The following is a 72089-nucleotide window of genomic DNA, read 5'->3' as shown; positions in this document are numbered from 1 at the left end:
AGTAGCCTGGAAGTATGGATGCTGTCTACACAACTTGAAGAAAGTTCTTTGGTTAATGTCTTTGACTACAGTCTGGCCTCGAGATTGTGTCCACAGCGTTTGTGGGAAGAAAAGCAGAGCTTTAATGTTGGTCTGGACATATTCACTCATAACCATTTCTGGTTTGCTCTGGCCTGTCTGACCTCTGAGAAACATATTGTCCCAGGTTAGGGCTCTTTACTTGCTGAACCAAAGAGGAAGCTGTGGGTTCCTATTGAGTCATTGGATTGTTGCTGTGTTTTCCATCCTGTTTGCCTATGTTGGTTTCCTCACCATTGTTGTTGGTGTACATCTTTCCTTTCTCTGCGTCTTGCACAGACTCTTTTTTTTCCCCAGTGTATTCCAGTCTGCTCTCCATACTAAACATGTTTTTATTTCTTTTTAGTCTTTTTAAAAAAATTATGTCAGCTAGTATTTATTCTGTTAGTGGCTTTTTATCCGATAAAATGTTTTTCTTTTCTCAGAGGACTATAACCTAGTGGTTAACTGTATGGGCTGGAGTGCCATATTACCTAGATCTGAATTCCAGTTCTAGCATACTCTATGCAGGAGCTCAGGCAAGTTTTTAACTTTTCAAAGACTTAGATATGTTATTTGTAAAGGGGGAAATAATAGTACTTACTTGATTGTATGGAGAGTAAGCAAGTTAATTTCTGTTCAGTGCTTAGACGAGTGCCCGGCATATCAACAAATATTAACTATTGATGCTTTAGATGTATGTTTTAAATAATGCTCCAAGGTTACAGCTAGTGTAGCTGGCACTCATATTCCCCCAGGTGTATTGCTTGGGTTACTTGTATTAGCTTTTTTTTGACCAATGTTTAAATGAAGTATTCAAAACCTTTCTCAAACAGCCGAAATCATTATTTTGTTTTTATAAAATACTTAATTGTTTGAGAAATCCCTGAGGTATTTCCAGCTTTGGAAACTGTGGATATAGCTCATCTTCTTCATTAATGTGAAAAGCACATGGTTTTTGAGCTGTCATAACCGAAGTCTGTAAAACAAGCCAAATTTGTTTTACTCCCTTGTTTACAATGGCTATCTTCATCAAAACCGAATACTAAGATGCCTTCGTTTACATTTTCTAAATCATGATGAATGCTCTTTAGAAGCTAATTTCAAAATATCTTGTGCTTGCTTTAGTGACAATCATTAAAATGAAGCTCATTAGTTAGTAGTGGACACCTGTTGTCCTCTACTTTCAATGAGGTACATATGTACCTCTTTTCCAATCTGTGGGGAGTGTATTCCTTCTTTCTAGAAGACATAGAGAGCTGACCAATGGCTTGAGTATGCCATTGACCTGCTAATTTGAAATTTTATAGCATTACTTCAATTCATGAATTTCAAACATTACTCTTGCTTGGCTTTTTGCTTCCAATAACTTGAGTGATCCTGCCTTTACTACTATCATTAAGGGCTTTTTGGTCTCATTTGCATGATTTCAATTTAAGAACATTTGTGCAAGAGAAACTATTTTCCTGCGTGGTAATAATAATGATGGTGACTACTCATACAGTATTTAACTTACACTGGTATGGTCAATGCTAGTTTTCAAAGTTCCTTAAAATAATTTGCATAATTTTATTATGATCCCCTCATTGAGGATGGGATAAAGAAAAGCTAAAATTTTGTCCTTAGGGATTATAAACTCTAAGTTTTGACATACTATGTCAGAAGTGTGTGGGTGTGGTAGGGGGACACACTAAAGGTCCAACAAAATATTTGGATAATGAATCAAAGACAACCTGTATGGCCACCTTGTTAGGAATCAGTCTACACATCATCCATACTTGTCAGCCACTTTCTTCTCCAGGCTTTCCAGCTGCATCCACCAATGTCAACCTCCTACACACAGTCTTGCTTAGTTTTTGAGTTAACCTGAGAAATCACAAAAGACATCAACTCCTCTAATTTGTAGGCTTGAAATTAATTTTGCTGTTGATAGACCTGATATATACTGTGCGCGGTACATGCATTGTATATGAATTTTGAAATTCTCTACCCTATCCTCATGCTGTCCGCAAATACACCCATTTTTTGGATCCATTAAATATGATTAGGTTTCTGCCTCAGTTTTTAATGCCCACGACTCTGGGTTTCTGCTGAGTTTTGGGCCCTGAGCTAAAAATTTCTTAATTGACTCTCAATCTTATCCTTTCTAATCCTCTCCCCTAACTGTTCTCCAAACCTAAAAGCATGTATTATCAAGACTCTCAGTGCTCATACTTGTCTGATTTCAGCTACGACCATTGGCTTGAACATTCTCTTGCACCTGAGTCATGACTCCAGAGTTTGGCTTCCTCAGAGATTGACAATATCTTCAACCATGGCTGAGTTAGACATGCTTTCTGGTCACTGTATAACTGATTCCTCATTCTTATTCCTGTGCTCTAATGCACTCAGAGAGGTTAGTTAGCTTTTGCCATTATAATACTCTAATCTCTTGAACTAACTTATATACTCTTGCCAATTTGGGTAGTATGGAATAGCAGAAAGAATGCAAACTCTGCAATCATAAAGGTCTATCGTCAAATAAAGTATGCACAAGATGATAATTCAAATAGTATAAAAGAGTTCATGGTGAAAAGCAATAGTCTCTCACATCATCCTTTCCTACCCTAACCCTACTATGCACAGGTAAATTGTTTTAGCTGTATCCTTTCTTTCTTTCTTTCTTTCTTTTCTGGTGATGTTTTCCATGACTCTAAATATCTCTATTTTTGAACATTATAATTTAGTACTCCTTGCTCCCCTAATTCTTTTTTACTTTCCTTCTATTTTCACTTTTTCTTCAAATTTTGAAGATTGAATGATTATTACTTTCAGTTATTAATTTATTGGTTAGTTTTTTAAAAAAGATTTATTTATTTATTTATTTATTTGAGAGAGAGAGAGAGAGCACGGATGGAGGGAGGCGCAGAAGGAGAGGGAGAGATTCTCAAGCAGACTCCCTGCTGAGCACAAGAGCCCGTCATGGGGCTTGATCTCACAACACTGAGATCATGATTTGAGCTGAAACCAAGAGTTGGACACTCAACCGACTGACCCACCCAAGTGCCCCTGTCAGTCACATTTTTCATTTTACCTTGTCAAGGTTGTTGGCATTCACATTGTATACTACAGTCATGATCAAGTGTCCATGTTTTGTACAGAGGCTAATTCTAATCAACAAACTTACATGATCATGAATCTTTTGGGCCAAAAGATGGGCTAAGATTATGTATAGGTCCCATGTCTCAATTTTGATTTATTTAGAGAAGATTGCTCCTTTCAATAAGGTCAAATGGATTCTATTTGCTTAGATTCTAAAGTTATTTTAACTGAAGTTACATTTTAATTTGCTTCCTAATTGGACTCTACTTTGTCATACAGCTTTTTCCCCTGGTATTGCTAATTGCCTTTTCTTGTATATCCTGCTTCTGTTATGCTCTTATTTTTCAACCCTTCCAATTAGTGTGCCTCTTATATGGCATTCAGCTTTAATCTGGTTTTCTCAGAACCCTCCTTCTGCTGCCCTGTACTGGACCCATTGCTATTCACAGTGGCCATCCAAGGACTTCCCTTCCTGGCTCTTCTGGTTAGATCTACTGTTTCTTATACACTGTGCCTTTCTTTTTGTTGCTGTGGGCATAACTTTTTGTCTACAAACTTAAATGTGCAAATAATTTCACATTTTTAAGTAAAAATAAATCTGATTCTGAAATTCTGGTATGCCAGCTGGTTAGAAACTCAGTCTCAGTCATCTTGGGGCTCCTCTCCCCTCACTGCAGTTGCAGGAGGATCCAGGAAGCTTATGTGTTGTCCAGTAAAAAAGAGAGGGACTCTTAATCTTCAGTGCATTGTGGTCACCACTGCTTGTACCATTGTTTAAGTTTGTGTGGGATCTGGGTAGCAGATGGCATCAGATTTTCTGTGACAACAGTCCGGTTTCTCTCAGTGAACTAAAGCTTTTCTTCTCTGAAGTCTATCCACTTTGGGGATCTCTGTCAGGATGCAGAGTACAATTCCTTAAGGTTACTGGAATGTGACAACTTTTATTCACATCTAAGTCTTTTTTTTTTTAAAGATTTTATTTATTTATTTGACAGAGAGAGAGAGAGAGAGAGAGAGATATCACAAGTGGGCAGACAGGCAGGCAGAGGGAGTGGAAGAAGCAGGCTCCCTGCTGAGCACAGAGCCCAATGTGGGGCTCGATCCCAGGACCCTGGGATCATGACCTGAGCTGAAGGCAGATGCTTAACCATCTGAGCCACCCAGGTGTCCCTGTTCACATCTAAGTCTTTGGAAATCTCCCTTCTATCTCTTTATTTGCCCTTTAGACGAATCACTCCAAGCATCACCATCTTCTGAAAAACAAAGGGGAGAAAGGGATATTGTTCGTTACCAGGAACTTTTTCTTTTTGGCCCTGTACCACATACCTTCCCTGAAGTGAGAAAACATAGACCTGGTGACCTAGGAAGGTGTAATTTCGTTATTTCTAGTACCCATTTAAAATGGTAAAAAATCAAAGATCAACTTTATTTCTTTCTTTTGAGGAGATCTGTATTTTTTTCTCTCTGGAAGAGTTTAGGGCCCTTTCTTGATGCTCAATCTTTTAAAATACTTTGAGGCTATGAGCATTAGTTTGTCATTTTTATGTATTTGCTTTTCATAACATTATTTTAGAACAAAGAATGAGAGAAATTTCTTGTAAAATACCGAGTCTCTGTCACATTTGAAAGGGACCCTGTTTCATCTAATTAGTGACTCATTTACTAATTATGCAACCTCATATTGTCCCTAAATCTCCCAGCACTTGTGGGATGTGGTGGGACAAACAATGCTTACTCATCTTCTAAGTCATCCCTTCCTCCAGATGCCTTCTTTCCTTCCTCTGCAACCCTACTCCAGCCCCAGTCTGGGTTGTGTGCTCCCATTTTTCTTCATTATTATCCACTAATTCTTTCTGGGTAGTATTCATTAAATATATAAGCATTTGTTGAAAATCTGTTTTTCCCAATACAGTGTCAGCATTAGGATGGGTAATTTGGATTTATTTTGCCCATGGCCTTTTCCCCCGTGCCTAGAAAAGTCCCTGGTACATAATAGGTACACTGTGGAATTAGTGAAAAACAATGTTCCCTCTTGTATTCCCAGAAACTACATAGTGCTTAGCACATAGTAGATACTTTCCAAATATTTGCTACCAATCAACGGATTCATTTTTATTTTCATCACCTTCCTGGCCTTGGTTTCTTCATCAGGAATTTCCCTGTTATGTTTATTTCCTATATATCTTTTTCAGGTTCCATCATCAGGATGAGTCCAAACACTTTGAATGCAAAGAATTACTTCTTTGCTAAGTTTTGATGGAAGATTTGAGGTTGAAATGTTTCTTTCACTCTAGAGCAATAATTCATCTGTGAGATACTGTGGGACAGGCTGACAAAAGCCATTAAAGTGAAAATGGCAAAAACCAAAACGCATAGCGTGGAGGGGATTGCACAACCCAAAAGAATGCACAGCTCAGAATTTTCTCAACTAACAGGCTTTGCAATAATGCACTGTGAAGTTTTGAATAGCAGATTATTCTGGATCCTGCACTCTAACAAACCTCAGGCTTGCATTCCATAGACTCCTCTCCATTTCTGGGCCTGGTTGCTACACATTGGTTTGCTTATTTGGTAGGGTTGTCTGACCAACCTCTTAATGAATTTAGTAGCCTGATTTGATTTTCATACCACTTAAAAAAAAGAATTTATTTATTTATTTAGAGTGCAAGCAGGGGGAGGGGCAGAGGGAGAGGGAGAGAGAAAATCCCAAGCAGACTCCCCGCTAAGCGCAGAGCCGGATATGGGGCTCAATCTCAGGACCCTGAGATCATGACCTGAGCTGAAAACAAGAGTTGGACACAACTGACTGAGCCACCCATGTGCCCCTTCATACCACTTTTTTGAAGGATGTTTGCCCTTTTTTATTCTTGTTTTTACTTCAAAGAAATAATAATTTTTATCATATAGGTGTTTATTGTTATGAACTTCTCTATTAAAACTGCTTTTGTTGCATCCCGTGAGTTTTTCTATGTTGTATTTCTTTTTATATTTCCATTTTCATTTGGTTCAAGACATATTTTGATTTCTAGTTTGATTTCTTTTTTTTAATTTCTTTTTTTGACCCATTGGTTAAAACATTATTTTATGGTGTGTGAAGTATGCCATAATCAAATAATAATAATGATTCCTTTTTTTTTTAACATTCCCCCAAAGGTATTTATTTATTTATTTTTTAATCAGTGAGGTTTTTTTTTAATTATGTTATGTTAGTCACCATACAGTACATCATTAGTTTTGATGTAGTGTTCCATGACTCACCGGATATAACATCCAGTGCTCCATGCAGTACATACCCTCCTTAATACCCATCACCGTATGGGCTCACCCATCCCCCCACCCCACCCCTCTAAAACCCTCAGTTTTTTCTTGGAGTCCATAGTCTCTCATGGTTCGTCTCCCCCTCCAATTCCCCCTGCTTCGTTTTTCCCTTCCTTCTCCTAATGTCCTCCATGCTATTCCTTATGTTCCACAAATAAGTGAAACCATATGATAATTGAAGATTTCTTTAAATGAAATGGACTACATTCCCTAATCAAAAGATATAGAGTGACTCAATGAATAGTATGTATGCATATAGGAGCATGTTGTTTAACCTCATATATTTGTGAATTTTTCAGGTTTTTTCTTGCACTTGATTTCTAGATTTATACCATTGTGGTCAGAAAAGATGCTTAATATGATTTCAATCTACTTAAATTTATTAAGACTTGTTTTGTAGCCTAACATGTGATCTCTGCTAGAGAATGTTCCATGTACACTTAGGAAGAGTGTGTATCATGCTGCTCTTGGATGGAGTGTTTGGTACATGTGTGTTAGGTCCATGTGTCGTTTAAGTCCAATGTTTCTTTATTGATCTTCTGTCTGGGTGATCAATCTGTTGTTGAAAGTGGGGCATTGAAGTCTCCTACTATTATTGTACTGCTGTCTATTTCTCCCTCCAGGCCTGTTAATATTTGCCTTATATATTTAGGTGATCCTATGTTGGTTGCATAAATTCATCTCCCCCTCTGAGTCCCCCCCCCTTCATTTTTCCCTTCCTACTATCTTCTTCTTCTTCTTCTTCTTCTTTTTTTTTTTTTTTTAACATATAATGTATTATTTGTTTCAGAGGTACAGGTCTGTGATTCATCAGTCTTACACAATTCATGGTGCTCACCATAGCACATACCCTCCCCAATGTCCATCACCCAGCCACCCCATCCCTCCCACCCCCTACCACTCCAGCAACCCTCAGTTTGTTTCCTGAGATTAAGAGTCTCTTATGGTTTGTCTCCCTCTCTGGTTTCATCTTGTTTCATTTTTTCCTTCCTTCCCCTATGATCCTCTGTCTTGTTTCTCAAATTCCTCATATCAGTGAGATCATATGATACTTGTCTTTCTCTGATTGACTTATTTTGCTTAGCATAATACCCTCTAGTTTCATCCATGTCATTGCAAATGGCAAGATTTTGGGAGGTTTTCTTTGATGGCTGCATAATATTCCATTGTATATATATATATATATATATATATATATATATATATATATATACCAATCTTCTTTATCCACTCATCTGTTGATGGACATCTGGGCTCTTTCCATAGTTTGGCTATTGTGGACATTGCTGTTATAAACATCGGGGTGAATAGGCCCCTTCAGATCACTACATTTGTATCTTTGTGGTAAATACCCAGTAATGCAATTGCTGGGTCATAGGGTAGCTCTATTTTCAACTTTTTGAGGAACCTCCATACTGTTTTCCAGAGTGGCTGCACCAGCTTGCATTCCCACCAACAGTGTAGGAGGGTTCCCCTTTCTCCGCATCTTCGCCAACATCTGTCATTTCCTGACTTGTTAATTTTAGCCATTCTGGCTGGTGTGAGGTGGTATCTCATTGAGGTTTTGATTTGTATTTCCCTGATGCTGACTGATGTTGAACAGTTTTTCATGTGTCTGTTGGCCCTTTGAATGTTTTCTTTGCAGAAATGTCTGGTCATGTCTCTGCCCATTTCTTGATTGGATTATTTGTTCTTTGGGTGTTGAGTTTGATAAGTTCTTTATAGATTTTGGATACTAGCCCTTTATCTGATATCTTTTCCCATTCTGTCAGTTGTCTTTTGGTTTTGTTGACTGTTTCTTTTGCTGTGCAAAAGCTTTTTATCTTGATGAAGTCCCAATAGTTCATTTTTGCCCTTGCTTCCCTTGCCTTTGGCGATGTGTTTAGGAAGAAGTTGCTGCAGCTGAGGTCGAAGAGGTTGCTGCCTGTGTTCTCCTTTAGGATTTTGATGGACTCCTGTCTCACACTGAGGTCTTTCAACCATTTTGAGTCTATTTTTGTGTGTGGTGTAAGGAAATGGTCCAGTTTCTTTCTTCTGCATGTGGCTATCCAATTTTCCCAACACCATTTGTTGAAGAGACTGTCTTTTTTCCATTGGACATTCTTTCCTGCTTTGTCGAAGATGAGTTGACCATAGAGTTGAGGGTCCATTTCTGGGCTCTCTATTCTGTTCCATTGATCTGTGTGTCTGTTTTTGTGCCAGTACCATACTGTCTTGATGATGACAGCTTTGTAATAGAGTTTGAAGTCCGGAATTGTGATGCCACCAGCTTTGCTTTTCTTTTTCAACATTCCTCTGGCTATTCGGGGTCCTGAACACCTACAAACTCAACAAGAGATATAATTCTCCTTTTTGATGGGGTCTTTGTCTGGTTTTGGGATCAAGGTAATGCTGGCCTCATAAAATGAGTTTGGAAGTTTTCCTTCCATTTCTATTTTTTGGAACAGTTTCAGAAGAATAGGTATTAATTCTTCTTTAAATGTTTGGTAGAATTCCCCTGGGAAGCCACCTGGCCCTGGGCTCTTGTTTGTTGGGAGATTTTTTTATTACTGCTTCAATTTCTTTCCTGGTTATGGGTCTGTTCAGGTTTTCCATTTCTTCCTGGTTCAGTTTTGGTAGTTTATAGGTCTCTAGGGGAGATATAGTTTACATACCATATAATTCAGTCACTTAAAGCACACAGATCAATGGCTTTTTTTTGCATATTCACAGATTGGTGCAAATTTCATCCCAATCAATTTTAGAAGATATCATTACCTGAAAAAAACCCACCTCACACCACTTAGTCATTACTCCAAAATCTATACCACCACCCCCTGCCCTAGGCAACCACTAATCTACTTTCCGTATTTATGAATTTGCCTATTCTGGACACTTCATATAAATGGAATCACACAATATGTGGTCTTTTGTGATTGACTCCTTTCACTTAGCATAATGTTTTTGAGATTCATCCATATTGTAGCATTTAGCAGTATTTCATTCCTTTTTATTGCCAAATAGTATTCTGTTGTATGGATGCAACATTTTCCGCTCAGTTTTACTGAGATAATAGTTGGCATATAACATTATGTAATTTTAAGGTATACAATGTATTGATTGGATGCATTTATAAATAGCAAAATGATTACCACTGTAGTATTAGCTACCACCTCCATCCTGTCACATAGTTGCCATTTCTTTTGTGTGGCAAAAATGTTTAAAATCTATTTTTTAGAACATTCAAGTATATACAATATTATTAGCTAATATCACCATGCTGTACATTAGACTGTTAATCTCACACCTGGAAGTTTGTACCATTTGACCAATATGTCCCCATTTCCCCCATTCCTCAACCCTTAGTAACCACTACTCTCTCTGTTCCTTAATTTGTCATTTTTTGATTCCACACATAAGTGATATCGTACAGTATTTATCTCTCTCTGCCTGACTTATTTCACTTAACTTAATGCCCTCAATTTCCATCCAAATGGTTTCAAATGGCAGGATTTACTTCTTTCTCATGTTTGAATAATATTCCATTGTATGCTTATACCATATCTTCCTTATCCATTCGGCTATTGTGAATAATGAATATAGTAGTGCAGATATCCCTACAATATTCTAATATATAAGAAACCAGAAGTAGTATTACTGGATCATATGGTAGGTCTATTTATAATTTTTTGAGGAACCTCCACACTTTTCCATAGGGGCTGTACCAATTTGCATTCTTACCAACAGTGCACTAGGGTTCCCTTTTCTCCTTGTTAACAGTTGCTATCTCTTTTCTTCTTTTTTTTTTTTAAAGATTTTATTTATTTATTTGACAGAGAGACACAGCGAGAGAGGGAACACAAGCAGGGGGAGTGGGAGAGGGAGAAGCAGGATCCCTGCAGAGCAGGGAGCCCGATGCGGGGCTCGATCCCAGGACCCTGAGATCATGACCTGAGCCGAAGGCAGACGCTTAATGACTGAGCCACCCAGGCGCCCCTCTTTTCTTCTTAATATAACCTTAATTTTAACAGGTGTGAGGTGATATCTCATTGTGCTTTTTTTTCCCACTGTGCTTTTGATTTGCATTTCCCTGATAATTAGTGATGTCGAGGACCTTTTCATGTGCCTCTTGGCTCTCTGTATGTCTTTGGAGATTATTCAGTTCCTCTGCCTCTTTTTAAATTGGGTTGTTAGGGTTTTTTTGCTATTGAGTTGTATTAATTCTTTATATTTTTTAGATGTTAATTCCTTATCAGATATGTGTTTTGTAAATGTTTTCTTCCATTCTGTAGGTTACCTTTTCATTTTATTAATAAGTGTTTTTGCACATCTGAAAAAAAGTTTTTTAAAAAAGTCGAAAGCTTTTATTATTATTATTATTTTTAAAGATTTTATTTATTTATTTTGACAGAACACAAACAGGGGCAATAGCAGGCAGAGGGAGAGGGAGAAGCCGGCTCCCTGCAGGGAGCCAGATGCAAGACTTGATCCCAGGACCCTGGGATCATGACCCAAGCCGAAGGCAGTTGCTTAACCAACTGAGCCACCCAGGCACCTGAGCAGAAAGCTTTTAAATTTGAGGTAGTCCCACTTATTTATCTTTGCTTTTGCTGCTTGTGCTTTTGCTCTCATACCCAGGAAATCACTGCTGACACCAATGTCAAGTAGTTTTATCTCTAGGTTTTTTCCTAGGAGTTTTATAGTTTCAGGTCTTCTTAAAGTCTTTAATCCATTTTGAGTTCATTTTTATTAGTGGTGTAAGATAAGAGTAAGAACCACATTCTTCCACTTGTGGTTATCCACTTTTCCCAACACCATTTTGAAGGGACTATTCTATCTCCACTGAGTATTCTTGGCTCCCTTGTCAAATATTAGTTGACCATATATGCAGGAGTTTCTGGGCTTCCAATTCTGCTTCACTGATCTACGTGTCTATTTTTGTGCAGTACCACACTGTTTTCATTACTATAGCTTTGTAGTATAATTTGAAACCAGGAAGTGTTATGCTCCAGTTTTGTTCTTTTTTCTCAGTGTTGCTTTGGCTATTTAGAGTCTTTTGTTGTGCCATACAAATTTTATTTTATTTTATTTTTTTAATTTTTGTGGAAAATATAATTGGGATTTTGATAAGGATTGCGTTGAATCTATAGATGGTTTTGGGTAGTATAGACATTTTAACAATATTAATTCTCCTGATCCATGAATACAGGGTATCTTTCCATTTGTTTGTGTCCTCCTTATTATTATTTTTTTATCAAAGCCTTGTAGTTTTCAGTGCAGTTATTTTACGTCCTTAGTTAGATTTATTCCTAATTATTTTAGTGTTTCTGATGCTATTGTGAATGGAATTGTTTTCTTTATTTCTTTTTCAGTTGTTTTGTTGGTGGTCTATAGAAACAAAATGATTTTCTGTGTGATAATTGTATCTTGCAACTTTATTGAATATGTTGATTAGTTCTAGAAATTTTTTGATGGAGTTCTTAGGATTTTTTCTATATGGGATCATATATGCAGACAAAAGCAATTTTACCTCTTCCTTTTCTTTTTGGATGCCTTTGATTTCTTTTTCTTCCCTGATTGCTCTGGCTAAGGCTTCTAGTGCTACGCTGAATAGAAGTGGTGAGAGTGGGCACCTTTGTCTTGTTTCTGATCTTAGAGAAAGAACTTTCAACTCTTCACCATTGAGTATGATGTTAGCTGTGGTTTTGTCATATATGGCCTTTATTGTGTTGAGGGATGTTCCTTCTATACTTAATTTTTGAGTATTTTTATAATAAAAGGATGTTGTACTTTGTCAAATGCTTTTTCTGCATCTATTGAGATGATCATATGATTTTTATCTTTTATCCTATTAATATGGTATATTACATTTATTGATTTGCATATGTTGAACCATCCTTATATCCCAGGTATTATTGCCATTTAATCATGGTGAATGATTTTTTTAATGTGCTGTTGAATTTGGTTTGCTATATTTTGCTGAATATTTTTGTATCTATATTCATCAGGGATAATGGTCTGTAATTTTCTTTTCTTGTAGTATCCTTATCTGGCTGTGGTATCAGAATAATGCTATCCTCATAAAATGAGTTTGGGAGTATTTCCTCCTTTTCAATTTTTTGGAAAAGTTTCAGGATTACCATTAATTCTTTAAATGTTTGGAAGAATTCACCAGTGAAACCATCTGGTCCTTGGCTTTTCTATTTTGAGAGATTTTTGATTACTGATTCAATCTCTTTACTTGAAATTGGTCTGTTCAGATTTTCTATTCTTCATGTTTCTTTTTTTTTTTAAAGATTTTATTTATTTGAGAGAGAGAGAGCATGAGCAGACAGGAGGGGCAGAGGGAGAGGAAGAAGTAGGCTCCCTGCTGAGCAGGGAGCCCGATGTGGGCCTCAATCCCAGGATCCTGGGATCATGACCTGAGCCAAAGGCAGATGCCCAACCGACTGAGCCATGCAGGTGCCCTCATTTCTTCATGTTTCAGTCTTTGTGGACTCCATGTTTCTAGGAATTTATTTCTTCCAGTTTATCTGGTTTGTTGGTGTATATTTTTCATAGTAGTCTCTCATGATCCTTTGTATTTCTGTGGTATCGGCTACAGTGTCATCTCTTTAATTTCTGGTTTCATTTATTTGAGTACTCTCTGCATTTCTGTGTTACTCTAGCTAAAAGTTTGTTGATTTTTTTTTTAATCTTCTAAAAATGTCAGCTCTCAGTTTCAATGACCTTTTATATTTTTGGTCATGGAGCCCAATGTGGGGCTCAAACTCACGACCTTGAGATCAAGACCTGAGCTGAGATCAAGAGTCAGACTTAACCTACTGAGTCCCCCAGGTGCCCCTGCTCAGTTTTTATTTCATGTATTTATCTGGTCTTTGTTAATTCCTTTCTGCTAATTTGGGCTTGGTTTGTTCTTTTACTAGTTCCTTGAGGTGTAAAGTGAGGTATTTGAGCTATTTTTTGTTTCTTGAGGTAGTCTGGAATCACTATAAACTTCCCTCCTAGAACTGCCTTTAGGGGCACCTGGGTAGCTCAGTTCATTGAGTGTCTACCCTCAGCTCAGGTCATGATCCCAAGATCCAGGGATTGAGCCCTGCATCGGTCTCCCTGCTCAGTGGGGATTCTGCTTCTCCCTCTGCCCCTCCCCCTGCTTGTGCTCTCTCTCTCTCTCTCTCTCTCTCAAATAAATAAATAAAATCTTAAAAAAAAAAGAACTGCCTTTGCAGTCTCCCATATGTTTTGATATGTTGTGCTTTCATTCTCAGTGGTTTAAAGATATTTTTTTCTTTCCTCTTTTTTTTTAGAGAATGAGAGAGACAAAGCATGTGCACACATGTGTGCATGAAACTTGATGGGTAGGTGGGCAGAGGGAGAGGGAGAGAAAGAATCTTAAGCAGGTTCCACTCCCAGCTTGGGACCTAACACCAGGCTCGATTTCATAAGCCTGAGATCATGACCTGAGCTGAAATCAAGAGTCACTTAATCAACTGAGCCACCTAGGTGCCCCTCCCTTTTGATTTCTTTGTTGACCCATTCAGGAGCATGTTGTTTAATCTCCATATATTTATGTTTTTTCCAGCTTTCCTCTTGTTATTGATTTCTAGTTTCATTGTGTTTGGAAAAGATACTTGGTATGATTTCAGTCTTCTTCCTTTTTTATTTCAGTCTTCTTAAATTTGCTTAACTTGTTTGGTGACTATCATGTGATTGATCCTGAAAAATATTCCATTTGCACTTAAGAATATATATTCTACTGCTGTTGGATGGAATGTTTTGGATATGTCTGTTGGGTTCATTTGGTCTAAAGTTTGTTTCAAGTCCATTGTTTCCTTACTGATTTTCTGTCTCAGTGATTTATTTGTTGTTGAAAGCAAAGAATTGAGATCCCCTACTATTATTGTATTATTTTCTATTTCTCTCTTTAGGTCTGTTTATATTTTCTTGAAATATTATAGATGTTCTGATGTTGTGTACATATATATTTGTTTGTTTTATTTTCTTGATGTATTGACCTTTTACCATTACATAATAACTATCTTTGTCTTTTGTTACCATTTTGGGCTTAAAGTTTATATTGTCTTATTTTAGGATAGATTTTTTTTTTTGTTTTTGCTTGCATAGAGTATCTTTTGCTATCCCTTCACTTTGAATCTCTGTATATGTTTACAGCTGAGGTGAGTCTCTTGTAGTCAGTGTATAGTTGGGTCTTGTTTTTTTTAACCATCCAGCCACTCTATGCCTTTGATTAGAGAATTCAATCCATTAACAATTAGAGTAATTATTGGTAGGCAAGAACTTACTAATGCCATCTTATTAATTGTTTTCTGGCGTTTCATGGTTCCATTTTTTCTTTTTTTTCACTTTCTTTATGCCTTCCTTTGCAATCAATGATTTTCTGTAGTGGTATGCTTTGTTTCCTTTCTCTTTATCTTAGTGTATCTATTTTAGATTTCTACTTTGTGATTCCCATGAGGTTTACATAAAACATCTTGTAGATACAACATTCTATTTTATGCTGATAAAAATTTAACTTTGCTTGCATGCCAAAACTCCATCTTTTACTCTCCCTCTTTGTACATTTTTGATGTCAACATTTACATTTTTATTGTGTCTCCATCCATTAACAAGTTGTTGAAGCTATAGCTATTTTTAAAAAATATGTATTTATTTATTTTAGAGAGAGAAAGCACATGGAGGCAGAGGGAGAGAGAGAATCTCAGCAGGCTCCCAATGTGGGGCTCAGTCCCACAACCCTGAAATCATGACCTGAGCTGAAATCAAGAGTCAGACACCTACTTTACCAACTGAGCCACCCGGTGCCCCTGTCTTTTTGTGATCTTAACTATCTCTTGGACACATCTTTTCATTTGGCTCAGGAAACTTTCTAGAGCACAGTTTCTCTCATGTGTTTGAAATCATGTTTGTTTTCTGGGAACACAGAATATGCCAGGTGTGGTTTATTTTTTTCTGTTCTAGGTAGGATTTATATATCCTCTAAGACTCCTAGATTCTTTTATAAAGAACATATTACTTTAGACAAAGATGTAGTTTCTAGGGTTGCTTTGAGAGTTTGTGGATAGATACTATTATTGCTGTGGGAATACTTTTGACTGTGACAGTGTTGAAAAATATATGTGTTGTCAAATTTATAATTTTACTTCCTCCCACTTCCAGCTTTACATAGCAAAGTAGTATTTCATTCAAGATCACTAAATATATATGTATATATATGTGTGTATATGTATATATATGTATATGTATATATACTTAAAGTAATATTGTAGCTTAAGGAAAAAGGCAGGTGAAGGGCCATATTTTGGAAGCTAGAATTTAAGAAGGATCTCTAAGCTGCTAGGTACTTGTTTTTGTGATCTCAGGCTGCTGTAACAAAATACCATAGATTGGTGGCTTAAACAACGGGGATTTATATCTCACAGTTCTAGAGGCCGGAACATTTGAGATCACGATGCCAACATGGGTGGGGGACACAAACATTCAGTCCATGATAGCACTGTAAAAGAAGTCAGGGACCCTGATGATGTCTTTATCACAGAATGTTACATTTCCTTTTCCTTTGCCTTAATAAGCTTAATTTCTTTCATCTAGGAAGATTTGAGGATTTAATCAACAGCTCCACCATCCCTTTCTCGACCCCAAAACAGAAGTTATTGTTTCTTTACATACAATATACATACATTGTGTACATTAAAAGCTTTAGCTCAGGGGTGTCTGGCTCAGTCAGTTAAGCATCTGCCTTCAGCTCAGGTCATGATCTTGGGGTCCTGGGATAGAGCCCCGCATTGGGCTCCCTGCTCAGCGGGGAGTCTGCTTCTCCCTCTCACTCTCCCTCTCAAATAAATAAATAAAATCTTAAAAAAAAAAAAAAGCTTTAGCTCATTGCTCACATTGTCTTTTGCCATCTTGCACACAACTTAGTCAGCTCAGAGAACTTTTTAAGGCAGAATTTACCTCAAGCATGGAACTGCCTTTGAAAATATAACATCCAAAAGAAAAAAAAAAAGAAGGAGAAGAAGGAAGAAAGAAAGATGAAGGAATGTTTGTTAAATTTTTATTAGGCCTAATGATTATTCTTTTAGGGCATTGCTAAACTTTTTGTTTGAATGAATAAAAACAAATTGAGAAATTTCACATGACACACTAATCTAGTGACCGCAACGTACTTAATGGAAATTTCTACTGGTTGTTTTGGGTGTTGCTTTCCCAATTTCCTTTTGTCTTTGCTCTGTCTCCCAGAGTGAATCAAAGGAGACTTGTCTTTGAAAAGACTTCTTCTTTTGACTTGTCTTTTATATGGGGAACTTTCTGATCTTACCAGAATAAGTAAGATTAATGTTCAATCTCAAGTATTTCTGAAGGTATACTCCTTACCCACGGAAATACACACCTGAGGCAAAAATAGAAGAGGCTTCTCATTCTGCCAACCACTGGACAGCAAGAGAGTTAACCCACAATGGGGCAAGAAGAACCTCAAAATAAACGTGAGTACATTCTCTCCTCTCAGTTTTAAAGAGGTAAATGTAATTATGACTAAGATTTAAAAATATGAATTAATGATAGTTGCAGTTGTGAAAATTGAAGATGATGAGGAGGAGGAGTTAAAGGAAATGACAATGACTTTGGTGAAGAGGAAGGTCATAGATAGATTCAAGTATGTTGGGTAAGAGAAACTTCTTTGTGAAACATAAATTGGGCCAAGAGAAGAGAGAAATTATACAAAAGAAAAATAAGATGGAAAGAAAGAATTTGGGAAACTTCTTTTAAAGGCAAGAGGAAGAAGGAAGATAGACAAAACACACTGACTAAGGCTCACAGTTTACCTGAGGCTCTGACTTTATCCCATTTTATGCTGTACTTAAGGGTCACAATGTATTTGTATTACAAGAATATTAAGCAATATTTTTGAGGAATAGAACAAATGCAGTAAAATATAATTTTAAAATTAATGTTTTGCTTCACCTCATCGCTCCACCATGGCAAACTTCAATGGGACCATAATGTACACTGGTCCTGAAACACAACTTTTTATATAACAATATGTCTTGGAGACTTTTTCTGTCAATACATACTGATATATAGGATTATTTGAATCGCTGTGCAGAATTCCATCATAGAGATTCACCATCATTTAGAATCTGTACTATTAATAATACACATGCAAGTATTGATCTCTGGTGGGTTTTTTTTCTCTATTTCCGAAAGTACTGCAATGAATATTCTTCCATATAAATAAGTTCAATTATTTCTATACGATAAAGCTCTAGAATTGAAATTGTTGTGGCAAATGTGATGCATTTAAAAATTGATAAGTGCTACTAACTTGGTCTGTCTAAAGGCTTTCTAATTTATAGTTTAGCATATGCATGTGTTTCCTCACCAAAAGAGTTTATTTCTTCTCAGTCTTGCTGATACTACATATTTTCTATTTTCTTTTAAAAAGCTCATATGTGAAAAATTATACCATAATATTTTAGTTTACATTTCTTTGAGCATACTTTTTTGTTTAATGGTCATTTATAATTTCAGCAAACTAAATTTTCAGCAAATTTCCTGGTCAAACTTTTGCTCAGTTTTCAAATTGATTTTTGAAATTCTCTGTACAGTCTAGACATTAATATTGTGACAAAATTTTCTTTCATATGTCCCTTGTGTTTTAACATTATTTGTGTTATATGGATGTTTTAATTTTTATGGACCCAAATTATCAATTTTTTATGATTTTTGGGTTTTCTGTCTTATAAAAAGCCTTTCCCTTCAAAAAAAAGTTTACATTTTAATGTATGTATGTATGTTTTTATCTGTAAGCTCTAAAACTGATTTATTCAGGAGGAAATCTTTAAGCTCTCCTCTAGATCTAAAATATTGTGGATGATCTCGTATTTAGCTTGCTTCTCAGTAGAATATCTTCCCTAGTTGTTCTGGCAGAGAAGACAATGTATTTATCTTTCCTTTTGTCCTAGTAGGAGGCCAGCATTACCAGCTGATCCCGTGGGCCATTGCTGTTTTTTTCATCTCACTTCTCAGTGCTTGTTTTATTGCAGACTGTTTGGGTAAGTTATTAGCTGAAATGGAACTCGCAAATTTCCCCAAACAACATTCATAAAGTTCCTCTAAGCTTTTTGTTATTTTGATCCCCCCCACCCCCCACCCCCAACATTTCAATCCATATTGCTTTCCAGGGTCTTGAATTTAAAATCCAGAGCTACATTTTTAACCTTCTATTCTTTGATGGTGCTGTCTTGTGTCAGGGAATGACACATGGAAGTTAAACCCTTTTCTATATATATGAAGGTTGGTGGCTGTAGTAAATCATTCCCCATTTTTGGCTGAGATTACAAAGGGCTGTATCTTATCAGTAAAGAATAACCAGCAAAAACGCAACTTTCAGATGGACCATAGTCTGGCTTTGAAAAGAAGAACAGTTGAAAGGTTTGTTCTTTCTAGTAGCAAGACCTTGTATAAAGTTATTATAATTACAGTAATACAGTACAGGTACAAGTACAGACAAATAGACCAGAGGAAAGGAGTAGAGGGCTTAGTTACAGATCCTGCATGTATGAACTCTTTATATAAAACAGAAGGGGGTACTGCAGTCACAGGGAAAGGACAACTTTGTTCAATTAATGTGCTAGAGCACCACTGATTATCCTTATTCAAAAAATGAAATCAGTCTCCTATATATCATAGACAAAACCAACCTGATGTGGATTATTGGCCAAATGTGAAAAGCAAATCAATAATGCTTTTTAGAAAATAAATGGAGAATATATTCATATCCTCAAGGCAGGGAATGATTTCTTAAGTCATAAAATGTGTTAGCCAATGAAGAAAATATTGACCAATTATACTATATTAAAGCAAGAATTAGTGTACAACAAAAATACAAAGAAAGAAAACGGCCATAGGTGTTTGTAATGCATATAATTGATTAAAAAAATTAATGTACAGTATATATATAAACAATTCTTTCAAATCAATAGGAAAAAAATCCTGACAATACAGCAGGAAAATAGGAAAATTTTGAATAGGCACTATAGGAAAGAAAAATTGAAATGTTTAATGAACACATAAAAAATGTCAAGCTCATTAGTTTTCAGGGAAATGAAAATTCAACTCCCAATGAGATACCATTGCAAACATACCAGGATGGCAATAATTAAAAAGTCTGGCACTATTAGATATTGATGATGATGTGGAGCAACTGGACCTCCAAAGAATTGCTGCTAGTGGGAGCATAGAGCAGTACAACCACTTTGGAAAACTTTGCCACTATCATAGTTGGCACTATGTATATTCCATTACCAGCAATTCCACTCCAGGCATATAGCCTACAGAATGCATGCTTATGTGCTCTAGGATGCATGATCAAAAATGCTCAGAATGGTATAGTTCGTAATAGTCAAACACTGGAAGCAATGCAAATGTCGACCAGAAGAAAAATATATAAATACATTTTAGTGCATTAAGCCAATAGATCACTTTATAGCAATAAAAATGAATGGATTATAGTTGTATGTAACAGTATAAAAAAATTTCAGAAATAACACTAAGCAAAAGACAGAACCAAAATAATGCATATTTTATCATTCAATTTATATAAAAGTTCAAAGCAGGCAAATCTGATCTGTATGGTATAGGGATATGTTATCAAGTGGTAAAATTGTGAAGCAAAGCACAAAGTGATTACTTCAAAATCCATGGCATAGTTACCTTTAAGAGAGAGGAAGTGGGTTGTATTTGGGATGTGAAGGCCACCTGGGGTGTTGGCAATGTTGTGTTTCTTAAGCCGGATTGTTGTTACCTGGAGTGTTCACTTTACAATAATTTGATTAACTGTACATTTGTGTTTTTCACTTCTTTGTACTTGGTTATGTTTCAAAGTAAATATATATATATATATATATATATATATATATATATATATATTTATTTGAGAGAGAGAAAGGGAGAGAGAGAGTGCAAACGGGGTGGGCGAGGGGCAGTGGGAGAGAGAGAGAGAATATCTTAAGCAGGCTGAATGCCCAGCACAGAGCCCAATGTGGGGTTTGATCTCACAACACAGAGACCATGACCTGAGCCAAAATCAAGAGTTAGACAACCGACTGAGCCACCCAGGTGCCCCTTGAAGTAAAAATATTTAAAAGATAAATAAATGTATATGGCTCATAAAACTTGGCAGAACTATCACAATCTTTACTAAAAATCTCCACTCTTACACAGATTCTGATAGAAAAATATGCTTAAAAGCATATATACATAAAGGTTTGCAGAACTACTCCCATAAAGCACAAAACAGATAATATGATAATAAAAATGTTAATTTTTGACAACTCTTTTCAACCTATTCACCTGGAGCTGGAACAAAGGAACTGGGTAGTAAGCATAGGAGTTACTTACCTTAACTCTTAGGGGAAGAGAAGGACCAGAATGGTCAGCTCCTATTCCCCTAATTAAGTGGTCATATAGGAAAAGAAAACTAACTCTTTTCCCTTTTGACAGTGACTCATCACAACTTTCTACGCTGCAGGAGAGACACAAGAGTGTTCAAGTTACCAGAGTACCACACGAAGCTGACATGCACCAGAGAGAAATCAAAATTGAAAGGTAGATAGAAAAGGGCATAGGAGAATTTCTTCTTACTTCCATTTCCATTTAGGTTCATAATCTGATTTAAAGTAATCAGTAGTAAACCAGGAGAGATTAAAACAACAAGAGTATCTGGTGTAAGAGTGAACATCAATAAAAGAAATCGATTTCTCATGACTGTAATCAGTTGAATAACTGGAGAATATAACAACACATTTAGGATCCATTTTTGGCATCCAAAACATAACATTAATTTAATTCCATTTTCTTTTAATTCAGCCATATCTTAAGGACTGTTTCCTCCTAGAATATACAGCTTTGCTGAAGTGACTTTTTCTCCTTTATTAAGCTAGAATTTGTAAAATCCCCCATCCTTTGGGAGGATGGGGAAATGCTTGAGAGTTCTAGTAGGTTCTCTACCCCCTTTAGATAAAATTTCCTGCGAAAGGCTTTGTCCTAGAAGCACTTCAAATATGGAAGTAAATACATGTAAGGACACTGAAAAATGATGTTGTCTTCTGAGAGAATATCTTGTAATTTTCGTATAGTCACTATGTGATTCAGATACTTTTGCTCAGAAATATTTAGAAATGTAATTTTCAGGATTTTTAAAAAAGGGGAACAGAATGATTTTGGTAATCCTGGTATTATTTCCAAAAAATGTTAACTGGATAGTTAGCAGAATAGCTATGCAATCTGTTACAGATGAAATGCTCCTTTGTAACTGACTTTCATTTCAATTTTCTCATGAGGGAGCACCTGGAATTGCTGTCCTTTTGGCTGGAGAGCCTTCCAGTCCAACTGCTATTTTCCTCTTAATGACAACAAGACATGGGCCGAGAGCAAAAGGAACTGCACGAGCATGGGGGCTCATCTGGCCACCATCAGCACAGAAGCTGAGTTGGTATGTTGGGAGGCTCCCATCCATCTCTCTGCTGGTTTGAATCTCTTTGCAGAGAAAGAGGAATTGCTCTGCTCTGCCTCTGTGCCTTTGCTTCATCTGTTTCATCTTCCTCCCTCATTTTTCTTCATCTGGCCAACTTCTGGTCTTTCCAGATTTGATTCACATGTTATTTCCTCCAGAAAACTACCCTGACTACCTTCCCTACTCCACCCTCCCTGTTCTAATTTGGAGATACTCCCATGATACTTTCCGCACTGTGTGATCATGGCACTTACATCACTGTAGTGAGGTTATCTGTTCACTGCCCTGTCTTTGCCGATGACTCTGCTTTATGGAGGGCTGCAGCTGTGCTCTCCTAATCTTTGCATCTCCAAAGTCCTGCATAGTGCTAGGCACACTGGATAGGTCTTGATAAATGTTTGGTGATTAAGTGAATAAATGAATGGTTAAGCAGGACTGAAATAACTTCTCAGGAGAAAGCATAGGAAAAATAATTCAGTTGTACGGTTGTAATTCTAAGTAAAAAAAAATTCTTAAGCTTAATTCGGTTCTTTAAAAACAAATGTATTTCCTCATGTAATATACTTCTATATATGTACCATAACTCATATTCAACTCTTTTCTTAGTTAGAGGGGTTTTCCAGAGGATTCTGTTCCCATGGCTTTGCAATCTATAGGTTCACCAACTCTTTGAATAAAATGGAACTTAATTTAATACACATGCAATTAAAGAAGGCAATTTTAAAAACAAAAGTTTTTAAAAATCTGATCCTATTAAACATTGTGCTAAGTGATTTGCAAGTATGATCTCCCTTACTCTTCACAGTAACTCTGTGAGGTAGTAGAGTTGTCCTTTTGGAGATGAGAAATCTTGGCAGAGGCAGGATTTGAAAGCAGATCTGTCTGATGACAATGCTTTTGTGCTTAGCTAATAACCTATCTGACCTTTTTTCTCTTTTCCTAATATAATAGCTATTAAATGATAAATGCAAATATACTTATAAAAATTTACATTTTTATGCAGAATTTTATTATTCAATTTTTGGATCAACGATTTTCCTATTTCCTGGGACTTAAGAACCATGAAGGCCGGTGGTCCTTGGTGGACAAAACACCATTTAACCCACATAATTTGTGAGTATGTTGACTGGGATGAAAGAGCTTTATAGGCAAAGGTGAGAAGATAGCAAGCAGAATTCATTTGGGCTGGAATATACTGATGTAGAAATGCTTACTCAGAATAGAACATTATGTGTTGAGTAATCTCTATACTAATATACTATGATACTTCTATTAGACAATGCAGCTCTAAATTTTTCACCAGAGGCATTTTCTCTGCATGTCCCCCAACCTACACAAACACACACACACACACACACACACACACATGCATACACACACAAATATAAATATATATTTATATATATATTTTTTTTCTTTCATTTCAGATTATGGCATGAGGGTGAACCGAACAATCAGGAAGAAAATTGTGTTGTCCTTGTTAATGTTCAAGGCAAATGGGCCTGGAATGATTTTCCTTGTAACTTTGAGACAAAAAGGATTTGTAAATTACCTGGAACAGCATTCAACTAGAAACCTCCAAAGGAGTCCTTGTATGGGGACAGAAAAGAAGAACTAATTAGACTAGGGAAGAATGTACCCACACCATTGGGACAGAGAAAACCTGCTGAGAAAATAGAACATTTTCAGTTATGATGGCCTTATTTATTTTTGTTCTATTCATTCAAGATAATGTGTTTTTGTGTGGTATGGTGGCAGGAATCATCTTTTCTGTGAGAATCCGTTTTCATTAACTTTCCTTTCTTGACAGTATATCAGAGTACTTCTTTTTCAGTTGGTATGCATCGATTACATACCGAACACAATGGCTCAAATGATGCAATCTCTTAGTCATTGTTTTCCTCTGCTCAGATTTTTAGCTCTTAAGATTCAAATGCAGGGTATTCCAACTGGTAGTGGTATGCCATTCTTTTAGCCCCAGTTATGACAAACCCTCTAAATGTTTGTGTTTTTTTCTTTTTTTAAGATTTATTTATTTATTTGAGAGAGGGAGAGAGAGAGAGAGAGAGGGAGGAGGGTCAGAGGGAGAGAGAGAATCTCAGGCAGATTCCCCACCAAGCCTGGAGCCTGATGTGGGGCCCAACATGGGGCTCAATCTCACAACCCTGAGATCATGACCTGAGCTGAAATCAAGAGTCAGATGCTCAACCGACTGAGCCACCCAGGCGCTCCCTTATTTCCCAAGAAATAAGAAACGACTTATTTCTTGCAGTCTGATTATTTTTTATTACCTCTATGGTGACCACCACAGACCACCTTTCTTACCTGGATTATTGCAGTAGCCTCTGACTGGTCTCCCTGTTTCTCCCCTCAGCCCCTTTCAATCTGTTCCCAACTCTCATGGCACTTCTCCTATTCTTCATAATTTCTTTAAGACAGCTGATAGTAATTTCATAAAAATAACTGCAAAATTTATTAGGACATTGTGGTAGTCCTAGAAGTTTGAAACCCTTAAAAAATTTAAATACTGGTTTTGTCTTTGAAAAAGTAAGATATATATGTGTTAAAAAGGCAAACAGGAAAAATATAAATGAAAGTATACGTTAAATCTTCCACCCTGAACTCCAGTCCCTTGAATGCCTCTTCAGAAAAAATATGATTGTCAAGTTTCTTATATGTATTTCTGTATATGTTTAAATATGTGTTATATAAATGTATATACATATATAACCTGCCTTTTTTTACACTAATGGAAACATTATCTACATTGTCTTAAACATCTTGCAATTTTTTCCCCCATGAATCTCAGGGGTTTTCTGTTTTTCATCATGATAAATGTACTCTTTTATCCCCATCCCTTCTTTCCCCCTTTCCCTACCACCTCTCCTCTGGTAACCATCAGTTTGTTCTCTATAATTAAAAGTCTGTTTCTTGGTTTGTCTCTCTTTCTCTTTTTTTCCTTTGCTCATTTATTTTGTTTCTTATATTCCACATATGTGAAATCATGTGGTATTTGTCTTTCTCTGAGTGACTTACTTCATTTAGCATAATACACTCTAGCTGCATCCACTTGGGCAAATGGCAAGATTTCATCCTTTTTTATGGCTGAATAATATTCTGTTGTATATATAGCACATCTTCTTTATCTATTCATCAATTGATGGACACTTGGGCTGCTTCCATAGTTAAGCTATTGTAGATAATGCTGCAATAAACATCTGGGTGCATGTATCCCTTTGAATTAGTGTTTTTGTATTCTTTGGGTAAATACCCAGTAGTGTGATTACTGGATCATATGGTAGTTCTATTTTTAACTTTTGAGGAACCTCCATATTGTTTTCCACAGTGGCTGCACCAGTTTGCATTCCCACCAACAGTGCAAGCGGATTCCTTCTTCACATCCTTGCCAACACTTGTTGTTTTTTTGTGTTTTTGATTTTAGCCTTTCTGGCAGGTGTGAGGTGATATCTCCCTGTAGTTTTGATTTGTGTTTCCCTGATGATGAGTGATGTTGAGCATCTTTTCATGTGTCTATTGGCCATCTGGATGTCTTCTCTGGAGTAATGTCTGTTCATGTCTTCTGCCCATTTTTTAATTGGATTATTTGTTCTTTGGGGTAATCATCTTACATTTTTTACTTAAAAATATAGTTTGGGAAATGTTTTATACCTTGTTCCAAATAACTAAATAGTGTTTCATTATATCGGTATATCATAATCTGAAATAACCTTTAAGTGACAAATTATTTCCTTTATATAATAAAAATCAACAAAATAATGGCTGTGAAAGAAACCATGAGAACAATCCCAGTTCAGATCAGAAAAGGAAGACAGTTCCAAGAGGATTTCTTTTCTTCTTGAAAATATGGGACTGATAAGATGTATTTGAATGCATTGAGATGTGATGTACAATTCTGCATAGTTAAGGGATGCATTATTAATCAGTACATAGAAAACTAGATAAATAAAAAATGCTGCCAATATTAGCTATACAAAAAGCAAAATGTGTTTAAGAATGTATATAATATAATATATAATCATGATACAGTATAAGATTCAGCTGTAAATAATATTTACATATTCATAATAACATACAAATAAAAAATTTTGATAATGAGCATGTATCATTTTCACCAAATGTATTAGAATGGTTTGTCTTTAAAATATTTAGGGGCCCAAATGGTAATATTTACATCTTAACAGTGGTTTACTTTGGGAATACAGTCTTGGGACTACAGATAATTATTTACTCTTCTATTTTTTGGAACTTTCTGGCTTTTCTGATGCCTAAGTATTTTTGTAGTCCTATTGTAAAATATATTTTAAAATAGTTTCAACCAGATGATCTACCCCTCAGAATTTTCCAGATAAATAACTTGGGTTCTGTTGATCTTTAACCACTAAACCCTGAGTGATTGTTTCTTTTCTTGCCAAACTTTGAAGATAAAGTTAATTGCATTACAAATTATAAATACATGGTGATAATGTATACTAATTTCATATATCTTTCAATATTAAAATAAAATTTAAAATATCAAATTATAGCCAACAATAGAGAAACAATGGTGAACAAAAGCATTTCCATATGTCTTTCATTGATGTTTATAATTTGAAAAAAGAGAATTAGAAAGTAGAAGATATATGTACTGGATTACTTTTTGGTTGAATGACTTTTGGTTTAAAGGCATATTGGTTTCAAAACCACATGTGATCCCTTATACCTAAGAGGAATAAACATTTGTAGGGAAAGATAATACATTATATTCACTTATTCAGTTGAATTTTCCCATTTCATGATTACACATTCATTCCAATATATGAGTTTTGAGGGTCTCTTTATGGTGCTGTGTGCAAGAAACATGGTTATTAAAGGTGCTATGTTATTTAAATATTCTTGAATAACCTTATCAGTACTGAAAAAAATATCAGGCAAATAGTGGATAGGCTTGAGATAGGAAATTGTCAAGCTGAATGTTCTCCTAGAACAATTTGACTGTTGGACCCTAGCTGAACAGTAGCCACACTCAGGTGAGATTCAGTTATTCAGTGGAAGAGAATAAAGAGAAAAGGGAGTTCTTGGGATGAACGGACTGAATAATAGTCTGTTTGGAGCTGAAGCTTAGCATGGCCTTTTCCTAGCGAGACGCAGTCAAGACCTTTACCCAGGAAGTCCACATGTCTTTGGAGCAGGAATAAGTTTCATGACTTGAGGGCGTTTCTTACTCATTGTACAGGAAAACATACTGAGGATACCTGCTTGGGCAGGGGTAAAAATGGGTGGTGAGCAATCAAGAAGACAAGGCAGGCTTTTCAGGAGGCAGAAAGAAAAAGAATTGACCAAAGCCTGAATTCAGGGGATTGTTCAAAGTCACTTTGAAAATCCTCTTCTTGCTGGGCTCTGTACTTGCTCTATGTCCCTCTATTTTCACATCAGTATTCACAAATGAAGCAAATGTGCCCAAAGGAGCATACTTTTCTTTTCCTGGCATTAGTTCAAGAATTTCTTGGTAAGTTTTGAGAAGTCCTGAGACCAATATGGAGAAACAAGCACGTCAATCAGTATCACAAATTATAACATTCGAAACGACTTATTTTTATTGGTAGCGAAAGCAACAAAGTCCTCCCGAAGTCCCTATGGAGTCCTCATTAAATGCGGCACACAGTTCTCTCAGGTTGGAGTTGTGTTCATGCTCTTGTGTCTCCATATTTATGCATTTAAGTTGTGCTTTCTGCTCTTAGAGAATTTTTTTGTTGCTTGAGACATTTATTTCTGGCATTTCACAAATCCGAAACATATTGAAGAAACAAGGCACATCATTCCAATTTTTCCTGGGATTTGAAGAGTCTCGGATGGTGGCACAGTCCTCCACTGTCACTATATTATTGGGCTCCCCGACATCCCAGAAGCTGAAAGAGAATAATGCAGGAGATTTAAAATCCCAGCTAGAAGAAGTCAAGTCATCTACTATGCTAGGCAAATGATATTTGTGTTGTATAACTTCACAACAGTTTTGTTAGTTAGGCATTATAATCTCCATTTTATTTTATTATTTTATTTATTTTTAAAAAGATTTTATTGATCTATTTGGCAGAGAGAGAGGAAGCGCACAAGCAGGGGGAGAGGCAGAGGGAGAGGGAGAAGCAGACTCCCTGCTGAGCAGGGAGCCCCACTTAGAGCCTGACCCCAGGACCCCGAGATCACAACTCGAGCTGAAGGCAGACGCTTAACTGACCGAGCCACCCAGGCGCCCCTATAATCTCCATTTTATTGATAAGGAAAAGGAATCCCAGAAAAGCTAAACCATTTGTCTAAGTCATAGAGTTTACGAGGAGTGAAGCTGAACTGGATATTCCTGACATTCTATTCTGTCATGCTGCCTCATGGTTGTCCACCCATAAGGAGTAGCTATTGATATTCGGTGGGTCTATTTCCTTAGCACTCATATCTCAAGTTTGGTTCCTTATATTCCACACTGAGTTTGTATTCACTTAGGTACATACCTCAGTGGTGTTACAGTGCTGTAGTGAAGCAACTTTCTAAAGTCTCAGCGCATCTGGCCTGTACTCTTAGAACTGACATTAACCTTCCTGACCTTTAGTTTCCTCAAATGCTAAGTGAAGATTAATAATATCAATGTATCTCAGAAAGGTGTAATTTAGGTAAAATGAAATAATGAATGAGATAAAAACTTTGAAAACTCCAAAGTGCTGTGCTCTAACGATGTAAGGTAATTATTAAGGAGAAAAGAGACACTCCATAAATCTGCTTTTCAAATCACTATTTTTGTCTCATTTACTAGTTTGGGGCATAAGACTCTGAATTTCACTCTGTCTCTGCAGCATTTCCAATGAATTAGTCTTTAATTCTAACCCTCTCCTTCTTTTCATCTGTTATTTCCCCTTTAATCAGATAGTCTCAGGAAGTGGGAGCACTAGATCCTCATGCTTCCTTCGTCTATCTTCTTGCATCTCGTTATCACCAAAGTTTGACCTGAAGATATCTCATGGAACAGAAGGAGGTTCTGAGAACTCCCTGCAACAATGGTCTAACTCTGGGATTTGAGACAGTGTTAAAATTCTCCTGCAAGAAGGAAATTACCTCAGAGTTTCTGACAAAGGTGTTCCATCTACCCATTGCCACTGACCCTCATTCACCTGGTCTGTCAGTCCAATATAGAACTCTCTCCTTTTAGGTTTCGCAAAGTAAAGGAATTCCTATGGAAGCAACACGATAAAAAAAAAAAAAAAATAGGAGATCAATTATTCCAATTTTGAACAAATGTTGAAGGTAGTTGTTATTTAAAGATAAAGTAGGACATTTACTACAGATAATAGATAAGTGGCTCTGAAAGTGTAAGATCATGGAGGATTATCTCCTCATTTTTTTTTTATTGTGGTAAAAATATACCTACTGTAGAATCAAATCTTTAACAGAGAAGGAGGTTCTCAATAACACATTCAAAGTTTATCTACTGTTATTTGTAGCAAAATCTACTGTATATATCCAGCATGAAACATTATTCATCACAGCTTAAAGATAGTGGACGCCATCTTTGACATATCTGACATAATCATGTGATATGCTCATCAACCTAATAGCCATTCTAAAATGAACTCCCAGCCCTTCCCCCTGCCCCTGCCCCGTCTTCCTAATAAAGAAACTGAACATGGAAATTCCCTTTTTTTTAGGCTCTTCTAGTGATGAAAACAGAGTAAGTATCGACTTACAGAAATAGTAGGAACAGCATGCATTTCAATACATTCATTTAACAAATAGTAACTGTGGCCCAAACACTGTATACACGTATGGAGAAAGGGATAGATCCTGTGAAGAAGGTCACACTGACACCAGAGGAGGCTGCACTCCAACTACCTGCTCCTCCTGCGTGTTGATAACAACCAGATGGGCTCCCATGTTGGAGCAGTTTTTTAAACTTGATGCCCAGGACATGGTGTTAGTAGAAAAGAAGTAGCAGCTGGATTGAAAATGTACCCAGTCCGATGGACAGCAATTTTTGACTGAACCTAGGAGGAGAGAAGTTTCCATGAGTGTCCTAGCCCAGAGGAGCATCATGTAGCATTTTGCTAAGACTTGGAACAAGACTATATATAGAAGAGCGTAGGGAGTATATTTCTGAGATATTTCCAAATTCCCTATTCTATATATTTTTTTCTCCTTCACTTCATTTGGAAGTAAGTGAAGAATGAAAAGAAAATGCATTCCTGGAGATAATACCTTCCACTTCTAGATTTTCTGTTGAGACATATCTCAAATTTATTCTAAAAGTTTTCTATAATGTCCCCAAGATTTCCTGTCTCAATGCTAATTGCATTTTCAAAGTTCTAAAACTGTCTTCTTACCAATTCCTCAGCATTCTCATATAGTACAGGCAAGATTTTACATTTCGTTTTTGAAAAACAGAACATCATCCAACTACTTTACTTGTCCCCAAATCAATCTAGAAGCCAAAAAAAAAAAAAAAACGTGTTGATATAAGGGCTTCTGGGTGGCTCAGTTGTTTAAGCATCTGCCTCTGGCTCAGGTCATGATCCCAGGGTCCTGGGATGGAGCCCCGCATCGGGCTCTCTACTCAGCGGGAAGTCTGCTTCTCCCTCTGCTCTTCCCTGATGTTCATGCTTGCGCTCTCTGTCTCTCTCTCTCTGAAATAAATGAATAAAATCTTTAAAAAAAAGTGTTGATATATAAATGTTAATGTTCAAATTTGAGGACTATTATACCCGATCCATCATTGGAGCAGGAGAAGTCCATGAACGCCTCATGTAGCTGGAACTTATTCTCATCACAGAGTTGAAAGACACGATATGTCACTGTAAAGAAAGGGGCAGAGTTAATGTTCATTACTCTTGATAAAAAATAAATCTTATCATTTTTGTATTTATAACAAAAGTACCAATAATCATCATGGTTTCTTTTTCTTTTCTTTTCTTTCTTTCTTTCTTTTTTTTTTCTATTTGTCCTTCTACATAGAGAGGCACCAAGATTTACTTACTCAAAGAAAGAAGAGGGAATTCACATTTCATGGTTTTCCTGATTTATGAAGATGAATGTACTTTATTTCAGGTCCAAAGGCTCAGAGAAAACAAATGCGTTTTCACTTTCTCTTATGCTAACCCTCCCTACCTTTCTTCCAAAAAGTGATTTTTCATGCCTCTGGCTAGGATCCCATGGAGAAGTTTACCCTAATGATAGGAGTATAAAGGGGAGGGCTCAAGGCCACCAAGGAGATGAAAAGTGTCTATCATTAGAAATGTGTCAGAGGTCACTGAAATTTGGTAACTGTTCTGTACTAGTTGGGGTTCTAGTTGAGCAATAACCTGGAGATAAATAGGGAAGAAAGTGGAACAGAAATACCCTTTTGGGGGGAAGACAACCCACAGGCAACAAGAAAGATTTTACTCCTAATATTCACCAGGGAGATTAAACTTGACCTTTCGAACTCACCAACACATCTGGTGATAAAACAGGCACTGAGCAGTAGCATGGAGACCCCAGCAACAGTCCATAAGAGCACTTGGGAAGACAAGCATCTTTTCTCTGTAGAAAGAAATACGCAAACATGGTCAATCTTCCCCTAGCAAGATACAAAAGAAATTCTTATTCAACCACTTATTTCCTTCCCACTTGCACTGTTCTATATAGAGTCGTTTTCAAACTTCAGCACGCATCAGAATCATTTGGATGGTGTGTTGAAACACAGATAATGGCGCTTCACCTCTAGAGTTAACAATTCATTAGACCTGGTACTGAGCCAGCAAGTTCCCAGAAGCTGCTGAAGCTGTTGGTCTGGAAACCATCTTTCAGAACCACTAGAATAAGCCATTGCTAATCTTAAGATTCATGAACTGAGACAGATGGGCAATATTTCCTTCCTAAGTCTCCCAGGTTTTTCCCCTTCTTTTCCTATCTTTGTCTTCCCCTTTCTCCCTCTTGCCCCCTCTATTTTTCTTGTCTCTCTCCTGCTCTCCTCTTTTTGGTGGTTCATTTCCCAAACCCTCTGTAAATCAATTCAGATAAAACGTTGGCCATGCTCTAGTAGCTCCTCTCCCCCTCCCTCCTGATACACATTTTACAGACAGGAAAGTGGGTTCCAGAGAAGTGAGGTGATTTGCCCAACACGACACAGGGAAAGGGTGGGCAGAGCAGTCTGATTCACCTCCCTGGAATCCAGCCCAGTGATCCTCAGTACAACATATGGTCCCTAACCACTGCCTCAGCTTCCTCTCTTGTGTTCTGTCTCTGTCTCCCTTCTTTTGTTCTAGTGGAGACTTTTCTATTGTCCCGTCCCTCAAAATATTTATCATGTCTTCCCAAAAGAAAGATCTATGAAAGAAAGGGAGAGTTGTAAATGTTACCTGTGCCTTGTGATGTAGATGGTTGGGATGAATTCATTCTCTCCCTCTCTCTCTTTCTCCCTCTTTCCCTCTCTCTCTCCTCTTGTCAGTTTCTGAGTCCAGGAGTATTTTGTTGGTAAGATTCAAGGAAAACGAATCTTTTTCTGTTTTTTAGGAAGTGCAACCCTAAGACATCATAATATTAATGTGTCTTGTGGCTTTGTGTTTCAGTCAGGGTTTCCTTTCTTGCATAAGGAGGACAAGGGATTTTACCGGGTGACAAGTTGACAAGTCTGTCTCCTCACTTGCCAAAACAACTAAATGGGGGAAATGGTGAAGTGGTTAAATATGAACAGAAATGGGCTGAGCGTGCAGACACATCAGGGGCTGAAAAATACTGGTGGAAAAATTTTGGTGGATAAAATTTCTCTACTTTCTTCCAGGCCTCACTCATCCTTCAGTCTGCCCTTGACATTTGTGGGGCCCTCCTCTGCACTTCTAATTTCACTTTCAGTCCTTGCCACCACACATTTGTTAACTGGTAAGGGGACAGACTCCAAATCTTCACACTTGGCACAGAGCTGGGCATACAGTATATGCATTTACAACTTAGCCATGTGAATTCCTTTTCCTATTTTATGTTTTTTTCTTCCTCCTTTGCTTGCTTCTCTTGAACCTTCTGGATTTCTCTGGTGTTGTGCATGTTGCATTGTGGGTTTGTATCTCTTCTATCAAAGTGTTCAGCACTAGACAATCTCACAGGTCTGCCCCAGTTGAACCGCCTCACGTGGTATGACTACTTTGAAATTCAGCTCCATTCCTCATGTCAAAACAGCTTCTGGAGCCTTCGAGACTCAGCAAGTAGTTTCATTCTATTCTTCTAAATTATTTAGGGATTTTTGTTTTATATTAGGGCCTATTTTAGGAGAAATAAATTTGAAGGTCAGAAGAAGCAATTTCAGTTAGACATGAAAATATCATGTTTCTCTGGAAGGTTAGTTAGATGTAGTAGTGTTCCACTCCCTTCCTTAAAAATACTTAAGAACAAGATCAAACTGGTCTCTATTGATTAAAATTCACAAGTGTCAGGAGGCATTAGTAATATATATATATATATATATATATATATATTATATATATATATATAATATATATATATATATGACCTGGTAATATATATATATATATTATATATATATATGACCTGGTAATCCCCACACCAATGACTCACAGACTTCATATCTTAGAAAATATCCTTGTTCTCAACGGGACTTTTTATTGTTTCAATGTATTGCTCAATTTCCTCTGCATCCTCTATTTTATAGTTATATAGATTTATTAAAGAAAATTTTAAAATTCTACATGTATATATCATAAAATATTTGCATCTCTAACATGGATCTTATCAGCACTTGGTTTTTGATCAGTAAAAAAAGATGATCTAGTGGATGAGTTAAGTGAATTATTAAATGATGAATCATAATGACTACAGTCAATAATTTGTTATGATCAATCAGTAATAACTAATATCAATAAATGATTATATGTTAATAATTTTATGAACATGCAATTAACTAATATTAGTAACCAACAAATTAATATCTTAATATCAGTCAAAATATGTATGTGTTTTTATTCTTTGTTTTATCACTTTTGTAAGTGATTATAATTTTATCACCAAATTATAGAAGTAATATTTTTATGGTTAACAATATGAGAAGAATGTGGCAAATAAAAGACCTCCCATCTGTCCTAAGTGCACTCTTCTAAAGTCAACCATGCTTGGGGCACTTGGGTGGCTCAGTTAAGTGTCTGTCTTCAGCTCAGGTCATGATCCCAGGACAAGTCCCACATCAGGCTCCTTGCTCAGTGGGGAGCCTGCCATTCCCCCTGCTTGTGCTCGTTCTCTCTCACTCAGATAGATAATAATAAAAAAAAGATTTAAAGTCAACCATGCTTAATGATTTCTTGTATATACCCTGAGACATTTTCCAAGCTTATATAAGTGGAGTCTATGTAAGATATTGCTTATTCATTTTTAGTCAAATAAGATCATACCTGCAATACTTTTATGTGTTAAAAATTACTTTTATATTCATCAATGTATTCGGGTATCTATCTTCTTAACTCTATTGTTAACTTTTCTGCAATTTATAAACGGGCACAAATAATTTCTAGGTTTTCCTTCCTCTAACACATGAGGTAATGGCTACCTTTATACATATTTACAGGGGCACGCTATTTGGCTCAATGATACATGTCAAATGTTAAAAATCGTTATTTGGCTTGAGCTTTCATCATAGAATAACATTCTGGGCTATAACCATAAATATAAAATTTTGTCTGAAGGCAATTTTCTTTTTCTTTTTTTATATTTTTTAATATTTTTTATATATTTTTAAAGATTTTTGTTTATTTATTTGACAGAGAGAGACACAGCGAGGGAGGGAACACAAGCAGGGGGAGTGGGAGAGAGAGAAGCAGGCTCCCCACTGAGCAGGGAGCCCAATGCTGGGCTTGATCCCAGGACCCTGGGATCATGACCTGAGTGGAAGGCAGATGCCTAACAACTGAGCCACCCAGGCGCCCCTGAAGGCAATTTTCATTGCAATTAAATATTAAAGCCTTATTAGAGAAGTATAACACACTGCCATTACATTTGGGAGCATTAATTACTCGACAGAGCAGCTGGTACCTGACTCTTGTGATTGGTACGCTGCTATTTTTTTATATGATACAAATTTCCTCTTCACTGTAGGAGAATAGAGAACAAGATATTTTTGAATATCTTACTCTTCTCGAATCCCTTCTTATTCCTACTCCTAATCAACAATAAGAATTTCTTTCTGTATCAAATATGATTTTCTATGAATTTTGTTAAGTAAAATTTTGGAATTTTTCTCCCTTATGAAGTTTCAAGGGGGCAAAATTTATATTCTGCTGTTAATTCATCTGTGTAAGATGTAAAAAATTCCCATGTAGAATTTAACTTAAAAGCCTTGTAGCTTAAATGGAAGTTAAATAACAAAACAAATGATTTATCTCATTTTTTAAAGATCATTACATCTAACAGAGGTATTCTGCAAAGACTAAAATTATGCTATAATTAATTTCTGTTACACTTGTATTATTATCTCAAATTTTATAAATGTATGTGAAGCATATTATTTAAATTTTGGTGAATAATTTTATTAAAGCTATCCAGACATTGTACACTTTTTTTTTTTTTTGAGATTTATATATTTATTTTAGAGACAGAGAGAGAGAGATAGCACGAGCAGGAGGGGCAGGGAGAGGGAGAGAGAGAATATGAAGCAGACTCCCTGCTGAGCACAGAGCCCAACACGGTTCTCCATCCCAGGACCCTGAGATCATGACCTGAGCCATAACCAAGAGTCAGACACTTACCAACTAAGCCACCCAGGTGCCCCTGCACTCTTTTTAAATATTTGTAGTTATTACCAATTTTCCTATTTATTTATTTTATTTTTATAATTTACAAATAGCTTTACAACAGAGATGGTAAGGATATAACCATTTGAAATGGTGGCTGTGATGATTAGATCAGAATGCACATTCCTTAGGGAATTACTTGACTTGCAGGTCTTAAGCCCTCAGGTTTGGCTGTAGCCTCCTCTTCCTTCCAGTTCGGATCTGTTTGGAGCAGATTGGGAAGAGGGAGCTACAGGTCTATTGAGGACTCAGTCAGAGATGAGCTAAGTCCCAGGAATAACATGTAAAGCACAAGAAGGAAGCAAGCAGCTTTCATTGAAGTCCTAATGAAATCTGTTTGTGGGACAAGAACAAGTTATTCATCTGCTTTTTACCCAGGCTCGTCCCAATTTGATGTTACTGCCTTTGGTTCTAAAAATCCTGCTTTAGGCTTCAGTCAGCTCCCACTGCATTTTGGCAGCTGAAAATCAAATCTCTTTCCTCTGGCAATAGAACCTCCCCATAGAACTACCTTTGGTATGTTGATAATGCTGCCCTTGTGCTTCTCATGTATCTCAATAAAGGAAAGTGTTATTTCCTATCACGAATTCAATCATCATTTTTTCCCTCAGTTTCTAATCAACAGTGGCCTTTAATGTTTGAGAAGATTTGCTCTGTGAGCTCTATGATATTTGCAAAGAGAAAGGGAATGGAGAAGAATGTTAGAGCTCAACGCAGTGATCTAATTTAATACATTCATCACAAACAAGACACTGTGTCCCAAATAGGAGAGATTATTTGCTGGAGATCATGTAATATTAAGTGGCAGAACAAGGTGTAAGACTCAGATCCTCATATCAGTGGTTGTGCTGTTTTTTCCTATTTCTTGCCTGCCTCCTTACTAGCGAGTACGTTTTCTCGCAAAGGCAGTTGAGAAAATAAAGTTGCCTTTACACGGTCTGCCATCAAAAGGCCACAGACCCTGGATTTAAAGAGCAATCATGGAATTTTGACTGCCTTTTCTCTGAATTTACAAAGTAGAGCAAAGGAAAACATACATTTTCTACATATTTGTAATTTCACGTGTGAATTAAACAATTCATAACTTTTGATTGAGCTATAATTTACATATAACGTTGTATAAATTGAAGGCATACAACACGTTGGTTTGATACGGTTACATATTACAGTACGATTACCACTGTAGCATTAGCTAACACCTCTATCACATCATACAATTATTATTTCTTTTGCATAGAAGTAAGATCTGGTCTCTTTGCAACTTGGAAGTTTATTTTATAATGTAATATGGTTGACTATAATCTCCATGCTTGGCATTAAGTCTTCAGGGGTTATTTCTCTATTAGCTGCAAGTTTGTACCCTTACATAACATCTTCCCAAATATTTAATTGAGCATCAGCAACGTGGATGGGCTAGAAGGTACCTGTCTGTGAGGGTATGATCATAGTAATTCAAGTAGGAAAAAGGAACAGTGGTGTAAGAAATACCTCCACAGCTACCATCTAACAATACTAATCATTTATTACTTACTATATGTCACTCACTGGGTTAAGCTGTTTACACAAATCTCATTCAGTGATCACAACAATCAATAATGAGGTCCTGTTATTAATCTCATTTTAATGATGAGTAAATTGAGCCAAGATGGAGAGGTTGAAGGACATTTCTCCATGCATTAAGATATAAGAAATCAAGGCACAATTTGAGCCCATAAAAAATTTTTTAAAAAAAGACCTTTTTAATAACTATTTAATATTAGTTAAATAATTTTTACTACAACCTTTGCGTGCATTTGGATTCATTGTGAATGTTTACATATTTAAGTTTAATCAAGCAGCGGACATGTAAATTGAATTTAAAAATCTCTACATGATTTATTTTTGAAATTTCTTTCAGTGTGATGAAATACAAATCTATATATATTATCAAGAATAAAATGCTACAATAATGGTTTTGAAAAAGCTGTTAAATTTGTATATAAAGTCAAATATCAAGAATTTCACTTAAAATAATTTTTAAATTGGGGTGTTTTCTTCAAGGAAGAGTATGGGTGGGGAACCCACAGAAAATTCAAGGCTCAGGCCCCACTGTAAAGCTTCTGCAGGTCTCCTGGTTGGGTAAAGACCCATTATAACCGAACCATTGTGAGTTTGCTCCTTGATGAGTCACAGATACACCAGGCGAGCTGTTGCACAAAGGAAACTTTATTTGCAGCAAATGAGATCACAGGGAATAACTTCCAAACCCATGGCCCCCTAAGCAAGGGTGAATGGGTTCCTTTTATTTAGGGTTCAGATGAATATTTAGATAGGGAAGCCTTGTCACCGTATGTAGAGACGGGCATAAGGCCGTGCGTGCACCTTACGGAGACATGCCTATACAGACGTATGTTATGTAAATGAGGCTTGTGGTCCTCCTTGGGTGGAGATTTCAGTATTATGATGAAGTAAAGGTAATTGTCAGTCATTCCAGAGGTCACTCTGTGGTCCATCTGCGAGGCATGAGTGGGCAGTCACTTTCAAACTGGTCTGGGTGGTTTGGGCTGGTTGGATGGCTTGTTGGGGCAGTAACTTCACTTGAGGGCTGGTTTTGGTTTCCATTTGCCTGAGTGAAGAGATAAACTGGAAAAAAGAGCTTAAGGTAAAATGTGGGACAATGGTCAGTGAGTACAAGCACGTGGGCAGTAAAGGCCAGGTTTTGGCCAGTGACACCATGTTGTCCCAGAAGCTCTGACTGATAAAAGTCAGCCTATCCAACCCCTAAGAACGTGAAAGAGGTGCAAGGCTTTGTAGGGATTTCGGGGCTATGGAGGACTTTTATTCCCCACCTGGCACAGTCCCTCCATCCTTTATGTCACCTGGTGAAGAAAGGGCACAGGTGCGACTGGGAATCGGAGACATAAACTGCCTTCGGGAAAGCATAAGGGCTAGAGAGGCATGTTAAATCTCTGGGCATCTCCCAAGCAGGGCTAGCATTTGAGTTAGATGTGTCTGTGACTCCGGGGGCTATGGGCCAAGCACTGTGGCAGAGTCAACAGAAGGGGAGAGTGCCCCTTGGATTGGTCTCAGCTCTGGAAGGGGGCAGAGACCCAACATACTCCCATGGAGCATGGAGCAGCAGCTCCTAACGGTGTACACAATGTTCCTCCAGGGAGAGCCTCTCACGAAGGAACAGCAGATCGTGGTGAGAACTTCTCTGCCTGTTAAGGGGTGGGTTGAGAATATGTTCCATTGACCCACCTCAGCCGTGGCTTAAACTCCTGCTTTGAATGAGTGGCATGTCTCTTTGTAGCAGAGGAGCACCCTGTCCACCAGCCCATTGTTTCTAGAAAGGTGGGTGCTACGAGGTCTTGTGGAGTATGTTGATCCTCCAGATGCCCCCCCCATTTCTACGGCAGCCCCTGTAGCCTGCAAAGAGGGGCCAAAGGAAATTCTTGCCCATGCCTGGGATACAGACAGGTCTAGTCCAGGAAGTCCTCCCACGTGGACTGCTCTCACTATTCAACCTGATGATGGACACTATCTGCATGGAAACAAGAACGAACTGTAGCAGCCCATGGGCTGAGCTCAGAGCAGTCTCAGTGGTGATCACCGTGTGCCCTGGCTCTTAACCCTTTTCCCTGATAGTTGTGCTGCTCTAAAGGGATTAACCCTATGGCTTGGACAATGGGAAGCCAAGGCATGAATGATTATGAATAAGCCCTGATGGGGTCAGGATATGTGGAAAGACATTTGGGTCCATCTGCAAAAGCCCGAGCGGCCCTCACTGTTTTTCATATCCCAGCTCAGAAAGCACTGACACCCCCTGGCAATCAGGAAGCTGAGACCTTAGCTCGGGTGTGAACCTCAGCTACTAATGCTCCAGTAGATACGGTAGATGGGATGCACAGAAAGAGTGGCCATCACAATGCCATCATGTCACCCAGAATGCTGTATTGCCAGGAGTGTTGGACTGCCCTTGAAGGACAGTGACTTGGTTAATGCAGTAACAGCATGTCCTGTGTGTTCTAAACAAGGTCCAAGGCAACTGCCAGAAGAAGCTGGGGGTCATTCACCAGCGTTCCCAGCTGGTGAGGAACTGGCAAATTGATTATATTGGCCCCCTTCCGCTGAATGAGGGTTCTAACTATGCTCTGGTTTGTGTGGACACTGCATCTGGCCTAACCCAGGCTTCCCTCTGCTGCCAAGCAAACCAGGCTGTCACCATTAGGGGATTGAAGAAACTGAGTCTCATCGAATAGTGATTGGGGGTCACATTTCAAATGTCATGATATGTAAGACTGGGCAAAAGAATGACATTGAATGGATATTCCATCTCCTTAATAACCCACGAGCAGTGGGGGTGGTATGAAGATCTTACAAAAATGCAAATCTGATATTATTTCTATAATTTAAGCCCAACAAGAGCTCTCCACACATCTTTTAAAAGGAAGTTCAGACTTATTATAGCCCACAGGCTGTTCATTAGCAGCTTATCATTTCAGTAGGCTTTTTAAAACATTTCCACATACACTTGTAATAACGTGGTTAATACTCCTGCTTCTCCAATCCCCTAACTGGAAGTTAGATTGCTTGTGTTCTTTCTCTCGGTATCTCAAGTGCTTAGTATTCATGTTTAAAAAAGACATAAAAAAAGCAAGAGGAAAATGAGTGGAGGTGGATGCCAAACCCAGTAAGTTTTTATAATGATCATAAAGAAGTCCTTGTTCCTAAAAACAACCGGTTTATATCACTCTTTTGGAAGAGAGATTAACAGCGTAAAAATGACCAATATTTTTCAATAGTTTTGGTAAAATTTTTGAGGAGTGCAAACCTGCATTTGAATTTGTAATTGTTTTTCTAATATAAATTGTGCCATATATAATTGTTCTTCAGAGTGAATGAGGTCAAGCCTTAATGGATGAAACTTCATACTTTATTATGCTTGTTTTGCAATTTCTTCAAAACATTTACCTCTAAGGTTTCTTCTTCTCATTGTTATTTTTTACTGTAAGCACCAAATAATGGTAAATCTGTTGTAAGACTGCTATCATAACCAAATTACAACTTTCAAGAAAGCACTTACCATAGTAAAGATACTCAATAAATATTAGTACTCTTTATTTCCTAGGTTTTCCGTAATTAAAGCCTAGAATCCTTGGAACGTATTCCCTCTTCCTTTCATACATTATCAAATACATTTTTTATATGGTCTGTGTTTTTCCCTCAACATCACTTTACTTTCTAAATTCTTGCTCTCTTATTGTGTAATTCAACTCACTCTTTCTGGATATTTTGGATTCAAGCATGTAATAGATCATTTCTCTCCTGTTAAGGAAGGTCTTTTTTTTTTTTTTCTTCAGTGTTATGGTCTCATGAATGTAATTGGGTATATTTACCTCAGAATTCAAATATGGTTCTGTTCAAGATATATTTGTTTTACACATATTTGGGGAATGGCTGATAGGCTATATTAAATCAGACTGTATCCCTTTCAGATGTGTATGAAGTATCAGGTGTCCTGAAGACCCACATCCAAATAAACAGAGAAATCATGCCTCCCCAAAATTATGACTTTTTTTTTTCCTCCCATGAAAATCTTCTAGAAGCTGTTCTGGTCTTCTGGCCATTAGTTTTTATGTCCTCACTACTCTGATTTTAGGACTGTTCATCCAGTATGGAGACACACCCATTGTCAGAGAAAATAACTGAAATCTCAATTCTATCCTCATTGTTTCCTTAATATTTTGCTTCTTCTGCCTTTGACTTGTACTGGTTGGCCTCTCCCGGTCACCTTTGTCTTGAGATAAATGTTCTTTGGAGTTATATTTTCTGTAGTCATTTCTGCTGTTTTAGCAAAGACCTTCATTGTGGTTGTGGCCTTCAAAGCCATAAAACCAGGGAACACTCCAAATATAGTTGGTGACCCAATTCTCAATTGCTATAGTCTATAGTGGCTCCCTCATTCAAGTACATATCTGCATTATCTGGCTGCAAACTTCTCCCTCTTTCCCTAACATTGACACACAATCAATTTGGTAAAATCATCCTTCAATGTAGCAAGGGATCCACCACTGCCTTCTACTGTGTTCTGGATAACTTGGGCTTTCTAGCACTTCTGAGCTTGACTATTGCTTTTCTGGCTATAAGGCTACCAGACAGTTTCAATAAGCCCCAACCAATCACATTCAGCATGCTGATTTTCCATAGTGTGTGGATTGCTTTCATACCCACCTATCTGAACACCAAACGCAAAGTCATGGCGGCCTTGGAAACCTTTTCAATCTTGGCTTCCAGGGCTGGTTTATTGGGTTGTATATTTCTTCCCAAGTGCCATGTGATCCTACTAAGATCAGGTAGGAATTCAAGGAAAACATTACTTGAATATTTTCCTCCCCCAAAGCAAAAGGAATTAGTGTTTAAGTGGCACCATTGACACAAAATGAACAATAATATGGAAATAAAGATTCCAAAGTGTGGCATGAAATAAATGCATTTCATCAAAACAATGGCAATTGCTTTTTAATCAGGTGACACTGTCATCGCTGTGGGCAGCAAGCCATGGCAAAAAAAGCTCTGGGGTCAGAGAGAGCAACGTTCAATTTCAACACCCCTACTGGCTGACTCTGACTTCCATTATATCCAATTAACATTTCTTTGAATCACATTTTTCTCATCTTTAAGCAACATGTAGCAGGTGAACAATGGTTAGGGTGACAATTAAATAAAATCATCCATGTGAAAATATAATGGGTGCTCAAAAATATGCTTCCTTTCTGTTAGCTATCTTTTTATTTCAATAAAAATTCAATTTTAAGGCATTTTAAGTTCTGGTGGTAGAAAGCTAGCGATGTCTAGTTGTCCCTCATTAAACTATTCATAAACCCAAAACAAGATGAAATTTGAGCTTTAAGCAGTCTAAATGGCTTCCATACGCCCAGGTGACATACGGATCCAAGATTAGGGAGAACACTGAGGGAAACAGTGCTTACTGGTGATCCCACTAACATGGAAGTGGGGAAACTTGACTGACTGAGAGACAGAAGATCGTCCTTTATGGGAGAGGGTTGCTTTTGAATATACTCAGAACTTTCAGACATTTTCTCTTTCCTCTCCTCCCCACTGATATCCAATATCCCTTACAATTTCTTAAACTATATTTTCCAGTAGTGAGATGTGTAAGGGGTTAGATGTGAATCAAGAAATGAGATTTCGATCCAGGAATGTAAGATTAACAACTGTAATTAAAAGCACCTGGATGAACTATAGAACAGTTCTCTCTGGGAGATGTAGTTTTTCAGTTTTTTATTTTTTTCTGGCAAGGGAATTCTTCTGCACAGACCATTTCTGATTATCCAGTAAGAGATCAATCCGTCATACAAGTGTTTAAAGGCAAATGGCCAAGTGTACTGGGAAGGGAGTACACTGGTCCTCCTCATTTAGCTCTTCTCAATTGCCAGGTCATCATCTGCGTGTACATACAGACAAGTGCCACATACCTGATTTCTAGGAGCTTAAGCTGGAGTCTGCTATGGTCGTCAGGGTCCCTGCTGAGGCATGGCAGCCATGCCCCAAGTAATAAAAGCATTGGAAATAACTGATGCTCAGAAATTGCTGCATCAGGTAAAAGTTCTTTAGTTTTTGTTTAGTTTTGTTTTGCTTTTTAGAGTGGGAGTTATATGTCATTCAAAGTTCTGGAGCTTGAGAGGAATTGTGTTGGCACAAAATATTGAACACAGTACAACTGTAAGACTAAGGAACTTTGAATTAAAGGTATTCTTAGCTTGACTCCATTCTCAATTGTCACCTATCTTTTTTCTTTCTGTAACAAAATAGATTTATTTTTTAAAAAGATTTAGGTATATTTTTTAGAGAAAGAGCGAGTGTGTGTGGGGGGGGGGCAGAGGGAGAGAGAGAATCTCAAGCAAACTCCCCACTGAATAGGGAGCTCAGCACAGGTCTTGATCTCACGATCCTGAGATCATGACCTGAGCTGAAATCAAGAGTCAGATGCTCAACTGACTAAGCCACCAGGTGCCCCACAAAATAGATTTCTAACTAAAATTAAGATAGGTTTACCATTTTGGTTATATTGAACTGAGTTGTTTCTATTTGGCCATAAATTTGTAGGAAAGGGAAGGAATATTCCATTAGAATCTGCTTTGATGTGAATAAGGCAAATTATACTCACAGTTTATTACCTGATGATAATGGAAAAGATTGTGTTGTAGAAGTTGTGTTGGAAAGTTTCTACAGCTATATTATGCATCCATTCACTGGAACTTACAGCTTAAAAAGGGATAAGCTTAGTTTTAAAAAAATGGAAGATCACAATTATGACAATGTAAGGCCACATTTTCTAGAGCAAATCTTTCTGTGTTGGTGTTGCATATCAAGCACTGAATTGTAAGGAATTGATAGAAGGAATAAATGTCTTCCGAAACATTTCCATATAAATGGTAGGAATTTAACCAAAAAGGTAAAGGATCTATACTCTAGGAACTACAGAACACTCCTGAAAGAAATTGAAGAAGACACAAAAAGATGGGAAAATATTCCATGCTCATGGATCGGAAGAGTAAACATTGTTAAAATATCTATGCTACCCAGAGCAATCTATACCTTCAATGCCATCCCGATCAAAATTCCAATGACATTTTTCAAAGTGCTGGAACAAACAATCCTAAAATTTGTATGGAATCAGAAAAGACCCCGAATCGCCAAGGAAATGTTGAAAAAGAAAAACAAAGCTGGGGACATCACGTTGTCCGATTTCAAGCTATATTACAAAGCTGTGATCACCAAGACAGCATGGTACTGGCACAAAAACAGACATACAGACCAATGGAACAGAATAGAGAACCCAGATATGGACCCTCAACTCTATGGTCAAATAATCTTTGACAAAGCAGGAAAAAACATGCAATGGAAAAAAGACAGTCTCTTCAATAAATGGTGCTGGGAAAATTGGACAGCCACATGCAGAAGAATGAAACTCGACCATTCTCTGACACCATACACAAAGATAAACTCAAAGTGGATGAAAGACCCCAATGTGAGACAGGAATCCATCAAAATCCTAGAGGAGAACATAGGCAGTAACCTCTTTGACATCGGCCACAGCAACTTCTTTCAAGATACATCTCCAAAAGCTAGTGAAACAAAAGCAAAAATGAACTTTTGGGACTTCATCAAGATAAAAAGCTTCTGCACAGCAAAGGAAACAGTCAACAAAACAAAGAGGCAACCCACAGAATGGGAGAAGATATTTGCAAATGACACTATAGATAAAGGGCTGGTATCCAAAATCTGTAAAGAACTTCTCAAACTCAACACCCAAAAAACAAATAATCAAGTCAAAAAGTGGGCAGAAGATATGAAAAGACACTTCTCTGAAGAAAACATACAAATGGCTAACAGACACATGAAAAAATGTTCATCATCATTAGCCATCAGGGAAATCCAAATCAAAACCACATTGAGATACCACCTTACACCAGTCAGAATGGCAAAAATGGACAGGGAAAGAAACAACAAATGTTGGAGAGGTTGTGGAGAAAGGGGAACCCTCTTACACTGTTGGTGGGAATGCAAGTTGGTACAGCCACTTTGGACAACAGTGTGGAGGTTCCTCAAAAATTTAAAAATAGAGCTACCCTATGACCCAGCAATTGCACTACTGGGTATTTACCCCAAAGACACAGATGTAGTGAAAAGAAGGGCCATATGCACCCCAGTGTTCAAAGCAGCAATGTCCACAATAGCCAAACTGTGGAAAGAGCCGAGATGCCCTTCAACAGATGAATGGATAAAGAGGATGTGGTCCATATATACAATGGAATATTACTCAGCCAACAGAAAGGATGAATACCCAACTTTTACATCAACATGGATAGGACTGGAGGAGATTATGCTAAGTGAAATAAGTCAAGCAGAGAAAGTCAATTATCATATGGTTTCACTTATTTGTGGAACATAAGGAATAGCATGGAGGACGTTAGGAGAAGGAAGGGAAAAATGGGGGGGGCGGAATTGGAGGGAGAGATGAACTATGAGAGACTATGGACTCTGAGAAACAAACAGCGTTTTAGAGGGGAGGGGGGAGGGGGGATTGGTTAGCCCGGTGATGGGTATTAAGGAGGGCACGTACTGCATGGAGCACTGGGTGTTATACGAAAACAATGGATCGTGGATCAGTACATCAAAAACTAATGATGTATTGTATGGTGACTAACATAACATAATAAAATAAATAAATAAATGGTATAAATTTGATTGTCTTGCTGGAGCCTAACCAAGTGTTTAAGTGAGTATTTATCAAATATGTGTTTCTTTCTTTTTTTTTTTTTTAGATTTTATTTATTTATTTGACAGAGAGAGAGAGCACACAAGAAGGGAGAGTGGCAGGCAGAGGGAGAAGCAGGCTCTCCACTGAGCAGGGAGCCTTGATCCCAGGACCCTGGGATCATGACCTGAGCCTGAGGCAGACGCTTAACCCACTGAGCCAACCAGGCCTCCCATTATCAAATATGTATTTCAAACCAGGTCACGATCCCAGGGTCCTGGGATCGAGCCCCTCATGGGCTCCTTGCTCAGTGGGGAGCCTGCTTCTCCCTCTCCCTCTGCCCCTCCCCGCAACTTGTGCCCTCTCTGTCTCCCTCTCTCTCAAATACATAAATAAAATCTTAAAAAAAAAAAAAAGAAGTTTTATCAGTACCTATGAAGGTCCCTGGATGTTCTTTCCCCGACCACATTCTGCCCCCTGTAGTTCTCTAGAGGGAAGCTCTACTCTAAATTTTGTGTTCATCATTTCCTTGCTTTGTTTGAAAGTAGCTTTCCATCCCCAAATAATATCTTGTTGAATTTTGGCTGCTTTTCAACTTTATATAAATGTATCATATTGTACATATTCTTCTGTAATTTGCTATATTTCAAAAGCCTGTTTTAAGGATTTATAACATAGTCATATGTGATATAGTTTTATTTCATTTTTTGTCCCAGCAGCATATTGTATCTCGCTGTGTAAGAATATAATATAAACTAGTAAATTCTCTTCAAAACAGCTATTTGGACTATTTCCTTTTTTTTCTATTGCAAATGATGCTGTTTCTTCTATTCTTGTACAAATCTGTTTGTATGGGTACTATTTCTCTAGAAGTGGAATTTCTGTGTTATAGGGTATTTCTTTGCTAGGAAATATCAAATTGTTTTTTTAAATTCTATTTCTAAATTCTAAATATGAACTTTCAACAGCTGTTTATATAAGCTCCTACTGCTCAACATTTTTACCAACCTTTGGTCATTGTCAGGCTGTTAATTTTGTCATTTTGAGATTGTGAAGTGATATTTCATTTTGTCTTATCTTATAATTCCCTGATTCATAATGGAATTGTCATTTTACTTCCACTTTTCTTTGGAATTCAACAATTTCACAATGACATGACTAAGTGTTGGATTTCTTCTTTAATCATGTCTGGGATATTCTGGTCTTTCTAAATACGTAGAGTAACTTTTACTATTTTAGGAAAATTCTCAGACATTTAAAAAAGTATTTTGTCTCCCCTAGTCTCTATCTCCTCTCCTTACGGATATATAGCAGTCTTATTCTATGCCTCTTAAACTCCATTTTATATTTTTCAACGTCCCTTAAACTCTATTTTCTGTTTTTCATTAAAGAGAAAAATTATTTATCTTCATAAATTGCCTTCAGCATTTAAGGATCTTGACAAAATTTAATATCCATTCTTCATACAAACACTTGGAAAAGTATAACCTGGTTATCCCTAAAGTCAGCTTCTAACTTAGTGGGGAGACACTATGACATTCCCACTAAGGTCAAGAACAAGGCAAGAAGGCTCACTTATTTCCATTACTACTTAGTATTATATTGGAACTATGGGCCAGTGCAATTTTTTTTAAATGAAAATAACTAGAAAACTAGTAAATGGAAAAGAAGATGCAAAACTATCTCTATTGGCAGGTGATATGGTAATAAACCTGAAACATCTAAGAGAATCAAAGATGCAAACAGTGAAATAAGTTTAGGAAGACAGAATAGAAAATGAGCGTACAAAATCAATGTGTATACAAACATAACCAGGGAGAAGAGAAAACTCTATTTATAATAGCAACAGATAAGATACAATTCCTGGAAATAAACATAACAAGATATGTGAAAAAACCATATGAGAAAGACTTTAGCACACTTCTGAAAGAGGATGTGAACAAGTGGAATGATATCCCTTGTTTGTGGATGTCTATTAAAAAAATTTTTTTTATTAACATATAATGTATTATTTGTTTCAGGGAGGTTTTTTTTTAAGATTTTATCTCTTTATTTGAGAGAGAGCACACAAGCAGGGGTTACGGTCGAGGGAGGAAGGGCAGAAGGAGAGGGAGAAGCGGACTCACCACTGAGCAGGGAGCCCCACGTAGGGCTTGATCTCAGGACCTTGAGGTCATGACCTGAGTGGAAGGCAGACTCTTAACTGACTGAGACATCCAGGCACCCAGATGTCAGTTTTTCTTAAATTAACGTAGAAATTTAGCACAGTCCCAACATAAATAGCATAATTTTTTTCTTTAAGCAAAAAAAAAGAAACCTCTGCAATTCGTATTGCAAAAAACATACTAGAATACACATGATATTTAAAAAACGTACAGAATACTGAGTAGAAAAGAAAAGAGCCATAAATGGGAAATAGTCTTCAGATATGAAAGCACATTATAAAGCCTCCGTATTTAAAAACTGTGGTATGGGCACAAAAGGAGACACACAGACAAATGGAATCAACAAAAATTCAGAAATTAATACAAGTACTTAAAAATATAAAAGTGCCATCCCAAAATGGACTTTTAAATAAATAAAATGGGAACAACTAACTAGGCATTTGGAAAAATAATGAAATTGGGTCCCTATGTCAAATACCAGAATAGTTTCCAAATACAGAAGAAATCTAAATATAAAAAAATAAAACCATACAAATACAAGAATACACAGATGAAGTTTTATATAACACAAGTCTGAGAACTTAACTGTGACTAAATACATCTCAAAATCCAGATACTACACAACCTATAAGAACATTATATGCAGTGACAAAAAGACAAATGAGAAAATAAGAGAAATATTTGCAAAATATAGCATAGATATAAAACTAATATAAAGAGCTTTTAAGAATAAAGAAAAAAGGGGCGCCTGGGTGGCTCAGTTGGTTAAGCATCTGCCTTCAGCTCAGGTGATGATCTCAGGGTCCTGGGATCGAGCCCCACGGCGGGCTCCCTACTCAGCAAGGAGCCTTCTTCTCCCTCTCCCTCTGCCTGCAGCTTCCCCTGCTTGTGCTCTCTCTCTCTCTGTGTGTCAAATAAATAAATAAAGTCTTTTAAAAAAGAAAGAATAAAGACAAAAAAACCAGTGACACCCGATGGCAAGAATATTTAATCCTTAGATAGTGGCTCTTAAGCACCATTTCTTTTTTTTTTTTTTTAGATTTTATTTATTTATTTGAGAGAGAGAATGAGAGAGAGAGAGAGCACATGAGAGGGGGGAGGGTCAGAGGGAGAAGCAGACTCCCTGCTGAGCAGGGAGCCCTATGTGGGACTCGATCCGGGGACTCCAGGATCATGACCTGAGCTGAAGGCAGTCGCTCGACCAACTGAGCCACCCCGGCGCCCAGGCACCATTTCTCACTTAAGTGAACTGGAGGTTCTTGGAGAAATGGATGATTGTAGGTCTGATACAGGGAAGGTACAGGGCAAAGCCTAGTCCATCTTTTTTTTGTGCAGAAAGCAAAGCAGTGTTCAATAACTGATGGAGACTTAACAAATGGGCAAGGGAATCAACTCAAAGAGATTTGTACTGGCCAGATTTGGGGAAATTTAAGCACAAAAAAGCCAATAATGAATTATAAAACATTAAATTAAAAACAGAATCCAGAGTCCATAACATTACTCAAAATATGGAGGCTCTTCTTCATGGAAGAATGCCAGGTAATAAATATGCAAGAAATGACAGAATTATCAAATCATGGCTTTGCATCAATCTCTAATTTTAACAATTGTTTCAGTCAGGAATCATCAATGGATTTTGAAATCAATGGGAGAATGTTGTTGGGAAATCAGCTGTGTGAATATATTGGGAAGAGCATTACCAGCAGAGGGACCAACAAAGGTCACAGTAAGCAGGAGTAAGTGGGATATGGATCATACCAAAGAGGCCACAGAGGGGGCGTAGAGTAAGGGAAGGTGGGGGAGGAGAGGAGGAAGCTAGGTGGCTAGATCGCATGGAGACTTGAAGGCAATTTTAAGGACTGGCTTTTGTCACCCCGAAATGGGGAACAATTACAGGGTTTTGAGCAAAAAAAGTGGTATAATCTGACTTAAATTTAAAAAAAAAAGTCTCTCTGAATAGTCTGGAGGGGACAAGGAGAAAAGAGACACATGCCAGGATGATATTACTGCCGTAAGCACCAAGAATCTAAATAGTAGTATTGTGTAAATGTGAGTATAAACAGAGTGTGATGGTTCATTTTATGTGTCAACTTGACTGCCTCAGGGAGGACCCGGATATTTAGCGAAACATTATTTCTGGGTGTGTCTGTGAGAGTTTTTCCCAGTGACATTAGACTGAATCAGTGGTTGTAGCAAAGCAGATTGCCTTCGCCAATGTGGGTGGACATTATCCAATCTGTTGAGGACTTGAAAAGAACAAAAGGCAGAGGAAGGGAGAAGGTGGCCCTTTTCTGCCTGATCGCTTGAGCTGAGACATTGTTCTTCTCCCGCCCTTGACTGAGACTTATACCATCAGCTCCCCTGATTCTCAGACCTTTGGACTTGGACACCACCAGCTTTCCTGGGTCTCCAGATTGCAGATGGAAGATTGTCAGACTTCTCAGCCTCCGTAACTGCATGAACCGATTCCTTATAATAAATCTCGGGGTTCCCTGGAGGACCCTGTCTAATACACAGACAGACAATTGATGGCAGAGAACACATTTTTTTTTAATACAATTTGTGAATATGCACACACTGAGAATAAAAAGCAAAGTATAAATTTGGGAAAATCATACAATATTTTAAACATTTTAAGAATGAGCAGAAATTAAATCTTCAGGTGTGAACAGAATTTAAAAAGTAAATGAACTTGCCTCACACCAACGGCATGTCTGCTTTTCTTCTGTAACGCCAAGACCTGAACACTTGAGTCTTTTGTTTCGACAAACTGCCACCCAACAATTCAATGTTTGATGTGGAACAATTGTCCAACCCACTGTGTTGTGTTTTTTGTTGTTGGTTTGTTTTACCCCTTTATTACCCAATTTTAAGTTTACATAAAACATCTAGAAAATCCACAATCGGTTAAGAAAAATAATCTCAAAGGTAAACATGAGCAAACACAGCATGCTGCGGTTTCTCCCAGATGCCCAGATTTTATTTGTGAGGAGAGCACATGATAGGCCATTAGAGAAGAAGAAAAATAACTGGAACAGCTAAACAATTATACAGTGTAATGGTTTCATCATGATCGTTTCGCGGACTCACATCTGTGAAAATACTGAATCTGCTACTAGCATGGGAAATAAAACATCTGGACCCAAATCACACTTTCTTTTCACTTGACAAAGCTTTATGAAGGGACATTGTCTCCCTTAAATATTTCTGAAACAAGATTATTACCATAAATATCTATGCTATCCATCTCCTTCTATAATGGAAAATGATAATATAGATAAATAATTCCAAATTATTTCCGTTAAAATATTTTTCCTCTGATAATTTAGAAAATGAGTCTTATTTCATACCTACCTCGGGGCGTGGGGGGTCAACATTGAACTCTTTTTCATCTTTATAATTCCTTTAGTTCTTATCACTATATTTTATTTATTTATTTATTTTTAGGAATTTATTTATTTATTTATTTTATTATGTTATGTTAATCACCATACATTACATCATTAGTTTTTGATTTTATCACTATATTTTAAAGGAGGTTCTTCCCTGGTCACGTCTTTGGCAGCCCAGTCATACAAATCTTACACTGTCCTCCTTAAGAGTTTTGAAAACATCTTTACTCAGCACTAACACTATAGAATGGGATTGAGTTCCATATTAATGTTCAAGGTTAACATACAAAAAAAATAAACTCTTTAGGGTAAAAAAAAAAGCATAGTTTTTATTTTGTTCTGTAGGCGGACTCATAAATGGAGAAGAACTTGAGACACATCATGGTGGGAGGGGTGCTCCAGGGTTCCTACCTCAAGCCAATTATTCAATATAATTATGAAATGCCAACATCCTCTAAGAATGATCTAGTCCTTCGTGTGTTTCCCAAATTCATACAAAGAGGAAATTGGGACATCTGCGGTCTTTTATCTTCAACCAGACTTTTCACAGCATGAGTTTCATCTGCTAAATATTAGCTTTTGTCTATTCACTGAAAACGAATGGGTGCCTAGGTCCTGGTATTTTTCTGGATGTACCACTCCATAGTAGTCTGCCCTGGCTTAGTTGCAGAAACAACCGAACACATGTAGAGTTTTGTTGTTGTGTTATTCTGCTTAAAAATAAGAGAGTTTAAGGGTGAAAAAATAAAGTACCTACACTTATGTAGTTTACATTCTAACAGAAAAGACTTCATTGGGGATATGTGAAGGGATTGTGAAATGGGTTCTTGCCCACATTAATACACACACACACACACACAGCTGAGAGTTATCATTTATTCTTTCAACAAGCATTTATTGATCCAGGTATTATTCCAGGTTCTAGGAATACTGAAGTGACAAAGCAGACAAAAATCCTTGCCTGTGTGGTAGATATTTTCTAGTAAGTGGAGAAACAAGAGCATCATGAAAATTTTAAGTAAAATATGTAGTATATTAGAAGATGATAAATAATATGGGGGAAAAATAAAGCAGGAAAGGAGACAGGAAATTCTTTCTGGAAGAGAGTTGAGATTTTAAACAGGTCAAGGAAAGCCTCACTGCGAAGGAGATAATCGACCAGCACTTGAAAGAAGTGGGAAAGCAAGCTATGAAGGTATCTGGGGAAGAGGCAGAGGGAATAACAAGGACCAGGCTCAAATCAGGAGCAAATCCAGCAGGTTAGAGCAAGAGTAAGAGGCAGGAAGTGAACTGGTGAGGGGCAGAGCAGCGAGGAATGAGGTCAAAGAGGTCATGGTCACGGAGGGCAGGATCTCTGAGGGTCTGGTCCTCTGTTTTAAGGATTCTCTCTGGCGTTACTCTGACTTAGGTAAAAAGCCACTGGAACTTTTGCAAAGAGCAGTGTTATATTGTGAGTTACCTTTTCACAAGATCACTTCAGCTACTGCATTGTGGGGAAAAAAAGACAAATCAGGGAAATCTTTTATATTACTACTAATAATTATAATCTCGATGAGAGGTGATGTCATCTTCGGCCCAGGTGGTAAAGATGATCAGAAGTCTTTTTTTTTTTTTTTTTTAAAGACTTTATTTATTTGACAGAGAGACACAGCGAGAGAGGGAACACAAGCAGGGGGAGTGGGAGAGGGAGAAGCAGGCTTCCCGCTGAGCAGGGAGCCTGATGTGAGGCTCGATCCCAGGACCCCGGGATCATGACCTGAGCCGAAGGCAGACGCTTAACAACTGAGCCACCCAGGCACCCAAGATGATCAGAAGTCTTAAAATTCCAGATATATTTTGAAGGATAAACCAGGAGGAGTGCTGGTGGATTGGTATGAATTATCAGGGAAAGTAGGAGTTAAGGATAACTCCAGCAGTCCAGATCAAACCCTGGCAGGGCAACATTTAGAAAATCGACCTCCCTGGCTATAAAATGTGCCTTTGCACACTCTTGTTAAATGGGCATGAAAAATTGAATTTGACTGATGAATGCAACCCGGCAACCTCTCAATTTTCTAGATTTTGTTGGTTGCATGAGCTTTCCTGCCAGAGTAAATTTTGCTGTGATTTTTTTGGACAGGGGTCTGTCTGATGATGTCGATGAAACCCAGTATTATAGGGTTGTGGTGTCTTAAAGTGGAGATCTCCTTTCTCACAAGGTCACTAAGGCCCCAATTTGTCATGAAATAGCTCCATTTCCCTTTCACATTTGTCTTGTTGAGCTGCATTTCTTATCCGCTTATGGAGACAAGAAATAGGAAATCTAAATTTCATAGACCAAAGTAATTCTTAACGTTGGTTCAATATTTTTAACTCTGTATAATTCTGAACCCATGAATTTTTCACTGAGTCAGTATTTATTGCATGGCTACCATGTGCCAACTAATGTTTTAAGAATTATGAATGCTGTGTGATTGAACAGGATAAAGTAAACGATGAGAAGAGGATAAATTCTAAATGCAGGGAAAATATTTTCTTATAAATTACTTGGTGTATCAAGTCTCATTCCTGAGGTAATGATGCCCCCTTGTGGCTCTAGATTGCTGCCAAATCATTTCTTCTCCATTTCTTTTGGAATTCAGGGTGCTTATTAGGAAATGCCATGACATATTTCTATGTTAACATTAAATTATAACATAGAAATTCACATTAAGTAAACTTTCAACTTACTCTCTATTCTAGGATATAGATTTCCAAGAAAAAAAATTACCTTTAATCCAGCTTTTTTACTTTCTGTTGGGAAAATAACATCATTAATTTGGAGATAGAACATCTGTGTGTGTGTGTGTGTGTGTAGTTTATTCATGGTACTTATATAGTGTAAAGTCACTAAGAACACGGAATCAGTGAATATTGAACCATTGGTCTCAGAAAAAATATAAGTTAGGTGTCTGTGAACCTCTGGTCACAATTTTTTTTTTTTTTTGTCAACTGATCAGTACATCTGTTTTATGTATTTTCTGTTTAAAGACACTGTATTAAATATACTTTGTTGGTTCATTAACATTATAAGATTCACTAACAGCCAACAGCACCATAACTCATGCCTGAAGGAAGTTTATCAAACACACGTACTTTCTCCATTAGGCACATCACAGCCTCCCTGTACTCATGAACAATAGACAGCACATCAACATCAGCACCGTATGTGGGGAGTATTTTATTTTATTTTATTATTTTATATTTAAAGATTTATTTATTTATTTGACAGATAGAGAGAGAGGAGAGAGAGAGAGAGCACAAGCAGGGGGAGCAGCAGAGGGAGAGAGAGAAGCAGGCTCCCCGGCTGAGCGGGGAGCCCAGCATGGGTCTGGATCCCAGGACCCTGGGATCATGACCTGAGCTGAAGGCAGGTGCTTAACCGACTGAGGTGCCCTTCACCCAGGTGCCCCTATGGGGAGCATTTTAGACTGTGACCTCATCAACAGAAAAGCACAAAAACACACACAAAAAACCCATTGCCCTAAACGTACCACGAAAAGGACATTTGTTCAGTGTATGGGAGGGGAAACAAGAAGGCAGAGCATCGGCTTTCTTGCCCTCTGTTGGGAACACATGCCTCAGGCAACTCAAATTGTCACTCTGTGCATGTCCATGAAGGACCATGAAAGTCTCACAGAGTATTGATTTTAAGTGTGCAAGTACATTTTAGCAAATAAGTGAATTTACAAATACATGAGTAATGAAGATCAGTTGTATACATGATTCTTTCTGAGAGATTTAGGGATTTGAGGTTAGGAAAAAGCTCAAGAATAACTATGGTTTTTTTACCCTACCAAACAAAACAATATAAAATAAAACAAAAAAGTTACAATCTTACTATTAAACATAAAGAGTCAAAGGACCAATTAAAGTGATTATTGTCTTCTTCTCTACTTTGAAAGAAAGAGCATACCTTAAATATTGTGTTTAGCTCATCTCTGCACACTTTCAGAAGAGTATTGGCCAGGATGGATGTCCATGCTATATTGTTCATTCCAAAAAATGCAAGTTGAAGGTAAAGATAATTCAACTGTAATAAATTTGAAAAAAAGAAGTATGTTGCTGTTAGCACATTGAAAGAATCACTCATAACTCATGTTAATATTTGTTATTTTAGGTGGTTAAGATAGGGAAGAGGATAATAATTAATATCTTGAGCCAAACTCTCTAAATTTGAATCTCAGTTCAGCCATTAACTAACATGTGTGACTTTTCCAGTAACCTAACCTCTTTGTGCCTTAACATCTCCATCTATAAAACAAGTATAATAGGGCGCCTGGGTGGCTCAGTCAGTTAAGCAGCTGCCTTTGGCTCAGGTCTTGATCCCAGGGTCCTGGGATCAAGTCCTGCATCAGGATCCCTGCTCAGCAGGGAGTCTGCTTCTCCCTCTGCCCAACCCCGCCCCCCAACTTGTGCTCTCTCTCTCTCTCAAAAATAAATAAGATCTTAAAAAAAAAAAAAAAAACCTGAGTACAATAGTGTCTATGTCTACAACCAGTTTCCTCCTTAAAATATTTGGCAAATTCTGAACCTTGCGAGGGCAAGATACTGTAAACTAAGCCAAAGACTTCTGAAAAGCAGAACAGAGTTTTTGTAGCCTAGTGATGTTAAAGAGACAAAGATTTGATTCTAGAGCCCACCAAAGAGGTCTCTAGAGAACATAATCTATGTTGAAAACCCTGGAGGACTATCTCAGGAACAGGGTGAATAGATGTAGGCTGTTCCTTAGCAAAAATGAAACCTACACTCAACTCAGCTCAGCATCTTGTTAGGATTGAAGTGTTCTAACCTCACTCTATTCTGCCTACCAGAGAAAAAGATGTGATATGGAGCCTCTCTAGTTTTTATACGACTGAAATGACTGAAAACCAAAATAAAAGGTCCAATAAACACAGGCAATCCACAGGTGATCAGAATATTGGCATTAACAGATAAAAACTTTAAAATACGCATGATTGGGGTGCGTGGGTGGCTCAGTCGTTAAGTGTCTGTCTTCGGCTCAGGTCATGATCCCAGGGTCCTGGGATTGAGCCCCGCATTGGGCTCCCTGCACCATGGGAAGCCTGCTTCTCCCTCTCCCACTCCCCCTGCTTGTGTTCCCTCTCTCACTGTGTCTCTCTCTGTCAAATAAATAAATAAAATCTTTAAAATAAAATAAAATACACATGATCTAGTTAAGTAAATCGAAGAAAAGAGGGGGACATTGAAAACATTTCCCTGGAGAGATGGAAATTCTAGTACTGGAAGAACACAATACCTCAAACAAGGAACTCAAGGGCTAGTTTTAAGAACAAATTAGACACTGGAAAACACAGGACAGTCAACTGGAAGCTGCACCAATACAACATATCCAAAATGAAGGACAGAGAGAACAAAAGAAGAAAACAGAAGTTTGAGAGACATGTTAGACATAGTGAAAAGTCTAACATGCATTACTTTGGAGTTCCAGAAACAAAAAGAGAAAATCAGGGAAAAGCAATTTTTGTAAAGAAAATAACTAAGAATTTTCTCCAAATTATGAAGTAAACCAACTTATGGATAAATTCAAGAAGTTCTAAAATCCTCAAACAGGATAAACAAAAATAAAACTACTCTTAGCAGGGTGCCTGGGTGGCTCAGTTGGTGAAGCATCTGACTCTTGATTTCGGCTCAGGTCATGATCTCAGGGTCCTGGGATTGAGCCCCACGTCAGGCTCCACGCTCAATGCAGAGTCTGCTTGTCACTCTCCCCCGACTTGTGTCTCTCTCTCAAATAAATAAATAAATAAAATCATTTTTAAAAAGTAGTAGATTCACAAATGGAATACCATACAGAAATTAAAATGACTGAACTTGAACTACAGAAAACACCATAAAGTGACTGTCACAATTATGTTGAGTAGGAGTCCAGACACAAACTATTACATAGCAAGCATGATTGCATGTATATAAAATTCCAAAACAGGCCAAAATAATCTGCAGTGTAGAGTTGGCATAAATGGTTACCCTGGGGAGAAAGAGGTATCTGAGGACACAATGGTGACGGTGTCTGTGGTGGTGACATTTTTGTGTTCTTACCTGCATATTGGTTACATAGGTATGTTGATTTCATGAAAATTCATCAATCTGTACCCTTGTGACAAGCTTTTTGTGTTTCTATTGATAGTTAAATAAAATTTTTGCTTACAAAATAGTGCTTATCATTCATCAGTTTGTTGGGAATATTACTTCATTTAACATAAGTTCTCAGAACACTGTTTACCTCAGTTTACTGCTATGTGTTATTTTTTAACATTTTTATCATCAATGCTGCCTTTATACACTTTTATATTGTTTTACTTGTAACAAAGGGCAGGTACTACTTTTGTGACTCCAAAAAAACCTCAATAAATCAACAAATTATTTTCAAGCATAGAGATTCATTCTTTCTCTCTTTCTTTCTTCTTTCTTTCTTTCTTTCTTTCTTTCTTTCTTTCTTTCTTTCTTTCTTTCTTTTTCTTTCTTTCTCTTCCTTCCTTCCTCCCTCCCTTCCTCCTTCCCTACCTCCCTTCTTCTTTCCTTCCTTCCTTCCCCCTTCCCTCCCTCCTTCCTTCCTTCCTCCACGCTGAGCACAGAGCCTGACACAGGGCTCCATCTCACGACCCTGAGATCATGACCTGGGCTGAAATCAAGAGTCGGATGCTTAGCCCACTGAGCCACCGAGGGGCCCTTAGATTGATTTCCTGAACAGAAATTTTCTTTATCACAAACATAACTGTATAAGATATATTTCAATGTCATCTTAGTTTCTGAAATAATAATGCTATATATTTCACATTGTCTTGCCCAGAGACCGTAAGCCTCAATTCCTTCTAGGAACTGAAAGGGCTAATGATACATTTTTTTATTGGGATGCTATAGGATTAAATAATTTGTGTAAAGCCTCAATATATCTCATTATTATTATTAATGTTGAGACTAATATCATAGTCTTATGCTTTTACGGAATTTTGAAACTTCTAAGTACTTTCACAAGTCTTTTCCCATTCAATGCTTGTGCCATTCCTATGAGGTGTGACTATATATATTTTACAAAGATGGAAATTGAATTATATTTATTTAAGAATGCAGTACTGAATCGTGGAACACTACATCAAAAACTAATGATGTAATATATGGTGATTAACATAACATAATAAAAAATTTTTTTAAAAAGCTACCATCTCCCATTTAAAAAAAAAAGAATGCAGTACAGTGATTATAGACAATAATATATTATAATCATCAAACTTGGTAAGAGTCTAGATCTTAATTGTTCTAGCCACAAAAAAGAAATGATTATTATGCAAATGGGATAGAAGTGCTCTGGCCACAATGCTAATCATATTATAGTATAGAAAATGTATCAAAGCAACATGTTGTACATCTTAAATTTGCACAATATTATATATCATATATATATATATGTACATATATATATGAAGCCATCAAAAAGAAAAAGAATGCTCAACTGGATAATGGCAAAATTTTAACAAGAAGCTAAGTGTCTAGATTCCTTGGTAAGTGTGTTCTCATTACTCCACTTGATATACTTAGAACTCAGGTTTGAACCCAAGGAGTTGGCTTTGCAACAATTCTTTGTTTTTTAATTTTTTTCTTTGGTTATGATGACTCCTTTACAGCAGAATTTTTTTCCTAGAATTTTTTTCACATTCTAAAATTTGAGAATACAGTTTAATTTCACTGAGTATGGGAGCAATACAGTTGACCCTTGAACAATGTAGGGGTTGGGGTGGCGACCCCCTGTGCAATGGAAAATCCATGTATAATTTTGACTCCCCAAAATCTTAACTACTACTAGGGTACTATTGATTGAAAACCTTACCAGTAACATAAACAGTTCACTAACACATATTTTGTGTTATATGTATAATATACTGTATTCTTTTTTTTTAATTTTATTTTATTATGTTATGTTAGTCACCATACAATATATCACTAGTTTTTGATGTAGTGATCCACGATTCATTGTTTTCGTATAACACCCAATGCTCCATGCAGTATGTGTCCTCCTTAATACCCCTTACTGGGCTAACCCATCCCCCTACCCCCTCCCCTCTAAAACCCTCAGTTTGTTTCTCAGAGTCCATAGTCTCTCATGGTTCGTCTCTCCCTCTGATTCCAGTCCCCCCTTCATCTTTCCCTTCCTTCTCCTAATGTTCTCCATGCTATTCCTTATGTTCCACAAATAAGTGAAACCATATGATAATTGACTTTCTCTGCTTGACTTACTTCACTTAGCATAATCTCCTTCAGTCCCATCCATGTTGATGTAAAATTTGGGCATTCAGCCCTTCTGATGGCTGAGTAATATTCCATTGTGTATACGGACCACATCTTCTTTATCCTAAATAAATACAATACAGTACCGTAAGTGTATTGTATTCTTACAATAAAGTCAGCTAGAGAAAAGAGAATGTGATTAAGAAAATCATAAAGAAAATACACTTACGGTACTGTATTGTATTTATTTAAGAAATCCACATATAAGTGGACCTGTGCAGTTCAAATCCACGTTGTTCAAAGGTCAGTTGTATTTCCAAATTTCCATAACAAAATAGACCATTATTCTTTTGTCCACAAACTGTTTCAAAGACTTAGGACAATTTATAGAGTACGTGAACTTTTTCCTTTTTCTCTCTTTTCAGTCCCTTTAAATATTTTTCAAGATGTCCAGTTATTTTGTGATGCCCTGACTTCTCCTTTCATAGTGGAAATGAATAATCATTATCTTTCCAAAGATATTTTCTTAATTTTCTAATAGTGAAATGTTTGTTATTTGGCCACTGAGAAAAGTATGGAGCTGCTCACTTATATCACTAAGGCAAGCACTTACCTCGTCATTAGGACTTCAGCTTTGCTTTTCCAATTGGATATTGTTTTTGCTGTGACATATTAGTTAGTTCATGCCCAGAAATAATGTCTAAACAGGTTTCTCTTTGAGTCTGGTTTTGTGTAAGAGAGTTTTTACTAGTTTCAGGTAGTAAATTATCAATCTCAATCAATAAGCTTTTCCTCAAACTTAGAGTTTGAGGATTGGGACAAGATAGGTTATCTCATGTGATAGTTTTGTTGTTGTTCAAAGAGAAAGAGAATTGGTGTTTTATGTCAACTTGTGCTTCCAGAATGGATCAACAGAAATAGTACCTAGAATGTTCTGCTATTTGAAATAAATTTACCAGTCAACAAAATGAAATCATTTAGTCTAAAAGTGTTTGCCTACTTTTTTTTTTTTTAAGCCCCCATTAGATTGACCATTTTAACTCAATTTACTACATGAGTCCATGGCTTTGGCTTGGTGATTAAAAATTTTTAGCTTTTAACTCCTTGCATTTTATGACCTATTGACTTCATTCAGCATCAACCTCTGGGCAGCAACGTGAAACTTCAGGCATGTTGAAGCTTGAAGGAATAGGCTAGAATTCCCACTCACAACTCTCCCGGTCTTCAACTTGCCAAAGGCAGATGCCTCCAGAGGGTTGGAATATCCCAAACGTATTTTTCATCCATTATCTCTATTCTAATTGAAAGCAGGTGCAGAGCCACAGGGAGAAACTCCTGAAAGACTGTAATTTTCATCTGAAGTTGAAAGGAGAAAAGAAAAAGAGTAACATAAATGACATGATTAAAAGTTTTCATCAAGAGCCATGGAAATCAACAGGCCCTGTGGGAGGTACCAACTCTTGCATTGGTGTTCAGCAAGGTGCTCGAGTATATTCTCTGAGGAGGCTGATCCCTAGGCGTAATTATGAAGTTGCTAAAGTTGGTTTCAGCAGTATACATCACTTTGTCACTGTTCCCTTTCTGTTAGCACTTGTTTTTCTAGCCTTGGGCGGAGACTTTGTTTTATGCTTTTCTAATGCCTCATGGATGCGCAGGCCCTGCCTTTTGGGGCAACACTCCATGGTCCAGTCCTCTACATTATTTTAAATCAGAACTCATTAAATCAAGCCTTTGAATTAAATTACATTAAACTAAATTAAACTAAGCTTTTACATCAGAGCCAGTTGATTGCAGCCATGTTCTTTCCAGGTTTATGTCCACTGAGTGAACTGAAATATCCTTCACTTTTATAGACACACCGAGATATGTATGTCCCATTTAGTATAGACCTCAAAATGCTAATTCAAGAAATTATAGGAATGTCAGTCATCTGGATAGGTCGGTAAGAAAAAAGTTTCTCTGGTGAAACTTGTTTTGGCACACATGTATTTAAATACCTTTTGTTAAAATCTCTTCTTATACACATGGAGTTTTCCCTTTCTGCATGTGCTCTGCACTGGGTGTGAGCTGACTCTCAGTAACTGGTTTTCTATAAACCTGTAGACATTTCTGCTTCTACAGAGATTTTCCTAGAATAAAAGACACAAAATGGAATAAAAACATCTAGCAGGACCAATTAAAACAGGATGAAGAGCAAATTCTTACATCTCTTTCCCAGTGGTTTGGTGAGGAAAAAGTCCTCCATTTAGACATCACGTCCGTTTTTATAACACACTCTGGGAGGGATGAAGCAAAACATAATTACTTTCATTCATAAATTCCCACTTTCAGTCATACTGTCACCTGCAAACTTTCTACAATTGCACCACTCTATTTTCTTAATTTAATTACACTGACCTTTCTGTTTTCCTCGGCAGGTTTAAGTGTGACAGTTCATCAGGCATCAGAGTCCAGCAATCCCCAAAAAATTTCTTCACCACTCCCAGACCATTTTACCCAAACCAATTCGTACGGTCTCCTGTCTTCTGCTGGTGACCGTGCCAGGAGATCCTGCCGCATCTGTTACTTAGAGTCATAATCCTCTCCTTTATCTTTTTTTTTTTTTTTTTTTTAAGATTTTTTATTTATTTATTTGACAGAGAGAGACACAGTGAGAGAGGGAACACAAGCAGGGGGAGTGGGAGAGGGAGAAGCAGGTTTCCCGCCGAGCAGGGAGCCCGATGCGGGGCTCGATCCCAGGACCCTGGGATCATGACCTGAGCCGAAGGCAGAGGCTTAACCACTGAGCCACCCAGGCGCCCCTTGTCCTCTCCTTTATCTTGAACTGTTGTATTTCACACGGGCTCTGAAGATACTACATACCCCTTTGTTTTTCATGCAATCGTTAGATTTTTTTTTTTTTTTAAAGATTTTATTTATTTATTTGACAGAGAGAGACACAGCCAGAGAGGGAACACAAGCAGGGGGAGTGGGAGAGGGAGAAGCAGGCATCCCGCAGAGCAGGGAGCCCGATGTGGAGCTCGATCCCAGGACCCTGAGATCATGACCTGAGCCGAAGGCAGACGCTTAACGACTGAGCCACTCAGGCGCCCAATCATTAGATTTTAAAACCAAGGATAAGATAAATTGAACAAATCTGTTGTGGTCCTTTTAACAGTTTGGGGAGTTGGTGGGACAGTTGAACCACCTAATCTTTTTTTTTTTAAATTTTATTATGTTATGTTAATCACCATACATTACATCATTAGTTTTTGATGTAGTGTTCCATGATTCATTGTTTGTGTATAACACCAGTGCTCCGTTCAGTACGTGCCCTCTTTAATACCCATCACCAGGCTAACCCATCCCCCCACCCCCTCCCCTCTAGAACCCTCAGTTTGTTTCTCAGAATCCATAGTCTCTCATGGTTCGTCTCTCCCACCGATGTCCCCCCTTCATTCTCCCTTCCTACTATCTTCTTTTTTTTTTTTTTTAACATATAATGTATTATTTGTTTCAGAGGTACAGGTCTGTGATTCAACAGTCTTACACAATTCACAGCGCTCACCATAGCACATACCCTCCCCAATGTCTATCACCTAGCCACCCCATCCCTCCCACCCCCCACCACTCCAGCAACCCTCAGTTTGTTTCCTGAGATTAAGAATTCCTCATATCAGTGAGGTCATATGATACATATCTTTCTCTGATTGACATTTCGCTCAGCATAATACCCTCCAGGTCCATCCACATCATTGCAAATGGCAAGATTTCATTCCTTTTGATGGCTGCATAATATTCCATTGTATATATATATACCATATCTTCTTTATGCATTCATCTGTCAATGGACATCTTGGCTCTTTCCACAGTTTGGCTACTGTGGACATTGCTGCTATAAACATCGGGGTGCACATACACCTTCGGATTCCTCCATTTGTATCTTTGGGGTAAATACCCAGTAGTGCAATTGCTGGGTCGGATGGTAGCTCTATTTTCAACTTTTTGAGGAACCTCCATACTGTTTTCCAGAGTGGCTGCACCAGCTTACATTCCCACCAACAGTGTAGGAAGGTTCCCCTTTCTCTGCAGCCCCACCAACACCTGTCATTTCCTGACTTGTTAATTTTAGCCATTCTGACTGGTGTGAGGTGGTATCTCATTGTGGTTTTGATTTGGATTTCCCTGATGCCGAGCGATGTTGAGCACTTTTTCATGTGTCTGTTGGCCATTTGGACATCTTCTTTGGAAAAATGTCTGTTCATGTCTTCTGCCCATTTCTTGATTGGATCATTTGTTCTTTGGGTGTTGAGTTTTATAAGTTCTTTATAGAGTTTGGATACTAGCCCTTTATCTGATATGTCATATGCAAATATCTTCTCCCATTCTGTCGGTTGTCTTTTGGTTTTGTTGACTGTTTCTTTTGCTTTGCAAAAGCTTTTTATCTTGATGAAGTCCCAATAGTTCATTTTTGCCCTTGCTTCCCTTGCCTTTGGCGCTGTTTCTAGGAAGAAGTTGCTGCGGCTGAGGTCGAAGAGGTTGCTGCCTGTGTTCTCCTTTAGGATCTTGATGGACTCCTGTCTCACATTTAGGTCTTTCAACTATTTTGAGTCTATTTTTGTGTGTGGTGTAAGGAAATGGTCCAGTTTCCCAACACCATTTGTTGAAGAGACTTTTTTCCATTGGACATTCTTTCCTGTTTTGTCGAAGATTAGTTGACCATAGAGTTGAGGGTCCATTTCTGGGCTCTCTATTCTGTTCCATTGATCTATGTGTCTGTTTTTGTGCCAGTACCATACTGTCTTGATGATGACAGCTTTGTAATAGACCTTGAAGTCTGGAATTGTGATGCCACCAGCTTTGCTTTTCTTTTTCATTTTCAACATTCATTTCAACATTCCTCTGGCTATTTGGGGTCTTTTCTGGTTCCATACAAATTTTAGGATTCTTTGTTCCATTTCTTTGAAAAAAGTGGATGGTATTTTGATAGGGATTATATTAAATGTGTAGATTGCTCTAGGTAGCACTGACATCTTCACAATATTTGTTCTTCCAATCCATGAACATTTCTTTGTGTCTTCCTCAATTTCTTTCATGAGTATTTTATAGTTTTCTGAGTACAGATCCTTTGCCTCTTGGGTTAGATTTATTCCTAGGTATCTTATGGTTTTGGGTGCAATTATAAATGGGATCGACTCCATAATTTCTCTTTCTTCTGTCTTGTTGTTGGTGTATAGGAATGCCACTGAATTCTGTGCATTGATTTTATATCCTGCCACTTTACAGAATTCCTGTATGAGTTCTAGCAGTTTTGGGGTGGAGTCTTTTGGGTTTTCCACAGGAAGTATCATATCATCTGCAAAGAGTGAGAGTTTGACTTCTTCTTTGCCAGTTTGGATGCCTTTTATTTCTTTTTGTTGTCTGATTGCTGTGGCTAGGACTTCCAATACTATGTGATAGTGGACATCCCTGCCGCGTTCCTGACCTTAGTGGGAAAGCTCTCAGTTTTTCCCCATTGAGAATGATATTCGTTGTGGGTTTTTCATAGATGGCTTTTATGATATTGAGGTATGTACCCTTTATCCCTATACTCTGAAGAGTTTTGATCAAGAAAGGATGCTGTACTTTGTCAAATGCTTTTTCTGCATCTATTGAGAGGATCATATGGTTCTTGTTCTTTCTTTTATTAATGTATTGTATCACATTGACTGATTTGTGGATATTGAACCAACCTTGCAGCCCATGGATAAATCCCACTTGGTCGTGGTGAATAATCCTTTTAATGTACTGTTGGATCCTATTGGCTAGGATTTTGGTGAGAGAACTGCTTAATCTTTTATAGTGATCCGTTAAAATTTTTGTAGCTACTCTCTCATGCCATTTCAAAAGATATTTAAAATAACTTTTAAAATGCCCTTTTTGTTTTTGAATACAGATGTATAGAAGAATTATGAAGAAGATCATATAGATAATTCCCATATGTCCCACATCCAGTTCCCCCATTATTAATATCTTACATTAATATGGCACATTTGTCAAAAGTAATGGATCAATAGCGATACATTATTATTAACAAAAGCCCACACTTTATTCAAATTTTCTTAGTTTTGCCTAATGCCCTTTTTCTGTTCCAGGATCCCACTCAGGATCCTTGGCTATGACAGTTTCTCAGACTTTCCTTGGTTTTGATGACCTTGACAGTTTTGAGAAGTACTGACCAGGTCAGGTGTTTTGTGGAATATTCTTTAATTGGGGTCAGATTGATATTTTTCTCATCATGAGACGAGGTTTATGAGTTTTTGGAGGAAAATAACAAAAGCAAAGTGTCGTTCTCATCACACAATATCAAGGGTACCTACTATCAATAAGACATCACTATTGATGTTGACCTTGAACACCTGAGTGAGGAGTGTCAGGTTTCTTCACAGTGAAGTTATTCTTTTCCTTTCTCCCTTTTTTATACTGTGCTCTTTGGAAATAAGTCACTATATCTGGCTCACATTTAGGGATTTATGCTCCATCTCCTTAAAGGTGAAGTATCTACATAAATGATTTGGAATTCCTCTGCATAGGAAATTTTTCCAATCTCCCACATTGAATCATTTATTCAGTCATTTATTTGTATTAGCATAGACTCATGGATATTTGTTTCCTACTTTGGGATATAGTTTGATGTTACATTATTTTGTTGGTCAAGACATTCTAGCTTCAGACACTGGGGGCTCTTCAGTTGACTACTGTGTCCTTTGACAGATGCCCATGATTGTGTTTGAGCATTTTCTTACTTTCTGGCACCATAAGGTGCTCATCTTGTATATGTCCTGCTCCAGTCCTAGAATCACCCATTTCTCTGAGGAACCCTTGTACATTTTGTTAGAGAATGGTATTAGAAAAAAAGTTCTGGGTGCTAAGTGTTTCATGCCATTTTTAATCAACCACCTGAATGCTGTCATCCAACTGATTTGTCCCCAAATTTTTCCACCTTCTTTATTCTTATTGTTCTCTTTATTCTGAATAATTCTAATCTCCACCCTGTCATTAAGCCCATTTGCAGGACCTGAGCAAGGAGATTCATGACAGCTTCTTTCATGTCATGAGGTTGGTCCAATAATAAAATCACTTTAAGTGTCCACGCAGTAAGAGCACTTTTATTAAAGCATCAATCATCACCTGAGAGAAGCGGGGTATAAAGTTAAGAAGAACCTTAGTGTCATCATATAAGCAATCCAAAATTACTTACATTCTCAACATTTCAGCAGCCTCAAAGAAGTATTTCAGTTAATATTTGCTCTTCAAATGACACTATTAAGGAAGTGAAAGGTAAGGCATACATTAAGGAAAAATATTTGCAAATTACATTTCTGATAAAGGAATTTATATATCTAGATATATATAGAACTCTCAGAACTCAAGAGTAAAAATATAATGCAGTCTTTTTTTTTTTCCAAAGGAAAAAGGTTTAATATAAAAAGTCAAGATTCATATCATGATAAATGATCTAAAATTGAATACCTTCTTGTGACAAAAGTTCAACTTTTGCATATTTTCCCTATTTAACTTATCCTGTCATCTTTTTCCCTGTGTTTTTCTATTACTTTCACCCCACCTCTCCCTATGGTTACATTGACAGATTCTCTCCCTCTCCCCAGTAGTTTAGAAAGCCTACTCTTGCACAAGCTACAATGATTAACACTAATTTTAACACACCCTTTAACTTCACCAACATCTAAGTAGTATCTGTAACCTTCCTTTCCCCTACTCCCCAAGTATACTGTTCACAGTCCATCCTCCTGGGTAGAAATGAGGCATTTTAATTTCGTTTTCCTTTTTGACTCTTGCTGTGGGAGGAAGGTAATATATATTGTGTGTACATGTTTATAGTCATCCTAGATTGCTAAAGTATATCCTCCAGTAGTTCTTGGCTTGCAGAACTTTTATGACATTGCTCCACTGACTTCTAGCATCTAGAGTATCTAATGATAAGTCTGCGCTCAATCTGATTCTTGTTCCTCTGTAGGTTATTTCTCTTTTTCTGGAAGACTTTAGGATTTTTTCTTTATCACTGGAATTCCCAAATTTCACCAAGATGTGTCTAGAAGTGAGTCTTTTCTCATCAATCTTACTAGGTATTCAGTAAGCACTGACAACCTCAAGACTTGAATCCTTTAGCTCTGGAAAGTTTTCTTCAATGATTTCCTTAATTATTTCCTCTGCTCCATTCTCTTTATTATCTTTTTCTGGAATTCTTATCAAACGGATGTTGGAACTTCTGGATCTATCCTCTATGTCTCTTGACCTTTCTTTATTTATTATCTGTTTGGCCATTTGCATTGTATCCTTAGAGAATTCTTCAATTCGGTCTTCTAGATTGTCCATCTCTCTTCAAGTGTGTCTATTCTGCTATTCAGAACATATTGAGTTTTTTATTCCCAAGACCTCTGGAAGGTAATTTTTAATATTTGCAACCTCCTCCTGTAGCTCTCTATAAAGTTGTTAATTACATTTCTTCTAAAGTTTTCTTCAGTTTCTTGTACTAAGTCTGTTTCTTTAGATGTTCTCTCATCTGTTAGCAGAGTTTTGTGTCACTCTTTGTCAGTTTTCCTTAAAAATTTGGTGATTCCTGATGGAGTACTTGAATTTGTACTTAAATGCCTTTTCTGCTTATCAGAACTTATCTCTAGTGATTTTGAGGGAGAGGCCAAATGCAAGGTTGGACAGACTGTCCCAACTCCTTGGTTTCTGGGCATAGCTGTTTCCTTTTTATTCTGTTTTTTTTTTTGTACCATCTGGTATTTCACCAATTTTTCTTCTCAAAGTCCTGAGCCAAATAATCATAGGCAATTTCTTTAAGTCCATCTGAGGCCTCTTTTTTCTCAATCTGGGAGGCAGTCTTTACATTTTCTACCTCAGAGTCCTCTCCTTCCTCCCATGATAAGACTACTTCCATTTCCCACTCTGAACCTTTTTCTTCCTCTGGCTCAGAATCTTCTACCTCTTTAATTAAAACAATCTCCAAGCCATTATTTGTTTTTTCTTCAACTCCACATTGTGTATTTACCTCATAGTGATGATGAAAGGTTGAATCCTGTTTCTCACATAATACTGAAGCCTCTTCTTCTTCCTCCTCCTCCAGCCCTGAAGTCTCTTCTTCCTCCTCCTCCAGCCCTGAAGTCTCTTCTTCCTCCTCCTCCAGGCCTGAGGCCTCTTCTTCCTCATCCAACTCTGAAGCTTCTTCTCCCTCTTCTTCCAGCTCTGAAGACTCTTCTTCCTGAGTCTCTAAGTTCTTCACCTCCTCTGGCTCAGCAAACTTTACTTCTTTAACAAATAGAAAGCTCAAGCCATCACTGGTTTCCCCCTCAGCCCCATGCTTCAAATCTAGTACAGTTTTTTCCACTTTTTCTTGAAACCCATACCTTCTTCCTTTCTTTATTTTTTCCTTTTGTGGGAGTACATCTTTCAGTAATTCATTCATAAATGGTTTTTGGCTAATAAAATTGCTGAGACTTTGCATGTCTGAAAAGGTCCTTACTTCACCATCACACTTAAATGTTAATTTAACTTGGCATAGAACTTTAGGTTCAAAATCATTTTCCCTCAGAATGTTGAAGATGTTACTCCATTGCTTACTAATGTCCGGTGTTGCTGATGAAAAGTCTGCCACCAATATAAGTATTGCTCCTTCATCTTCTCTGGAGGTTTTTAGAATTTTCTCTTTATTCTTTAAATTCTGAGGGGTTTTTTCCTCTCTTTTTTCTTTGACCAGTTCATCCTCTCCAATCTCTCAGTTCTCTCATGTTACTTCTGTATGGATACTACGATCTCCCCAAGTGTTGTCTATATTGCTATGGCTTCTCCCACACTTTCCATGACTTTGTCATTTTTTGATTCATCACAGGACAATTCCTTACTTTGGTTCATACTGTACTCTTCAGCTTTGTCTAATTTGCTACTCAGCTCACTTATTTCTTTTCTTTTAAAAGTCAAATTTTTGGGGCGCCTGGGTGGCTCAGTTGGTTAAGCGACTGCCTTCGGCTCAGGTCATGATCTTGGAGTCCCGGGATCGAGTCCCACATTGGGTTCCCTGCTCGGCAGGGAGTCTGCTTCTCCCTCTGACCCTCCTCCCTCTCATGCTCTCTGTCTCTCATTCTCTCTCTCAAATAAATAAATAAAATCTTTAAAAAATAAAAATAAAAATAAATAAAAGTCAAATTTTCAGTATCTTCAACTATTTCAGAGTTTGCTCCTTCTATTTTCTCTACCAACTCTGTTATTTGTGTGGCTAAACCTTTTATTTGTGGCCATTCCTTTTTGGTACTGGGAGTTGTTTATATTTTTCACTTCAGGTATTTTACTTTCTACTCCTAAAATTTCCTTTAGGTCCTTTTTAAGGGATTCCCTTTTCTCTTCAACCATTAAGTCCAGATTTTCCATCAAGCCTTTAAACTTCATCAGCATAACTGCTGACATGTCTTTGCATTTTAAATCTAATACCTGAGCCATCTCCTTGTCAGTTTTTATCAACTGAATTCTTTCCCTATGGGTGCTATTTTCCTGTTTCTTTGCAAGTCTAGCAATTTCTGACTCTACAATGGACATTGCAGATACGTTGTTTTATTTTATTTTCCTGAACAGTAATTTTTGTTCTTGCAGGTCTGCTAGACTCCCCCAAACTCAAAAATCTTTAAAATATATATATCATCCAGTGAAGGCCGTTCACCTGGAAGAAAGTTCTCTGCAGACCAGGACTTGGTCTTTTGCACAGCCACCTGTCAGTGCCTGGAGAAGGGATCCAGCCTGAGGCTATAATGCAGTTTTTAAAAATGGCAAAAGACTTGAGCTAGGTATTTCACCAAAGAAGATACACAAGTAGTAAAGAAGCAGATGAGAAGAAACTCTACACCATTAGTTGTTAGAGAAGTACAAATCAAAACCTTAATGAGATATCACTATGTATCTTTTAGAATGTACAATTTAAAGGTTTGACTATACTAATACTGGCAAGGATGTAGAGGAACTGAAACTTTCATGTATTGTGGCTGAGAATGTAAAATAATAACCACTTTGCAAAACATTTGGTAAGTTCCTAAAAAGTTAGACATACACTTAAAATGACTCAGCCACTCCACTTCTAGGTATTTACCCAAGAAAACGTGATTAAGTTGCTGGTGAGACCCTTCAATACTCACTTACCTGGCTGTAGCAAAATCTGAGAACCACTGTTGAGATGTTGACACCAATTAATAACAGAGCATCCATCAGCCTAAATCCTTGAATAACTATGTGAAGTAGAGCTTCGTACTACTCCTACCCCTGATCCTTGCTGGGTATGTAGTGTGAGCAAGAAATACATTTTAAAAAAAGATTTTTTTTTTTTTTAAAGATTTTATTTATTTATTTGACAGAGAGAGACACAGCAAGAGAGGGAACACAAGCAGGGGGAGTGGGAGAGGGAGAAGCAGGCTTCCCGCTGAGCAGGGAGCCCAATGTGGGGCTCGATCCCAGGACCCTGGGACCGTGACCTGAGCCGAAGGCAGACGCTTAACGACTGAGCCACCCAGGCGCCCCTAAAAAAAGATTTTATATATTTATTTATTTTAGAGGGGGGAGGGGCGGAGGGAGAGGAAGAGAGATAATCTCCGCAGAGCGCCGAGTGTGACATGAGGCTCAGTCTCACAACCCTGAGATCATGACCCTAGCCAAAATCAAGAGTCAGTCACTTAACTGGCTGAGCCACCCAGGCACCCCAAGAAATACATTTTTAAAATGGTTTTAAACCACTGACACTTTGAGGTTCTTTGTTGCTACATCATAGATCCATTTGTTGAATACAGCTACTAAGCTGGAAGTTTATCTTCTTATAGGTTTTTGCCTTGTTTTCTGAGACTTGGTCTGTTTTGCCTCCCTGTTTTTTGTTTTTCTTTTTACTATTTCTCTCTTCTTTCTGTTCTCATAAGCACTCCTTCATCATACCTTCCATCTTATCCTATTATGTTCCACGTGGCTTCTATCTTTTTCATCCGTCTGTATGAATGTAGTCAGTTCCTGGGATATCATAACTATGTCATCATTGTCTATCATTAGAGGCAAATATGGAAGTGATGGCATAGAAAGAATTGGGTGAAAGAAAGAAATAATTTACTCAGTCTATCTTGCTGTAGTTTGTTAGGGGACAGATTAGATTCAGAGTCTATCCCCAGCCATCATTCAAAATCCATCAGTTATTGATTAAGGGTAAATATCCAAACCACCTATGAA

At 37.5% G+C, this 72089-nt stretch overlaps 2 protein-coding genes across 2 annotated transcripts; one reads left to right on the top strand and one right to left on the bottom strand.

Moving 5' to 3' along the window:
• Positions 1-16667: 16667 nt before the first annotated feature.
• Positions 16668-25198, top strand: CLEC4D (C-type lectin domain family 4 member D). Its single transcript, XM_036116468.2, has 6 exons — positions 16668-16937; positions 18417-18506; positions 20956-21060; positions 21795-21946; positions 22971-23080; positions 23395-25198. The coding sequence occupies exons 1-6, from the start codon at positions 16910-16912 to the stop codon at positions 23537-23539; spliced, it is 630 nt and encodes a 209-aa protein (XP_035972361.1). The 5' UTR covers positions 16668-16909; the 3' UTR covers positions 23540-25198.
• Positions 25199-27535: 2337 nt separating this feature from the next.
• On the bottom strand, positions 27536-32544 carry CLEC4E (C-type lectin domain family 4 member E). The gene is made up of 6 exons (XM_078075556.1): positions 32341-32544; positions 31430-31522; positions 30706-30795; positions 29840-29991; positions 29066-29181; positions 27536-27873 (listed from the first exon to the last, which is right to left on the bottom strand). The coding sequence occupies exons 1-6, from the start codon at positions 32375-32377 to the stop codon at positions 27702-27704; spliced, it is 660 nt and encodes a 219-aa protein (XP_077931682.1). The 5' UTR covers positions 32378-32544; the 3' UTR covers positions 27536-27701.
• Positions 32545-72089: the final 39545 nt, after the last annotated feature.

This window comes from Halichoerus grypus, chromosome 6 (assembly GCF_964656455.1).
Source record: "Halichoerus grypus chromosome 6, mHalGry1.hap1.1, whole genome shotgun sequence".
Taxonomy (NCBI): Eukaryota; Metazoa; Chordata; class Mammalia; order Carnivora; family Phocidae; genus Halichoerus; species Halichoerus grypus.
Note: the sequence above shows the minus strand (reverse complement) of the source record. Positions and strands in the feature narration are given on the sequence as shown.

Coding starts and splice junctions, on each gene's coding strand:
- CLEC4D (XM_036116468.2), top strand. CDS start 16,910: ATGGGGCAAGAAGAACCTCAAAATAAAC. Junction 16,938..18,416: donor AGAAGAACCTCAAAATAAAC/GTGAGTACATTC, acceptor CTTTTGTCCTAG/TAGGAGGCCAGCATTACCAG. Junction 18,507..20,955: donor TTTTATTGCAGACTGTTTGG/GTAAGTTATTAG, acceptor CCCTTTTGACAG/TGACTCATCACAACTTTCTA.
- CLEC4E (XM_078075556.1), bottom strand. CDS start 32,377: ATGAATTCATCCCAACCATCTACATCACAAGGCACAG. Junction 30,796..31,429: donor TTTTATCACCAGATGTGTTG/GTGAGTTCGAAA, acceptor CTTTCTTTACAG/TGACATATCGTGTCTTTCAA. Junction 27,874..29,065: donor CCTTTGTCAGAAACTCTGAG/GTAATTTCCTTC, acceptor ATTCTCTTTCAG/CTTCTGGGATGTCGGGGAGC.